This window comes from Lynx rufus, unplaced genomic scaffold, assembly GCF_022079265.1.
Source record: "Lynx rufus isolate CCGP_SWC_20201006 ecotype Redwood Valley unplaced genomic scaffold, mLynRuf1.p SCAF_5, whole genome shotgun sequence".
NCBI classification, from domain to species: domain Eukaryota; kingdom Metazoa; phylum Chordata; class Mammalia; order Carnivora; family Felidae; genus Lynx; species Lynx rufus.
Genome location: NW_025814867.1, coordinates 84,414,572 through 84,484,951, shown reverse-complemented (window position 1 = coordinate 84,484,951; position 70,380 = coordinate 84,414,572). Strand labels below are relative to the sequence as shown.

Sequence of the window (70,380 nt, the reverse complement as noted above, 5' to 3'; positions counted from 1 at the left end):
TTTTCCTGGCAATTCGGTGGAACCCTCAGAGGGTCAGCATAGTTTTCCAAATTTTCCTCGGTCGCTGGATCAAAGGAGTGGGTTTATTTTGACCAGTCCCATCGGCCACCCCCAGACAGCCAGGCTGTCCCCCACAGACGGCTCTACTCTGTTGCAGTCAGGTGGATTTCGGGGACTCTGCGGCTGTCCGTACTTTCCCAGGCCTATCTTTATTGATGGTGATTAAAGGCACACCACCACATGGCAATATGAAAGTACAAAGCAATTCCCAGGGTAAGGTGCGTGGGAAGAAGTGAGATACTGAGCTCCCAAACCATTCTACTGTAATCACGGTCTGCCAAATCGATGTATAGTTAATCAGTAAGATTCAGGCAGGCAGGTTCCACCACCAGGCAGCAGATAGAAAGGGGGAAGAGGCTGGGGGGGGGGGCAGGGGGGTGGAGATCACTGTTCCTCCTGGAAAACTGGGAAAGAAAATGAGAAGGAGGCCACCTGGGCAAGGAGAGTCTGGTGGGCTGTCCCACCCAGGAGGCCACAAACCGTCCCGAGGAGGGACCGCTGCTGACCTCTTCTCCGGCCCTCATGCTCTGTTCACGCCAGCCCCTCGTGGAAGATTCTGGGTGACCCAGAAAGATGGAGTGACTGTGCGCAGACACACTGGGTTACATAAGTATAAATATGGTGCACAAAAACACCAGTCTTTATAGAGCACCCCAACACACCTGTTGTTTTACGATGCTGATGGTATTGATAAAGGGGGCTATAAAGTTGAGGGTGAAATGACCTCTTATATTTAAATAGCAGCTTCCTCTGTGAACTTCAAGTGTTTTACAGCTGAGACTCGACTGCCCTGGTGATAATTTCTGTTAGGAATGTGGAACGCATATCTCTCTATATGTTCAGGGAAAACTATAGCAGTGTTGGTTACGAAGCAAAGGCTCTGGAGCCCGGCTGCCTGGGTTCGTGTTCCAGCTTGTTCGCTTTCTAGCTACGTGCCATAGCTATTCTGTACCTCAATTTACTTACCGGTTAAATGGGGAGATCGCCAGTGCTTATAGGATTGTTGTGAGGACAAGGTATATAACGTGCCTAGAACAGTGCCTGACGTATTACAAATACAGTGTAAGTTTTCAGCTGTTTTGTCACTGCTCTGTACGTGTCTTTGGCATATAAGATAGGTAGCCTCCTTTCTCTGCAAAAATTCACAAGGTGTTAAGATTTCAAAGAAATGGATGGACCACCACTGTCGTAAATGGGTCCATGCGTATTTGACAAAGCCAAAGGCTTCAGCCAGTCTCTTATGAATCACAGGCTGTGGAACCAGGAGAAACCTGAAAAAACTATCTGGCTCCTTCTCCTTTGCCAGGGAAGTGGGTCTCTGTCACCCATGTACTATGGTTATGGCTCTATGGGCTGTAGACTTTTGGGTAGGTCTGCTTTGCATTAGTGAACTGAGCCTCAGGCCCACAGGAGGGAGAGTTCTGGAGGCAGGTAAGGGCATCAGTGTGGGCCTGGCATACAGGATGTGTGGGCTCCCCCCTCTTCCTCGGGCCCAGCTGGCCCCAGCCCCTGCCCTCCAGGCAGGAACGGGAAGGGCTGGAAGGGACACTTCATCCACAGGGGCAGACGTGGGCAGGCCCTCCCCGGATCTGGTCACACTTACATGCGTTACAGTTGGTGGCAAGATGCATGTCTGAGGCCTGCTCCAGTGGGTTCTTGTAGAAGACCTTAGAGTTTATGGTCCCGACTGGGTCACTTTTGAGAGTGAAAGGTCGTGCTGGTAACAGTCATGGCAGGACGCCTGGCATAACCCGGGACTCGTGGCCATCCTAGTTCTGTGGTGACACATGCTCCATTGTTTATCTGTCTCTTCAGCTGTCTTTTTATCAGAGATGCTTCCTAAGAAGAAATTTTATTTAAAAAAAATTTTATTTTATTATGTTTGTTTAGTATGTCTGTTTTTTGTTTTTTTTTTTGAGAGAGAGCACCAGAGGATCAGAAGTGGGCTTTGTGCTGACAGCAGTGAGCCTGATGTCGGACTTGAACTCAGGACCGCGAGATCGTGACCTGAGCCGAAGTCGGACGCTCAACCGACTGAGCCACCCAGAGGCTCCTTTAAAAATTTTTTTTAATTAAGGGGCGCCTGGGTGGCTCAGTCGGTTGAGCATCCGGCTTCGGCTCAGGTCACGATCTTGTGGTTCGTGAGTTCGAGCCCCGTGTCGGGCTCTGTGCTGACAGCTCAGAGCCTGGAGCCTGCTTCAGGTTCTGTGTCCCCCTCTTTCTCCGCCCCACTCCTGCTTGTGCTCTGTCTCTCTCTTTCAAAAATGAATCAACATAAAAAAAATTTTTTTTAATTTTTTAATTAAAAAAAATTTTTTTAAGTTTATTTATTTTGTGAGAGAGAACACGCACGTGAGCAGAGGAGGGACAGAGAGAGAGGAGGGGGAGAGAGAATCCCAAGCACACCCCGCACCACCAGTACGGAGCCAGATGCGGGGCTCGATCCCATGAACTGCAAGATCATGACCCCAGCCAAAATCAAGAGTCAGATGCTCAAATGACTGAGTCACCCAGAAGAAATATTATTTTTAACTCACTAATGTTTTAGCACTTCTATGCCTATGGAAGGTGATGCCTTCGATCTACCAATGAGGCCACTGTTGAACCTAGAGAGCCTTAGTGTATACAGGAGAAGGGAGGGACAGAGGGAAGCCCCACAATGGTTGGATGGTTGCTTAAGGTATGTTTGACAGGACTTGTTTCTTCTCTCATAGAGCAGATGGGCCTGGAGCTTCCCCACCTTCTGGTTTGCACTAGGTTGTGTGCTAATATGGCGATGCGACCAGGGGACTTTGCACCTGCCAAGCATGGCCGAGAACATCCATCTCCCTTGGACATGTGAATGCAAAGAAAGCAAGTGCTGTAATCTGAAATCCAGGCCATTGTTTAATGGCAGAAGGAAGACCCCAAAGGAAGGAGCTTTTTCCCACCCCAAACACTCGCCCCTTTGGTCTTGAATTTGACCGTGTTCTTTTATGGAAAACAACAACAAAACAAAACAAAACACACAAAACTTTTTTTCTGAATAGCTCAAAGTCAAGGTTTGCTGTTTGTTATTTCCTTAAAAAAATTCAAGAAAGAAAAGAAAATTGGGTCCCTAGCCTGAATGTTCTCCTATGTGCCTATTTAATGATTAATAACACCTTGTGGGCTATTGTTTGATGTGGCCTCTGCTGGTTTGAACAGGAGAATACTGATTCACTCTCAAGGCATTTATGAATCACAAGTGTTTACCCTGAGACAATAAATGAAAGGGGGAGATTGAAAAAAAAACACCCAAATATGCTGAGTTCTTTGAGCAAAAACTGGAGGTAATAGTCTTTGATACCCTGTGTGGGGCCCACTGTTTTCTTTCACAGAATAAAGATGGTGTAGAATGACCAAGAGGGCGCTTTTGAGTTTTATACATTTTTTTTTCACTTACTGATAGGGTTGAGGCAACTTTCCCCCTTATTTTCTTCCTTCCTTCCTTCCTTCCTCCCTTCTTTCTGCCCCCAAATCTAGGGTCCAGTGAAAACAGACTGTTAAATTTGCCCCTGATGACCCTTTAAATTTTTTTTAATTTTGAAATGATTTTTTTTTACGTGTTTAGTTATTTATTTTGAGAGAGAGAGAGCTAGAGAGCGAGCCAGGGAGGGGCAGAGAGAGAGGGAGAGAGAGAATCCCAAGCAGGCTCCGCAGCTGTCAGCACAGAGCCCAACGCAGGGCTCGAACTCATGAACCGTGAGATCATGACCTGAGCTGAAACCAAGAGTCGGACCCTTACCCGCTGAGCCACCCAGGCACCCCGAGATAATTTCAGACTTACAGAAGAGTTGCATCAATAGTAGGAAAGCTCTCTTATACCCTTTAACCAGCTTCCCGTCTGTTAACCATCTTCTATCACCATGGAGCGATTATCAAAACTAAGCAGATGATCGTGGTACAACGTTGTAAACTACAGACTTCATCTCAGTATTTTTTCCTGTTAGTTTTTTCTTTTTTTCCCAGGATCCCATCCAGGATTCCACGCGCATTGAATTGTCGGGTGTCCTTATGTTTTCTTCCCTCCGTGACAGTTCTGAAGTCTTTCCTCGTTTTCCTGACGCTGGGATGAGCACCCAGCCCATGGGCTCTGTCTGATGTTATCTCACGATTATGTCAGGGAGCTGTCTTTTGCGGGGAGAAGGTCTCAGAGACGGTGTGCCCTTCCCAGGACAGCGGGGCGGGGGGCTGCATGACGTTGCTCTATTTCCCTGCTGCCGTTGACCATGATTACTAGATTAAGATGGTTTCTGCCAGGATTACCCACTATAACATTACAATTTCCCCCTCTCTATTCTCCACATGTTTTGGGGGTAACACTTCAAGATTCTGCAAATATGCTGTTTCTGCTAATGCTTCTGCCCAGCAGATTTAGAATCTATCAAAGGGTCTTGCCTGTGGCAATTATTGCTGTAGTAATCTAATAGTGATTTGTGATTTCCCTCATTCTTTCTACATTTATTAATTGGAACGCTCTTTAAGGAGGAATTGCATGATGTTATACTGTAATAAAGCAGAAATAAGAAATCCATACTCTTGGGGCACCTGGGTGGCTCAGTCGGTCAAGTGATTTGATTTCAGCTATTGATTTCAGCTCAGGTCATGATCTCATGGTTCAAGCCCCGTGTTGGACTCTGTGCTGACAGCAGGGAGCCTGCTTGGGATTCTCTCTCTCCCTCTCTCTGTGCCCCTCCCCCTGCCCCCTCTCTATCCCTGAAAATAATAAATAATCATTAAAAAAAATCCATACTCTTTTGAAGCCTACGTCTTAGAGAAACAGACAAGCAAAATAAATTGAGTGGGTTAGATAATATATTAATAGGTGACAAATATATTAATAGGTGACAAATCAAGTAGGGGGGGAGGGGAAGTACTGGGAGCAGCAGGTTGAAATTGCACGGTCTTCCTCTAAGGGAAGGCCTTAGAGGGGGGACTTGAAGCAGGGGAGGGAGCCAGCTTGTGACTCTCTGGGGGAAGCTTTCTAAAGAGGAGAAACAGCAAGTGCAAAGGCTCTGGGGCAGGACCACGCCTAGCCAATGTGCTCTGGTTTGCTGGTGCCAAGTGAGCAAAATGCAAAGGGGAGAGAGGGGAGAGGAAGCAGAGATTGGCAGGCCCGATGCTGAGGACTTGAGGCCGTTCCAATGGCCTGGCTGTCGCTCCGAGGGAGACAGGAGCCATTGCGAGGTTTTGAGCAGAGGGGTCACAGAATGTGCTTCGTGACCCCTGAAGGATCACGAAGGATCACTGAAGCCCTTCTGAAGGATCACTTTGGCTGCCCTGTGGTAGGCAAGGGCGGAGGCAAGGGGACCACGGGTAGGAAACTCTGACTTCTATCCAGTAGGCGGCTGCATTTTGGATATAGTTTGAAGGTAGAACTACCACTGCAAAGAAGAGGCTCCCTTGTGGCCAACAGCGTCAGGCGACCTCCAGAACCCCCTGGGGTGGGTATCCTCTCCCCCCCGCCCCCGCCTTCCCCCCCCAATCCCCCGGGCCTTGAAGTGGGGCTTCAGGTACAAGTTTGAGAAGTACGGTCTGGCACCCTGAGTCTAGGCTCTGCGGCCTCTCATAGGAGCCTTCTGTCATCCGGGTCCCCCTTCCGTCTCCCTGCCCCACAGCTCTCTCTGCCCCAGGGCCAGTCCACCACCACCCGCTCACAGTCTCCCGCCTCTCAGCGCCCTCTGCCAGTCAAGATCCTTGCCAATCAATCCTTCCACGGATTCAGCTCTGCCACCCCCCGCCCTGCCCTCTGAACCCCCCCCCCCCGCCCTCTGAACACCCCCCCCCACCTTCGTCCGGGACACTAGCCAGACCTGCTTCCCACGTGCAGCCCCTGGAGACAGACGCCACAAGTGCACCCGGGCCTCGGTGCCCCTTAAACACAAGCACTGGCACCAAGGGCTTCATCAGTCTGTAGCTGGTTTGGGTGGTATATGGTGTACCTTACGAACGAAACTATTCCGTCTCCCATTAATCATGTAAGTACCTGTTGCGTTATACTCCACACATATTCATATTTCTTTTAGTATAAAAATAATGTATGAGGCACCTGGGTGGCTCGGTCGGTTGAGCATCGGACTCGTGATTTTTGGCTCAGGTCATGATCCCAGGGTCCGAGATGAGCACGGAGCCGGCTTGGGACTCTCTCTTTCTCTCCCTCTGCCCCTCCCCTGCTCTCTCTCTCTCTTTCTCTCCTTCTCTCTCTCTCTCAAATAAAAAAAAAAAAAAGTTTCTGCCTCTCCCTCTGCCTAACCCTTCAAGTACAATTGAAATTCCAGGTTTCTTCAGACCGGGCCACTCTGTCCCCAAGGAGGGATGCTGTAAAAAATAGTTTGGCAAGTCAGGTGAGGGGTGCAGGGAGAGGTAGACATCCCTGAGGGTTCATTTGCTGCTAAGGAGTTTCTCTTTATCTATTGATTGACTTAACTTTATTATTTTTTTTTATTTAAAAAAATTTTTTTAATGTTTATTTATTTTTGAGACAGAGAGAGACAGAGCATGAACGGGGGAGGGGCAGAGAGAGAGGGAGACACAGAATCTGAAGCAGACTCCAGGCTCTGAGCCATCAGCCCAGAGCCTGACTCGGGGCTCGAACTTACAGACGGCGAGATCATGACCTGAGCCGAAGTTGGACGCTTAACCGACTGAACCACCCAGGTGCCCGGATTGGCTTAACTTAAAAAAATGCATATGGTGGGGCACCTGGGTGCCTCAGATGGTTAAGCGCCCGACTGTGGCTCAGGTCATGATCTCTCGATTCGTGAGTTCGAGCCCCACGTCAGGCTCTGTGCTGACAGCTCAGAGCCTGGAACCTGCTTTGGATTCTGTGTCTCCCTCTCTCTCTGCCCGTCCCCTACTTGTGCTCTGTCTCTCTCTGTCTCTCAGAAATGAATAAATGTTTTAAAAAATGCATATGGTTAAAAACTTCTAGCAGTACAAAACGGTAGGGCATGAAAAGTAACCCTTCAGTCTGTGACCCCCACACCCCAAGCCCTGTCCCAGGGGCAGTCACTCTCTTTTTTTTTTATGTTTATTTATGTTTGAGAGAGAGAGAGAGAGAGAGAGAGAGAGCACGAGAGGGGAAGGGAAGACACAGAATCCAAAGCAGGCTCCAGGCTCTGAGCTGTCAGCACAGAGCCCGACGCGGGGCTCGAACTCATGAACCATGAGATCATGACCTGAGCTGAAGTCGGACACTTAACTGACTGAGCCACCCCGGTGCCCCCAGGGGCAGCCACTCTTACTCATCCCTTACATACCAATCCGGGCATTGCTAATGAACAGTCCGTGGCTGGTAGCCGAAAGTAATGACCGATGGAAGGTAAACTGAGGCATGGTGAAACCCAGCCCCCAGCAACGCACTTCCCAGGGTTGAAGCAGCTTCTGTGCGGCAGGGTCAGCTAACCTGCCATTTTTCTTCTTGTCTTTGGTTCAGACCCCCCAAAGTGGAGTTTGCAAAGACTCCACACTCAAGTGGCATTGGGGCATTCAGCCCTATCATGTGGGGCTCTGGGTCTGTGCCCTCCCAGGGACATTTGTTGTCACTGGGATTTCCCAGGTTGGCTGTTGTCTCTCCAGAAAAGTCAGCCAGCCCGAGGGGAGGAGCAGGGCCCAAAGCTACATTAGGAAGAAAGGCAGGTGGGAGCGGTGCTTACAGCAACGTGAGTGATGACAGTGAGGTTTCGGGGGGCTTTATCGATCGTCCTCCCTCCTCCTGTGCCTCAGAGGCTCACCTGAGAGGCAGTGTTCTCAGCTACCTTTCCCGTGGGAATTCAGCGCAGCCAACAGAACCCCTGAACTCTGCTGGGCCTCTGCCAGCAACCTTCAAGCCTCCCCCCCCCAGCCCCCCAGCCCCCCCGCCGATTATAGTGACATGATGTCATTTTTATTGAGGCAAGATTAGATTTTTTTTTTCAGTTTTGAAAAGTGTGGTTCACATGATCTCTAGTACTTTTCCTATTGAGTGAAGACCACAGAGCTGCCAATTCCAATTTTCTTCAGCTTTTATCACTAGAAGAAGCTTAACAGAAAAAAGGCAGGGGGAGGAAGGCTGAGTGAACATATTGCCTTTGGCCCGGGCTGTTGGCGTGAGGGTGGTGGGGGACACCCGCATCGCCCACACCCTTTTGTGTAACTGGTGTAACGGGGAGATGTCAGAAGGCTGGCGTTGGACCCGGCTGCTGGGTAACACACAGCATCTACTCGCCTGCAGGGTTTTCATGCCAGAAAAGGGAAGAGAGGGCCACCTCGGATCACTCATGGGAGCCAGGAGGGTGTTAGGATCCTGGTCCTTTGGGCGACTATCGGGTAAAACAGACATTATGAAGAACTTTTTCCTCTTACTTCTAATTTTACCGAGTCCCATCTTGGGAGGCCAGATTTCCCATTCATACATCGGTTCAGCGTGTTGACTGAGCATCTACTATGTGCCTGGCTCTGCCGCAGATATGATGCCGCGAGTAAGGGAAAGTACCTTCACTGCTTTTTGAGGAAAATTGAAGAATGCTGATGGGCATGAATCGTCGTTTTTCGGGTGCCAACTCAGCCTTCAAAATGGGTGGCGTGGTGGAAAATCAATCACGGGAAAACCCGGATCCCATCACATTTTGGGGGCGGAAAATGAGAGAATGAGGTGTGGAAGAGGAAAGGACGTGCAGAGGAAATAATACATGCCTCCCACTTCACGGGAGTCTTAAAGTAGAGGCAACATGTACGTATTACCACCACTGACCGGCCACGTTCAATTCCTACCGGTCTGTTCCTCCCCACAGCCTGTGAAGAAGTAGGGGGTGGGGGCAAAGTTTACCACAGGTCTATACCACACCTGGCCCCTGGCAGGTGCTCATTCAGGGTTTGTTGAGCAAATGTGGAGTAAACCCCCAGTTCCCAGAGGTCAAACAGGTTCAAAAGTAATCAAGAGGTTGGTCGCAAGTCACTTGGTAGGAAGTGGGAGAGTCAAGACTTGGACTTAGCAGTCTTGAGTTCACACATCAAGGTTCGTTAGCACTCAGTTCTAGAGGCACCATCTCTGGAGAGTCAACTACTGTCCTTCCTTTGACCGGCAGGAAGGTGACTCTGGAGGCCACCTCCTTGAGGGTTGTGGTGAGTCTCTGGAGTCACGTGAGTCGATGGAGGCCAAGCTGGCTTCAGACGTGGACGGGACACCTCATGAGGAGAATCTACTTCATGGGAAGGTTCTCCTAGGGTTGTTCTTCAGGTGTGGATTTCTAAGTGGTCCCAAACTGGGTGGGAAATACCCTTGTGGAAGTCTACACAGCTTTCCAATTCCCCGTCTCTGTCAATTATGTGGAACAGAAGAAGCTGAGTTCAGAGCAAACTTGTGAAGAAATTTCTCCCCATTTGTGTCTTGTGAACCTTGACTTTTTTCTCCTCCAAGGAGGGAGAGAAGGACCGTGTTGGGAGTGAGGAAAGTCCCAAGTACTTTGAGCCCCTTCCCCTGCCTCCGGGGGAAGAGAGTCAGAGCACATGCCCAGAAGCTGGCTCTGGTTATGTCCCTGCCAAAAAAATGCAGTGTGGGGACAGGGGGAGGCTGTAGGAAAGGAGGGTCTGTCTGGATGAGAACAGAGATCAGAGCGTGAAAGTTCATCTTGTGGTCTACTCTACGCTAAGAACACGAGACAGTACAGAAAGCTTTGTCCTCAGAGTCGGAGAAGAATCCGGGTTCTAGTCCTGCCTCTTGTAGACTCATGGTGTATGTCCCTCAAGATGGCAGCCATTGCTGCCTCTCGGGCTTCATTTTCCCCATCAGCAGTCTAATGGTTTTCAACCAATGCCTTCGGAGGAGTCTCCTCCCCACGGAGTAAAGAGTCTGAACGTGGGCGGGGGATGCCGAGCTGGAGGGGCTTTGGCAAGCCCTCTGATCCTTCTACCAGAACGACTTGGCTTTCGCTTGTTCATTCGTTTCGCATCCTCACACGATTTTGTTCAAAGAAAGCGTTCCGTCGCTTTTTGTGCTTCAGCTTGGAAACCACCAACTTGGAGGCGTTCGAAAACCCTGTCCAGCACTAGAATCTTATGATTCTTCCCGTATGCCTCCCTAACTTTTGGACTCTGTCTCTTCTACCTTGTAGCACGTTACGTGTCAACTACTTGTATCCTTGTTTCCCTCTTTCCGAAGGCTCCTCGCAAGCCAATTCCACAAATAATTATGAGCGTGTGGGGCCTGTTGCAAAGGTTGCCTGGGACAGGGTACCCGGCCCTCAAACTGCTTACACTGCAGTGGAGTGGGCTGGAGATAGTTGAATAAAATATCACAATACTACACTGTGCCTTACTTCTAATATTCTTTCCCGGGAACGGGGGGCCTTGTCGTATGTCTCTCAACCGTAGCCAGCATGTGTAGGACACTTAGTAGGTGTTTTGTAACTATTTGCTAAAAGGACTGATGGACGAATGGCTCGTCCCCCTCCTCGGGAGGAATCACAGATGTCCCCGCAGTGAGGACCTTCCCAGGACTGACCGGAGCTATGCGGCCGCTGTGAGCTCTGTGTGCTCCTTGGAGGTGCTGGGCTGGTGACAGCTCTCGGGGGTCAGCCCGTGTTATGGGTCACACTGTGTCCCCTTAAAAAAGATGTTGAAGTCCTAACTCCTGCTACTTCAGAATGTGACTTTATTTGGAAATAGGGGTTGTTAGAGGTTTGTGAAGGGTTGTTGCAGGTGTCATTAAGCCAAAAGGAGCTCGTGCTGGATGGGGTGGGGAGGGCCCTTCATCCAGTGTGACTGGTGGCCTTGTAAGAAGAGGAGAAGACACACAGATGTGCAGGGAGAAGACAGCCACGTGACAATGGAGGCAGAGATGGAAATGATGCGCGGAATGCTAAGGAGTGCCAAGCAAGCTCCGGAAGCTGGGAGATGCAAGCCAGGGTTCTCCCCTATAGGTTTCAGAGAGAGCAGGACTCCTCTGGCTACTGGATTTCAGACTTTCCACCTCCAGAGCTGCGAGACAATAAACTTCTCTTGTCTTAAGCGACCAGTTTATGGTCCTTTGTTATGGCAGCCCCAGAAAATGAATAACATCACCCTACTCCCCCCAACATTATGCTTAAAAGGAAAATCTATGGCCTCTTTTTCCTTTGCCCTCTATGAAGTGTTCACGGGAAAATAGGTGTGGCTTGCATTTACTGTTTTGAAGAATTAATTACAGTCTCTTATCAAAATACTTCGTGTATTTAAAGCTCTAAAGGCTTTGCATATTGGGTCATGTGTGTGCGTATACGGGGCTGTCAAATAAACAGATCAAAAAAGCAAATGGCTTCCCTCCAAACAAAGCGAAAAGCTCCACCCCCAGCCCTCATCTTTTCGAAGGCACATTTGCTGAGAACTGGCTGCTTCGGCTCGACGTGAGAACTTGAACACTAGTTTGGTCTGGGGATGAGTTTCACTTTCCTCTCCAGGCAGGGCTGTCTGGATGGGGAGTCACTTGTTCATGCCTCCGCAGAAATGATACCACTTGCCTCTGCATGTTTTCCTTGAATTTTGTTTCGTTGACCATCTTCCTGGGCGCAGGTTGCCAGTTCTGGCTTCTCCTCGGGTGCCTCCTGAGGAGATTCAGGAATCTACAGGACCCCCCCCCCTCACTTTTAACTAGCAGGGCATTGAATGTCAGGACTAAGCAAACAGAGCTGCCCACCTGCGGGGCCAAATGACCTCACAGCCCCAGCGGATCCCCTGGTGTGGGCTGGCATCTGTCAACAACACCCTCATCCCAAGCCCCACCTACATCACACTCTTCTAAGCACCTAACCTGATTATTGTCACTGTGCTCAGGTGAATGTCAGCAGCTTAAGGTTCTGATTAAGCCTAGGGCAGTCTTGCATGGGGGAGGGGGGGTGTCTTTTTTTCAGCCTTAAGAACCGAAGATGTGAATAGAAGGAATGCACAGCGTTTTGTATTTTAATTCAAAATTCACCATTAACCTCCCAACCTGGGTTTCCAGCCCTAGTAGGTGTGGAGAAGCCCGCTCCACCACCTCCCACCCCCCACCCCTTCCCCACATCTGACTTGGCTGGCCTGGGCTTTCCTGCAGGAAAGGGAAGGTTCTGGTGCCACTTTTCCAGCATAGGTACCATAGTAGCAACACTATGGGTATCTTTGCTCCTCGCATCTTTGGTGTGGAAAACAGTTTTTGCTGCGTTTCAGTGGATGACCAGGGGACCTCCCTTAGGTTGTCTCTGTGGAACCACTTTTCAACACTGCCCCTGGCTTCCCAGGCAATGTCTCTGAGAGATGACCCCAAAGAGGAGGAGAACCAGGGATGATCTCCAAGAGGTGGAAGAACTGGGGGAAACTGAAGGGGAGGCAATTATTCTGCGGCGATGTTCCATTCATGAGTTTGTTCACTCATGCATCCACTTATTCATTCATTGATTCGACAGACGAGTGTCAGTTATAGGCCATGCACGGTGTGATGTGTTGGGGAAATAAAGACAGTGTCATGCATAGTTCAGTGATGCCGGTGTGTGACTTGTGCCTGAGGAGATGTCCGTCCAGGGGGCTGAGAAAGTTCTGGAGAAGAAGAGAGATCAGCCAGTGGCCTGCAGAAGGGGGGCTGGACATCAGAATTACCTGGAGGAGTTTGCTAACATGCAGATTCCAGACTCTCGCCCCAGACCTACGGAGCCAGAGTCTCTGCAATGGGTCCCCGGAATCTGCACGTCGATTTTTAGGTACTAAGTTGGAGAATGTCTGCTCTAGGATGTATCAGACTAGTACATCAAACAGGATGGTTCCTGTGAGATCTGGAGCCGGGGTATGTACAAGCCAGTAAGTCTGGCTTTGGGAGAGAAGCCCAGAGCTCCATGTACTTGTAAATTCATTCATAACTGAGACCTAGCGTTGACCAAAGGACAGCCTGTGACGTCTTTTTGCAACATGCAAGGAGAGAGTCTCAGTGTACCATAACCGATTTTGTCTCAAAATGTTTGAACATCTGCCTTTTTTCGATTTCTCTCCCTGTCTTTCCTGAGGACACTGTTTGTATAAGGAGATCGGAAGGCACACGACCATTCCGAGGGGACCGCTGGGGTGAACGGTTTCTGTTGCCTGTTGCTGGGCTGCCTGCTTGAGGAGGACTGACACTCCCTTCTGGGGCTCCTTTTGTGGAGCACCTGTTAGGGCTCTCGCTTAAGTGTCCGGGTAATCTTCAGCCCAGGAGAGAGAGCCCCGCCGGTTCACGAAGGCTCTCCTTAGCTCTCCATAAAAACCAGGGGAAAGGGCAGTGAAGGGGCAGGCTGAACACCACTACACGTAATGTGCCATTTGTCTCAGTGAGTAATCACTGCTGGTGGGGATCTCAGCTGAACGCTGGGTTCCCTGTCCATCCACTTAATTCTTCAACAGAAATCTATGGAGTCCCTTCCATGGCACTGCGTGAGTTGTAGGAGCTTTGGGTGAAAGAGAACAATGCAGCCCCTGGCCTCATGGCATCCCTGATCTGTATGGCAAGAGAACCGAGTCAACGGTGGATTATAGGGGAGTGTGGAGAGAGTTCCCCTGACTGTCCCTGAGAGATGGTGACCTGAGCCAAAGTCGGACGCTCAACCAACTGAGCCACCCAGGCACCCCTACTTTTATTTATTTTGAGAGATAGATAGAGAACAAGCAGGGGAGGGGCAGAAAGTGAGGGAGAGAGAATCCTAAGCAGGCTCTGCACTGTCAGCACAGTGCCAGACATGGGGCTTGAACTCACGAACCGCGCAATCCCGACCTGAGCCAAAATCAAGAGCCAGATGCTTAACTGACTGAGCCACCCAGGCATCCCTTGAGCATATAACTTTTTAAACACTTTTTTTCCTGAAGATAAATTCCCCCAAGTAGACTTGCTAGTTATAGGGAGAAGAGCATTATTAAGACTCTCAATACTTATTGCCAAATTGTTTATCGAAGGGTCATGCCAGTTTTCATTTCCATAGCATGTGGGAATAAATGAGTTTAATTCTAAATTATGTGCTATTTGTCTCTTGCCCAAAACGTGATTGAGAATGAATTCAACCCCATCCTTGTATCTGATAGAGTCAACACAAAGAAATAGGTTTGGATTACGTTAGTTTCATTCCTTCACTTTGAACTCTAAGTCAGACGTGACTTTAGCTTTTCTTATGTGTCATTACAAAACAAAAAAGGTGCTTTTTGCATCACCTGCTAAACCATCATTGAGAACCCCAACCACTAGGCTACTCAAGGTCCCTTGTATCAGGATATATTAACTCTTTTCACTTCAGCCTTGTTTCCATTTTTCTTTTTTTTAATCAAATGATGATACCTTAGCTCTCAAGAGCTCAGAGTTCACATCTGTGCTTGCGGGAAGTAAAGCCCTCCAAAGCCATCTCTTCCCCTCTTTCGGGGAGCTGGAGAGCGGGCTCTGGGACCACTAGCCAAATGCACATCAAGTATCAGCATAACTGATGAGGAGGTAAGCTTTCAAACTGCAGGTTCTCTTTTAACCCCTATATCGGGGAGTGAGGTGGGACCCCCTCCCTCTTCCCTGCACCAGACTTTGGGGCTTGCATATTCTGCCAAGCAGACCCCGAGTCCGCGTAGTTAAGCTGCTATAAGGAAAGATGGCGGGCTTGTCGCTAGAAAGCCGGGAGGGAGAGTGGTATCAACAGGAGAAGGGCGACCGTCCTGCTTGGTGGCAGTGGTGGTGGTGGGCAGTGAGGGGTGAATCCCTGTGCGGGTGGCCAACGACAGAAATCTGGGAGGGGGCAGAGAACAGGAGCCTGTTCTGCTGCTATGAGACCGGGGAGCAAAAGGCAGGGACTGCATCACTGTGCCCCCGATTCTGTGGCTACCTCCTGGTGGTCCTCACCAATCTCATTAGTTACTCTCTTCCCCAGGGGAAGAGAGACGGGAAGGTTCCGCTCCAACCCTCCCTTTGTGTGGGCTGCAGTGTACAAGTCCCTCCTCCATAGAAAGGAGGAGGAGAGAAAACGAGGTTTACCCCTGGGGTGCTTAACTGCAGTAGCCAGCTAACCTCGATGTCTAACATAATTGTCCCTTTCTTCCCCCAGGGATCTTTCTGAATTTTCCCTCCATTTGTTTCTTGAGCTTTGCTATTGTAAGGGTGTTTGTTTTTTAATTGTAAGCAACCTAAATTTCTGTATTATATTACATACAAGTAAATAACCACCAGCTTGGAGTTCTAAGGCTAACGTGTGTAAGAAATCGTGATCAAATCAAGACACTTTGGGGAGCCTGGGTGGCTCAATCGGTTGGGCGTCTGACTTCAGCTCAGGTCATGATCTCACGGTTCGCGGGTTCAAGCCAGCTCAGAGCCTGACGTGTGCTTTGGATTCTGTGTCTCCCTCTCTCTGCTCTCCCCCCACTCATTCTCTCTCCCTCTAAAATAAATAAACATTAAAAAATGTTAAAAAAAAAAAAAGACACTTTGTGGGCAAGGGCTTAAAAGCTAGGGTCAGCCGCAACTCAAGTTATCAAGATTTCTCTACAGGTGGCAGGGCTCGAGTTGGGTTTGGGTGTAAGAGTTGTGAGATCACAGGCAGTGTTGAAGGCACGAATAATCATGACTAGATATGAACAATTGCCATTCCTTTAGCCCTTTACAGTTTGTAAAGTACTTTAACATCCATTATACCCCTTAATCCTCCCACCAAGCCCATGAGTGGATATTATCATCCCCATTTTGCCCATGGGAAACTAGGCTTAGAGAGTTCCAATGGTAGATCTGGGACATACGTGTCTTCTGGCTCTAAGTTTCGTCTTCACCCCACCCTCTGTCCTCCACACTCTGGGCTGCGTGAGGGGACCAATCCAACTAAAAGGGAAGAAGTACTCTAGAGAGCAATGGAAAATTATGGTGTTGAATTAAGGCTGAGCCAGACTGAGGAGGTCCAGTGAAGATTTCATGCAGAGGAAATAGGGAGCCATTGAAGGCTTTTGAGCAGGAGTGTCATACGATACAAGTGGTAGGATCCACCAGTCTATAACTGGTGTGCACAGGGGCTTGGGAGGTAGAAAGGAGGAATATGGGAGTAGAGAGGCTGCGAGGTGGCTTCTGGAAGAAGCCTGGGTCTCCCGATTTATTGTTAGTACCCAGGATGTTGTTGACTTCCTTCTTGGGATTCACCACTGGGCCCTGGAGTTGGAATTAGACACAACGGAACTATTCTGTCCCTTTCATTCACTGTCTTTATTAATGAGCCAGTATCTCTGATGTTTGGCGCATGTGATTTTCGGCATTTCTGTTGTATGTCACCCCAGGGCCCCATCTCTAAGCAAAGCTGTGATTAAAACCATGCGCTAACATGATTTAGAGTTGGAGCAAACATCGACTTGACTTTTATTATAGCTAATGAATGTTTACTGAGAACCAACTATGCTCTGGGTGCTGCGCAAAGTCCCTCTGTTGGGGAGACCCGAGGAAGCGGTGGCAGAGAAGCTTGTTCAGGTGCTCCCTGTCTCAGGTGGGAGAGGAGGCGGGGAGGGAGGGTGTGGGGGAGGGGAAGGGGGGGAGGTTAGACAGGGACACAAAGAACGCCAGAGGGGACTACCAAGGCTGGCTCCTTTTCACACCACGAGGACCAGGATTAGGCATGGATCCACCTACGGCAGTGAATGTCCCACTCTGAGGTTGCCTTTGTCGTCTGATCAAAGGTTGTCTCGGAGCCCCAACAGCCCCAGCCCCAGCGAACTGCTCCTTTCTGCTCTGAGGTGGCCAAGCCCTCTGAAACTGGCTTCTCCAGAATATCGGGTTGGGAGTCTGTCTCCCGCCCCTCCTCCCTCAGATCTGCTCCCCGGGGGGCTGCAGCGGAGAGCCCCACCCTCTAAGGGGAAGTCTGTGCTTCGAGGTGCAACAGGACGCCTGAGTCCAGCGTCACTGTGTGCCCTTGGGCAAGTTTTTTCTTCTCTTTGGTTCCTTCCTCTTTCAGAATTGGAGTGGCTGTAAAGATATGATGGTGATTTACTGCAGAATTGCAATGTACGTGCGTGCGTGCGTGTGACTTGCTGTTTAATAGGGTGCTAAGACAGCAGGGGGGCTGGCCTTTCTGTCCCCCACCCCCACACGTGTGGCTCTCATTACTGTCAGGAGGCCTTAAGTCGGGCCCCATGGAGATGAGAACAGACCCCTTAATTAGGCACCGTTCCCAGAGCGAGAGAGGGACCAGCCTGGGCCTGGCTGCCTGGCGTCGCGGGGAGCCCAGCCTGCAGGGCTGAAGGGGGGTGGGAGGGGGAGGCTGAGGGCCGGGGCATCTGAAGGACTCAGCAGGTTTACACTTCGCTGACCCGATGGATGAATGGGGCCCTGTCCACCCACATGGGGGCCTGGAATCTTCAATTATGGCAATTACATCAACAGGTCGGAAGGGCAGCACTTTCCACTGAAGAGGTTCAGGGCTTAAAAGAAAAATCCTAAAGCCACTGTTTTTTTGTTGTTTCTCTCTCTCTCTCTCTCTCTCTCTCTCTCTCTTTTAAAGGGATTGGGTCGATGGAAGAAGACCCCCATCTGCAGTCTAATTGGGCTGTGGGCAGAAAACAAAGATGTGGCACGTTTTGGGGGTAAGATGTGGCTGGCACGTGTTCACCCGCCTCTGGACTTCTGGCTCTTGTCTCGGTCGACTTTGTGTTATAGTTCCCCGTACACGTGCATCTCCCCTGTCGTCTTCCTGAGGGTGGGACCTGGCACCTTCATCTCTGACGCTTCCCAGCATGCAGCGCAGCGGGCCCCAGTCCAGGCCGCACTGAACTGGCATCCGAGGGTGGGATGAGGACTTGGAGGCGTCATGCAGGCTCTCTGACCCTTGGTTTCCCTCTCTAAAAAATGGGCATGATGCTTTCTATCCTTTCTCCTTCCAAACATTTTAAAGCAGACTGTTCCGGCTACGTACTCAAGCTAACTGGATGGTTTTGTTTTTTTTTTTTTCTCTCAGCCACCCTGTCAGGTAGGCGAGACTCAAGTGAGTCTCCGGCACTAAGGGCATGGCCACGACCTGGGAGCCTGCTAGAAATGCAGAATTTTAGGCTTCACCCCAGCCAGGCTGAATCCAAATCTGCATTTTTTACCAAACTCCCCAGGAAATTCGAGTGCACATTAAAGTTTGAGAAGCTCAGGGGCGCCTGGATGGCTCAGTGGGTTAAATGCCCCACTTCAGCTCAGGTCATGATCTCGTGGTTCATGGGTTCGAACCCCACGTCGGGCTCTGTGCTGACAGCCCAGAGCCTGGAGCCTGCTCCGGAATCTGTGTCTCCCCCTTTCTCTGCCCCTCCCATGCTCATTCTCTGTCTTTCTCTGTGTCTCAAAAATGAGTAAATGTTAAAAAAATAATAATAAAAAAAAAAGTTTGAGAAGCTCAGCTCTAGACCGAACCTTGCATACAATAAGCATTAGTTGAGCGAGTGGACGAGAGTGAACCTTGTGGCCTTGCCCTCATCTACAAAATGGGGATGATGATATTTGTTCTTTCCTATATGACGGGTGCTGGGAGATCACATAAAGAAATACAGTGGACTCTGGAACAACACGGGTTTGAATCCACTTATACGCAGATTTTTTTAAGTAAATATACAGTGTTGCACTGTCAATGTATTTTCTCTTCCTCCTTTCTTAATAACATTTTCTTTCCTTCAGCTTACTTTATTGTAAGAATACAGTATGTAACACATATAACATACAAAATATCGATACATCGACTATGTTGCCCATAAGGCTTCTGGTCAACAGTAGGGTATTAGTAGTTAAGATTTTGGGGAATCAAAAATTATACTCAGATTTTCAACTTTGAGGGGGGGTCAGTGCCCCTAAACCCTGCGTTGTTCAAGGGTCAACTGAAGTTTGTAATTATAAAGGTATTTTATCTGGTCACTCACGGGTCCATTCAGTAAACATTTGCCGAGAAGCTACTATAAGGCGGGTTTGGGGTTTGTACAATATCATTCCTGTTTGAGAACAATTTGAAGTATTCTCAAAGTCTGATTTTTTAAATTTTACTTACTTACTTTGAGAGAGCGCATGGGCACAAGTGGGAGAGGGGCAGAGGGAGAGGGAGAGAGGATCCCAAGCAGGTTCTGTGCTGTCAGCACAGAGCCCAGCGTGGGGCTCAAACTCACAAACCCGTGAGATCGTGACCTGAGCTGAAATCAAGAGTTAGACGCTTCACCGACTGAGCCACCCAGGCACCCCCTACAAGCCTGAATTTTACGAGGAATAACTACAACAAAATGAGACGAGTGCTATCAAATAGCTATGCTCAATACAGGAGAGGGTAAGAGTGGGCAACAGTCTATTATGATTGTTGGGTGGGTTAGGAGAGGCTTCGCAGAGGGGGTAGCATGAAGCTTAGGTAGGCATGAGCCAGGTGAAGGAGGGGAGGGTCCTTCTAGATGGAGGCTTTGAGATATGAAAGTGGGCGGGGGGATTGGGGGTGGCCTTTAGTCTTGAAGTCTAGTGAGAGTGACCAGAGTGAGAGTGTATTTGCAGAGGGTCCCGTGACTTGACTGGTAAGTATGGACGGGGTGGGGATGGGGGGAGTCTTCCTGCCTGTTTGGTTTCTTTGGGGCCCATTGTCTGGTTTATTTTAGGTTCCAGTCCTGTGTTGGGGTTATCAGCCTGAAAGTTATTGTCCGGCCTACACTGTTAACTGCCCAAGACGAAGACATTGTTCTGGGTTTTTTTGTTTTTTTGGTTTTTTTTTGGTCTGTTTATTTGTTTTTCTTTTTATTCCTCACCTGCTCTAAGAGGTGATGGCTTACTGCCAACATCCATGTTCTACTTCTGAAGATTTTAAAATCTTTTTGTTTTGTAAGTTTTATTTATTTCGAGATGGAGAGAGAGACAGAGAGAGATAGAGCGTCCCAAGCAGGCTCTGCACTGTCAGAGCAGAGCCCAATGCGGGGCTCGAACTCACGAACCATGAGATCATGACCTGAGTTGAAGTCGGTCGCTTAACCTACTGAGCCACCCAGGGGCCCCTACATCTTAAGATTTTAACATCACGTGGAGTAGTGGGGGATTAGTTAAGGAACGGAAATAGGCTTCCAGATACATGCCTTTTCTTTTTATGACCCATTTGGGAGGGCAAGCTGGCACCTATGCCGAGAATTGAGATGTCAGCAGTTTAGGAAACGGCCAAAGCCCGCCTGCAGCACCAGTGACACGTATCACCGCCCTGCTCCCCTGCTGCCACCTCACTGCGTCCACAGCAACAGCAGTCATGGGCTCAGGACGACATATGTGGCTCTCAGCCGCCAGCGGATGACAGAGTAGAGATAGCAGAGACTCTGGTACATACGGAAGAGGCGGCTCTCACCCGAAGCAGCCAACGATGCCGCTGGGCTCTGCCTGCTCACGGTGGGTGAGACCAGAAGTGAGTGGGTGACGCCGTATGGATGCGTGCAGAAGTAGGCACAGAGCAGAGCAGGTACAGGGTGTGGACTGAGCTCTCCTGGGTCAGGAGACTCTCAGCTTTGACATGAGGCTTGACTCTCTTTGCTCGTCCGGACTGGCTGTGTGCGTCTGCGTCGCCTGAATGCGACTCCATGATGGAGGGGGACGGACCCCAGCGCTGGGGGCTCTGGGGGCTCCTCAGTATGGCGGGAGAGTGGCTGGATGCTGGGGCTCCTTTTGCTCAGCTCAGAGGTAAAGGCAGGGACACCGTCTTGCTTGTATGGGACAGCGCCCTTGGGTGCTGAGTTAATATATAACCAAGCTTGCAAAAAGGTTTATCTGTTTGTCTCTGGCAAGGACATTTGGGCAAATGGCTTTCTGCCCCACTGCCCTCGGTATTAGTGTTTATTCTCTTTGGGCAAAGGAAAGGGATGATAGAAGTGTCCCATACCACTGGTCCCTTTTAGTTCTCCATTGACACATAGGCGGCCAACTTTGTAAGAGGACAACCCTAGGGGGCTGTTGCTATGGGTGGAGCCTCGCCATAAGCTTGGGAAGCAGCACCATGCGGAGAATTTGCCTGAGATTTGCAACCAGGTAGGACTGGATTCAAATCTGGACTCCTCCACGTAGGAATTGTGATATTCGGGAAAGTAATTTACCGCTTCCCGCCTCAGTTTCCCCATCAGTACCACAGGAGTGACCTGCCCTTCTTGCTGGACTGGGGGGAGGGGGAGCAAAGGACACAGTGCAGAGACAGCTGCTGTGCTTGCCGGTTTGCTCGCCACTGGGTGTGACCCAGGCCCCACTGGTCTAGAGATGGAGACTCGGAGGGCTTTCGGTTCACGAAAGCCATTTCAGTGTCAGCCGGGGCAAGCAAAGGAACCCAGCGTCAGCCCTGCAGCAGCCAGAAAAGGAAACTGCAGCCAGGAGCGCCCCACCCTGCAGGGCCCCTGTGGCCACCACACCTGCCCTCAGACCCACACAGACACCACAGAAGAGGGAGCCCCGCCGCCCTCAAGTTTCCTGGACTCATTCTCGACACCCACTCTCACTCCGCCTGACCTGGCACTTGCTCTCCCAGCTCCGGTTGCCCTGCCTTTCTGGGTTTGACCCCTGCCAGTTCCCTGCTCTCGTCTTGAACCCACTCAAAAGTAACTCCGATCAAACACCCATGGCACGACTTTTACGGCCCCTGGTGTACCCGCTGCCCCTGTCAGTGGGGCCGGCAGCTGGGTGCCGCTGAAGAAGCCTCCTCCCTCTTCTGGGTGCTGTGTTGGCTTCCGGGGTGGCATTTCCTCCTTCCCTCTCTATTTCTTTTATTTTTTGTTTTGTTATAGCTGGGGAGGAGCAGTCTTTGAGGAGTTTTTGAGTGAACACGCCATATGCCTGTTTCATCACGAGTGCAAATCAGCAGGAGGAAAAAGGATGTCCTTAAAGTGACGTGAAGCCATCAAAGGAGCTCTCAGGCCCCCCTTCAGAAGGCAGAGGGGAAAAAAATAAAAACACCTGAGCAAGTTCCTGACATCAACATCTGAATCTTCCTCCTCTGAATGCTGTAGAGATGAAACGTTTCTCTCTCTGCTCTGAGCCTCAGTTTCTTTTTTTGTAAAATGAGGACGATAACGATTCCAGCGTAGGCAACTTCATCGGGTTGCTATCTGGACCACAGCTGGTACTGGATGTGAAAGTACTTGGTAGGCGATGCAGCCCCATGCACCTGACAGGGGCAGCCCACATCAGGTCTCAGCCGCATTCTGGGTTGAGGTCTGTGTAGCCTCAACTAGGTCATTCCTGGCTGTGCGAAGCAGCCCCCTGCAACGGCCCCTGAGTTTCCAGGACTGGAAAACAGATGAATTCCACGTGATCCCTTTCCTCAGGCTTTTCTCCAGATGGGGTGTGCCTTGCGGGTGGTGAGGAAGCTTGAGGAATGCTCAAGGGTCCCTTTACGGGAAGTCTCCAGATGCGATCTCCTGTGGCAAACACCTGACCTGAGGACCCCAACTCCCATCATCGCCCTGTTGGAGGAGGCAGACTGTGGGAGGTCATGTGGTGCTGCATACGTGACATTGCCTCCCCACGCAGGCAGGAAAAAGAAAGTCCTAAAGGGCACATAGTTATTATTCTGATTTCATAGACGAAGAAACCGAGGATAAGAAGGGTTAAGCTCCTCCTTCACATTTGCACGGCTAGTAAGAGGGAGATGTGGCATTTGAACTTGGGGCAGCCTGACTGCAAAGCCTTGACTGGTTCCTTTATATCACCACATGTGATACAATGGTTGTCACGTGTGTAATAATGCTTGTCTCACAAGATGGAAAACTGCAGAGGGTCCGTGAAAGAAGGATGGATAATGTGCCGTGCAGTTTTAGAGGAGGGAGGGATCACTTCTGGTCAGAGAAATCCAGGAAACCTTCATTGAGGAGGTGGCTTTTGCCTCCAGGTCTTGAAGAATAGGCCAGATTTAGACATTCAGAGATGTCTATTCTTCCCGTCAGTTGTCCCTTCTGTGGGCTGTGTGGCTGGCTTCCCACATCTGGTGAATCTTCGCAAAATCCATTTAGTCCCCAGCCTCATCCTCGTTCTCACTGTCCCCGCACAAGAGAAGTCCCGGAATACTGGGAACGGGAGAGGAAGTCACTCCGAACTGGGTTCGACTAAAGAACCTTCCTGGAACAGGCCCTGGGGAGAGGTCTGATGCGGTGGGTCAATTAAGAACCGGATTTTATTGCAGATTTATTGCAGCCTTCCTTCCTTCCTTCCTCCCTCCCTCGTGTCCTGAGTGCCTGCTCTCTGCCTAGGGCAGTGCTGAGTGCTGGGGACGGGGAGGTGGGGGCCCACTCTGACACAGTTTTTGGCCCCCGGGGAGTCTCAGTGTTTAATGATGGGAGGGATAAGGTTGCAGGGCCCCAGGGTCCCAGTGTTTGCCTAGAAATTCAAGAAGCCCCCAGGGTGGGGCAGGGTGACCCCGTTGAGGGGTGTGGGTAACTAGAGTAAAAGAAAATAAGCTGGCCATACAGAGCAGGGGAGGGGGCGGGGGGGGGGGGCGGGAAGAGGGTGTTTGGGGGAGGGGCGGACGCGGAGGGGAGAAGCTTGCAGGGCAGCCAGAGGGGGAGGCCCGGGCCTGCTGCTGAGAGGGCTGAATGAGTCAGGAGCCGGGCAGCTGGCTCACCCAGAGGCCGCCCCACCGCACCTGGCCTTGCCCACAGCTGTGCTCCAGCGAGCGGCCCACGCCAGCAGCCAGCTTTCATCAGGGCAGCCAGAGCAGAACTTGGCTGCTTCACTGATTTTCTTCTGCCTCTCGCCGCCCACTCGGGCAGAGCTTGTAGAACGCGGCCTGTATCAGAGACGATTGGGTAAACCAAGGATGAGAGATGCTGCACGACGTCCTTGCACCCGCTTCCTTCCCAGATGCAGGGGCCGCCAGCACAGGGCCTGAAGTTTCTCCGCCGACGACGTGTGCCCTTCAGCCGGCTCCGGGTCCTGCCCAGCCACACCATCGGGGTGGGGGGGGGGGGGACCTCGGCCCTGGAAGGATCTGAGGGTAGCTAGGCCAGCGGTTGCTAAACTGACAGATGGTTACCTGGGAAGCTTTGAAAAGTACACGGTGCCAGGCTCTGAGCCCAGACGTATGACTCAGTAGTCAGGGTCTCGTCCCTGTCCGGTTGTTGATTCTGCAGGTCCCACGCTCGGAGGGGTGGTCCCCTGGGGCCGGTGAGGCCCAGGCAGCACTTTCCTTCCTTGCGCTTGGCAACCAGCCTTTTCTTGTGAATTTATCGTTCTCATTAAGGGAATGGCTCTCAAAACCCGCTGAGAGGACCAACGCTATTGTGCTCCTGAATGCCGGGCTGACCGGCCAGGAGAGGGTTTCTGGGCTGGCTCTGTTCCATTTCATCGTGGAGAAGGAGGCTTTCCCCCGGGGGTGGGCGAGCGTTGTCTGTTGCCTTGAGATGCTTCCCCTCAGCTGTGGGGAGAGCTGGTCAGCCAGAAATGTCCTCCCCAGGGCTCAGGCCTACCCGGCCGAGAAGAGGGTCTGTGGACAGACGCTGCTGCCCGCCTCCCCTCGCGTGCCCCCATCCCAACCTCCAGCGCTGGCTAAAGAGCAGGCTGTCTTCTGGAGGAATTGAGACGTTGGGCATCTCTCTGGGAAGTCATTTTAAATCTCATTTCTAAGTCCCAAGAGGTGCTCAGCAAATGGATAGTAATGATTTTCATTCCATGGGCCCGAGATTTGCTCGTGCAGGCTTTCACGGGTTCGTTCCCTGTGACGCCCTGGGAGGAGAGGGGACAGGGGACCATCTTCCCATGCTGAGCTCAGAAAAGGAGTGGGCTCCCGAAGTGTTTGGTCCTAAAGGACCAAAAGTGTGCGTTAGGTACCGTCACGTTGTTGAGAAAGAAAGAGAGGGAGAGAAGGAGGGCCAGAGGGGGAGAGAGAGAGATGGAAAGAGAGAGGGAGAGAAGAAACAACTGATAAAGCAAATGGGGTAAAATGTTAATAGTGAATCACCTGGCTAAAAACATACAGGTGGTTTTGAATATTTTGACAATATTTTGAAGTTTTAAATTTATTTTCAAATAAAAACATCTTTGAAAAGGGGATGTGGTTTATTCAAAGACATAGCAAGTTGATAGTGGGGCCCCTATCCACGTAAGGCTCACCTGTGACATCACCTCTGGATTTATTTATTTTTTAGACTCGACTTAAGTGCCAGTTCTCGAGTGAGCTTTCCCTGCCCTCCCAGACTAGACCGTGAACCCCGATTTCATGTACTTACCACAAGAGTTACGAGTGAATTATTTTCAATTTGATGCCTGTTTCTGCTGCTGGACGGTAAGCTCCTTGAGGACAGGACCTTATCTGCCTCGTCCCTGCCAGATCCCAAGGCTCTAGCACAGAGACTGGGATATAGCAGATGCCCAGCTAGTATTTGTTAAAAGGCCGAATGAGTGCGTGAGTGAGTGTCGGAGCGCGGCCCCGGATGTGCACAGGTGGACACACACACAGGTGTGACCACGCTCAGGCTCTGCTCTCTTGTTCCATTGCTCTGTGTCATATGCCAGGATTTACAGGGCAGCTGGCAGGGTGGCATCATGCCTCTGGAAATGACATCTGGGAATGAATGACATCCTTTGGGAAGACAGGATGACGCTCCTTCCCAGCCAGTGCCTCCCTCCCCTCCCCACCTCAAGCCCAGAGGCTCTTCCGGGGGGGAGAAATGATGCTCTGGTAGCAGGTGGTGGAGGGATCCCAGAGACAGCAGGCTCCGAGAGGGGGGCAGGGATGCAGAGGGGAAACCGCTGCCTTTCCGGAAACAAAAGAGCCCTTTAAAGTCACTTGATATCATGTCTTCCTGCCCTGGGCCTCTGCCAAGCCTCCCTCTTCCTATTGTGGAGCAGCAGGGACAGCAGAGACCTGTATTTGCTCCCCTGCTGGTGCACTGCCCTGGGGACTGGGAGCAAGCGTCGTGCTGGCAGGCCTCCTGTGCCCACAGTGTGCTCACTAACTGAAGAGTTCTGAGTTTAGGTTTTGATGGGTCACGCATCCACATATTTCAAAATCCAAAAGTGTGGGCACACGGGCGGCGAACGTCCCCCTTGTGCCCCGTCCTCCATCCATCCAGTTTTCCTTTGGGAAGGTTTTGGTTCTTAGGAATCCTTCTAGAGATAGTTGATGCACATACAAGGAGATATGCAGGTGCCCTGCAGGGGCAGAATTCCACATGCACTGTTTCTATCTTGCTCTTTGCACTTAATGATGTGCATTTTACTTTCTCGGTTATGTCGTGTTCCGCGGGGTCAGTGTCCTGGGGACCCTGTGCCCCAGACTTCCCCTGTCATGCCGTGTGCATGAATCGCACACTTTTCTTCCTGGATTGTACTGAGTATTGAGGACTGATGGAAAGTTCCAGGTGAGAGGAACCTTACTCCTGTGCTGCTTGCTCAGGCTAGTAACCACTGGCCACAGGTGGCTCTTGGGCATTTGAAACATGGCTAGCCAGACTGGGATGTACTGTAACTGTCAAATCCTCAGTGAATTTTGAAGATTTAATTTTTTTAAAGTGTCAAATATCTTATCAGTAAATACATGTCTATATTTATCACAAGTTTAAAATATGATTTTTAAAAATTATCTTGGTTAGGTGCTTTTTTTTTTTTTAACAATGTGGCTACTAGCGTATGTAAAATTACATAGATGGCTCACATTTATAGGTGGCCAGAATGTTTCTAAGGGGCTATGCTTCCTTGGAGACTTGGAGCCCCGGGAGGGGTCTGGGGGTGGGAAGGAGCTAAATAGATCAGAAGGGGAGGGAGCTAAGGAGTGGAAGCAGATGGCTGGCAGCAGGGTGTTGAAAGCTCCCCGGGGAAGGGGTCAGGAGGACTGGGTTCTCGCCTGCCTCGGTGTGACTTTCTGGGGAGCCCCAGAACCAGCCTCCTCCCTTCTCAGTCTCCATTTCCTTCTGTGCGCAAGATGGTGGGCAGGATTTGAGAATGTTGCCTCTCTTCTCTATCCCTGAGCTAAAACAGCACCCAGCGCAGGGCAGATGCTTGCTGAGTGAATGAATGAATGAATGAATGAATGAACGAGAATAGGAAGTGGAATGAAAAATAGGAGTTTCCCTTTCCAGGTTAAGTGTTAGCCTCATCAAAGAATCAGGACCTGGAGGCCCCCTAGAGATCGAAGGGTGCCTGGGACTATGAATCCAAGACTCAGAATTGCAGGAGTGACCTTGCCCCAAGTCTCCCTGGGGTGTCGGTGGCAGACCCAGTACCACAACCAAAGCCCCGTCCAGAACAAAAAGGCTGTTACAAATTAGTAGCACTCTTGGGAATGTCTGCTGCGAATGCAGCTGGGCCGCGGCACCCCTCCTTCTCCCCTTCTAGCCATTTTCAGGGTGTGGGGCGACATGTCCTACTGCTATCAGGGGTCAGCGAGGGGGTTTTCATAGATTATATTGAAAGAATTACAATGGTGAGGGAAAGGAGCCGAGTTCCCACAGAGTGTCCGGTCACTCCTGTGGGGGGCTCTGGGAGCCGGGCCCGGCTGCCTCTTTCTCTCTGGGAAGCAGCACACACAGTTTTTAATAATTAAGTAACTTTAATTGTCCTGGGAAAGCCGAGCTCGCCTTGGGGCACGCTGCACAAACTCATAATTAATGTTACCAAGAGAGATTAGGAAAGGAGAACTGAGAAATGATTCACTTTTTAAAAAGCGCCTCACTGTTAAGCCTTATTATCCTAAGTTTAGAACCTCATTTATCTGCTTTGAGGGGGGGGAAAAGAAAGAGACCCAAGACCCAGAAACTAATGCATGTGAAATTAAAACTCCATGTCTTTGTAATCTCATTTAAAATCATCAGATGGGAAAATGTTGCCATTTATTGATCCCACTCTGGTGACCGAGGGAAGATTTAAGACAGAGGAACATAATTAATAAATAATAATTGCATTAACAAAAACTCAAGCTTTTTCCTGTTATCCTGTTATCATCGCATTGTAGCTTTTTTTTTTTTTTTTGCAACAGCGTTTTCTCTCTGGCTGTCTACGAAAGACATCCCAAAGAATGCGTGATTACGTCGAGTCATATGCAAGGATTCTGGTGGGGTGTCTGGCCTATCAGTGTTTGGTGCGTATTTGATGAATTAATGAATGAGCGAGCACATTCATGCAAGATGGGAGGACTCTAGAAAGCTCCTTTCTCGCACAGACATGCCCAGGTGGTAGGAGCGGTGAGCCCGGCCCGTGCCTGGGGAAGGAGTCTGCGGTGGTGACGAAGGAGGGGGAAATACAGTAGGTGGGGGCGGGCGGGCGAAGCCGTGAAAATTAGGAGTGGGTGTAAGCACCAGGGCGCAGCATGCAGCCAGCCACAGAAATCGGGCCTCTGCTGGCCCCTGTGCATAATTAGTAGCCAGAAATAGCACCTGATCGGTGGCCCGGAACGAGCAAGTGTGTTTCCGTGCAGGTCCTCATGTCTCCACAGCACTGCCCTGCTTTCTTCTTCCTTTCAGACAACAACTATTTGCATCCCAAGTGATGGGTGTCCCACTCTTTCCAAGCACCATTCTCCACAGGGATAGATGGAAACAGCTGGAACGGAGGGGGGAGACTTTGGCTGTAAACCTAGACAGAGGTTCTCTTCTTCTCTCTGAGCCTCAGTTTCCCCATCCACAAGACGGGAACCATGTTTGGGCTTCCCCGAGGCTCGACCGATGGTGTGGACGGCAGCTCCTTGGCAGGTGGGAAGAGGACACCAGAGGTGCCTGGAGCCCCTTTTCCAGGTAGCTGTGGGGGAGGTTTTGTGATGCGTGCTTCTTTCCTTCTGGCTTCTCCACAGCCTTGGTCCTAACCCAGGGGTTCGCTTCTCACCGTGTGCCCACCAGATCCGGCTCCGACAGCCCCTCTTCCCTCATCCTGGAGTGGGGGGAGCTGGAGGGGGATTTGCTTCCTGTGGCCACATGCGAGGGCACTTTTCCTGAGAGCTTTGCTGTCCCTGAAATGTCACTCAATCCCGGGGGAGGCTGGTGGGTAAATAATGAGGAGGTCGCTGATTCAGCTCAAGATGTGTGACTCCTCTCAAGTTCTCTACGTGTGAGCAGACCACTTACAAAGAATGAAATCTTTTAAGATGTGAAGGAATGAAGCCATTCTCTTCCTGGGGCTGTCCCTTTGTGACCTCAGGCAAATTGTGTCTGTGGCCTTTGTTGCCTGAGGGGAGAGGGTAGAAGACGCCCCAAGGAGACTCCTTTAGAGCTTTTCCTGAGCACGTAGAAACTGAGGCACTGGGCACTGAGGTGCTGAAAGTGCCTGAGGCTGGGGAAAGCATTCAGACCTGCAGGTGGAGAGGAGGGGTACAGGGGGACAGGGCTCGCCATAGTCCCCCAGCCCGTTCTATACATTACACATTGCCAAGTTCTTTCCCATCCACGATCGCGTTTGATCGGCACGAAAATTCCAGGAAGGAGACATTACCATTCCCATTTTGCAGATGAGGAAACTGAGGTTTCTGAGATTTTAGGTGACCAACGACTCGAACCCGGGTTCTCAGACTCCCACCACTCTGCCCAATGAGAGGCTGCCCATCATAATCTTGATACTTTCTTCTGGCTCTTAAGTACTGTGATATGTTCCTTGTCTCGTCCAACATGTGACGCCATATATCTAATTACTACCTTGGGGTTCAGACAACATTTTGTTTCATTCACTCATTTTTCTGGTCATCAGTCCATTGTCTTTTCAGCTTACATGCTTATATGTTCCGAGACTAGTACCCACTGTAGCTAGTCAGGATTGCTGACTCTGAGCCTCGGGCGAGGTACGTGTTTTAGATTTCAGTTTGATCACACAGGCCAATAGTAGATAATCTGAGTTGTAAGAAAGAAGAGTAAAAAGTCAGCCCATCCCCTCTTGTTCTCTATACTCTGCCCCTGAGGGCTTCTCCCAGACACAACCACTGCTGTTAGTTTTCCATGCATCCTTGAGGTGGTTTATGCAAAGGCAAGAGCACACACAGGTATGTGTGTGTGTGTGTATGTGTGTGTGCTTCCCTTCTTCCAAAATGGCAGCATACTATAGGTACTAGGTCGTACTCTCTTGCTTATAAAACTCTATCAGGGAGATCGATCCATACCAGAACATAGAGAGTCATGCCAATCTTTCTACATGGCTGATTCACATTTCATTTTACTTAACCTACATCTCATTAAAAAAAAAATTAATGTTTATTTTTGAGAGAGAGAGAGAGAGAGCACGAGCAGAGGAGGGGCAGAGAGAGACAGAGACAGAATCCGAAGCAGGCTCCAGGCTCTGAGCTGTCAGCACAGAGCCCAACGCAGGGCTCGAACCCACAAGCCATGAGATCATGACCTGAGCCAACGTCGGAAGCTCAACTGACTGAGCCACCCAGGCACCCCCATTTCATTTTTTAAAGCTACTTGCCTACTGATGGACACTGGGTTGTTTTTGTTATTTTGTTATTTTGCCATTCACATCGCCCCTTACCATCCAAGCCTTAATATTACGATTGCCTAGGAGTAGTCTGGTGCGGTGGAAATTGCTGGGGCCACAGGACTGAGATATGAGAGTTCTATCCCATCTATATTACATTTGCTATTTGACTTGCAGCCAGTGCCTGCCTCCTTGGGCCTCAGTTTCACCATCTGTCAAGGGGGACACTGGGCCGATCTGGTGTCCTTCCAACCTGTCTCTGAACCCTTGAGTCTCCCCACACCCCAGAAGCAGCAGAGCTCCCCATCGAGGGTCAGCCAAGGCTGCGGCTGTGGGTGGGCTCCTCGGGGCTTGGTAACCTGTGAACCTCTCCCTTGCTGCGCTGATCTCAGTAATGCAATATCGAACCCAGTCAGGCAAGTTTGGCCTTGCTCTCCCCTGGATCCAGTGTGATTCAAGGCCCGTAGCGTGGCTTCCTTCCTCAATTAATGACTTGAGCGTTATGAATGACTAATCAATTCAGCACTGAGAAGAACTGGGTGGCTGAGTAGGGGCTGGGGTGGCAGCGAGATGGATGGGCTGGGTGTGGAGGGGGCTTTAGCCTCTCTGCCCTCTGCTCGAATGCCTTTGGGTCTCCATGCTTTCTTTTAAGGGGGGGCCGAAGAGGGTCAGATGTCCTACCCAGATGCCAGGCTCCAGTGTCTCCTAGAGTACGTGTCCCTGGGTTGTTGTCCCTGTAAGCAAACTTCTCCAACCTCCTCTTCCGTCCTGCAGCGGGAAAGCCAAATGCTCATGGAGAAATCCCAGAGTGGAATCTGAGGCAGGATGGCTGGATACATCATTTGGTATGATATACTGTGTACCTAGGAAAAAGTTTTGAAATTAATCTATTCCTGGGAGAAGGCATGACGTGGTGGTGGGGAGTGTTCTTTTTGCTACGCATCCCAGACGGACGGCCTCCTGGCTTCTCACCCTACTTATCTTAGGCAGCTTGCTGCAGATTCTAGGATTTCTGGGGACTGGAGGGAATACTTCTCCTCTAAAGCAAGGCGTCTGGCTTCACACCCACGCTACCTCACTCCACCCCCTTTCTTTCTTCACTGACCCCTTGCAGGCTGGAGCGCCCAGCCCTCTGTTTTCTAGTGGTGGTTAGGCAACCACCCTTTGTGGTGGCCCCCGAGGGCACGCCTGGACCATTACTGCCCAGCCTATGTCCCCAAGGGGCCTCACGCCCTGGCCTCACCTGGCCCTGTCCCCCAAATCTTGACCAGAGCTCCTCCACTCTGGACATTGTGTCCTGGCATGGGTCCCCCTCCTCTCCTCCTCCACCAGGTTGAGCACTCCCTCGGAGCTCCCCGACTCCTTGGAGAAGGGGGGGGTCCTTTCCTGCTGGTCTCTCTTCTTGGGCTTCATTTAGAAACTGCTCTCCTGACTGGCACACGAGATGTGCCACCTCAGCCTGTGCCATTTGGAACTCAGGCCACAGGAAATCTCTGAGCATCCTGTGTGTGTGTTGGGCCACCTGTCTCTAGCAACATGTGCTGGGCCCTGTCTCTGGGGTTTGTATTGGGACACTTGCCCTGGCCCTTCCACAGGCAATCAACTCATTGGGATGGGGGGGGGGTTCTCTAAAGTTTCCTTTCTTCCCAACATATTTCCTTTCCAGGGCTTCATGAGCCCATGTGCCCTCTTGAGGTTGAAAGGCATCAACATTTAACCAGTGCTGTGCCCAATGCAGACGTTCCGTTGTTGAATGAATGGATGGGTGGGTGGTTCTTATCTTGGGCAATGTCACGTTCCCTTCACCTCCAAAACCTTAAAGTTGCCTTTTGCTACATTACCTGGACCAGCCAGCTGCACAGTCCTCCATCACTTTCTTGGGCACAACTCTGCCTTCCTCGGGGCAATGGCAGCCAAGTTCATCACATCAGAAATTCACTGGCTTCCCGACCTGATTGAGTGCAGTTGGATTTTGTGCAAATCATCTTCAGCTAAAATCTTTAATGATTTAGGATGAGTCGCCCTACTTGGCCTTTTTCTAGGAATCCCACCCACAAATTTGCTTTAAGATGAGAACCTCCCCAAGAGGGAGGTGCATACCCCAAAAAGTGCTCTCTGCGCCCCCCCCCTTCTGCTCAGTGGCTCTGGACTCTGGGCCTTGGGTTTCTGCCTTTCCCCCATAGTATTGGTGCCCTGGGCCTATGGGTGCACAGGCCCTGCTCCTTGGTGAAGAGGTGCTGCTTGGGGATGAAATACACACCAACATGTGTATTTCCTGAGACTAGAGAGGAAAGCTAATGCATTGCCTACTTTAAGATTAACAAGCTATTTGACTAAAGAGATTTTTTTTTCCTTTCTGTTCTCCACTTCATCCCCTTTCTTTCGGGTGCTTTTCACACCAAGTCACTGAAATCACAGGGTATGGGAGGTATTTTTCTCTTTAGAAATCCTTTTTCAGGCAACTATGTCAAGAATGTTTTCATACTTTGGGTCGGATGGGGAGGGAGGAAAAAAAAAAAGGCTTAATCCCCCCAGATGGGTATTTCTCTGAAAACAGACATGCAAATGTTGGGCTTGTCAAACCCTAAAATGTTTTCTTTATTCTTGAGAATTATGGCAGACTGCCTGCTGAGCCTGGGAGATCTGACAACTGAAGGAGGGAGCAAGCAGAGTGTGGGAAAGGGCAGGCAGCGGAGGCAGAGGCACGCGCCAGATCAGCCAAAGACAAGGGACAACCGTTCTATGCCCTGTGCTGCAGACTATCCCTTCTGGCCCCCTCACGTTCTGTTGGGGGGAAGCTTACCTTTCAGGAACTGGGGGTGAGGATACAGAGCGAAGCTAGATGCAGGCTCAGGAACATCCTTGCCTTTGCTCTGCCCGTGGGAGGCTAGCCTGCGTGCTCCCTCCAGGAGCGGAAGCTCGTGCCTGACAACCCGAGTGTAACATAGAGACATAGAAATCGGTCATGCGTGCAGTCGTCACCTGAGGCTTCTGCTGAGACCTGGGGGATGGGAGAGGGGGCAGACTGAGCAAATGCTTCCTCTGGGCTACTAAATAATTGCAAAGCCCTTCATTGAGACTTTGCCACCCCTAGGTGATGAGTTCACAGCTCTGTGGGAGAGAGAGACAAGAAAACATGCATGTTAGCACAAGGCAGCCTGGGCCGAATGCATGAAGAGAGGTGCAAACATTCCCCACCCCACCCCACCCCCCAAATATGGTTCAACCATTTACAGCAGGTGAGAAAATGGCTTTAAGATATTTTATTGCATCCGGAGCTCTAGAGAACGATTCTAAGTCTTTTCTTCAGTTTCTCCTTCTCCTGGCCTTTTGCCTAATGAAATTATGGAAACAGGGCAGGGGTAACCCACTCTGCATGGATGGGGGTGCTTGGATTGGGTACAAGTCTCACCAAGGCCGCAGGAAGAACCATGGAGTGGCCTGCTATCTACCTCTCTGGGTTGTTTTGAGAATCAAATGAGGGAATGGTTATGCTTATATTTTGTATGTTATAAATCAGTAAATAACTAAAGAGTAGAGTTACTTCTTTGAGAATTACTGCCTTGAAAGCCCTAATGATGCCTTCAATTTACCGAGCAACTACTATGTTCCAGGCATCGTCTAGGGTGTAACGTAAGCTTGATGGGGGTCAGGACTTGGTCTTGTCCCTGGTATAGCCCTAGGGCCTAGAGAGAGCTGGTCTGAAGAATAGTAATTCTTCAACAGCTATTTTGTAGAGATTGGAAAAGTGATCTCCAATCCTGACAGTCCCCTGGGACTTTGGCCCTGCTCTGGGATCTGGAAGCTTGGAAAGGTTGAGTCCTTTCCTTGGAAAGGTTGAGCAGTTGGGATCAGAGTTGAGTCCATCTGTCTGTGAAGTTTAGGCCCTTTCTATGATGTCTGGATCACCTTGGGGCCTCTGGGTCATCTGTCTCCTGACTTTGTTGGGTTTAGTTGTCGTTGGCAAAGTAGGCGGCTGTGCCGGCAAAATGTGGGGGTCACAGGGGCATCCTCGGGGACAGGCAGGTTCTTCCTTTCTGGTTCTGTGGACCAGACAGATTAACCAGTTAATTGTGGACCACCCCAATTAACTGCAGAAGTGCCCTGGACACTTCTTTTCAGGAACAGATGAAATAGTATCTGGGGTAGGTGGGAAAATGGTCCCTCAAAGGCATTCACCACCTCATCTCTGGAATCTGTGGATATGCCATGTTACATGTGAAGGGGAATTAAGGTTGCAGGTGGAATTAAGGTTGCTCATCAACTGACCTTGAGATGGGGAAATTGTCTTGGCTTATCCAAGGGGCCCCCAGTGTAATCACAGGGATCCTTTTTTTTTTTAATGTTTATTTATTTTTGAGACACAGAGAGATAGAGGATGAATGGGAGAGGGTCAGAGAGAGAGGGAGACACAGAATCCGAAGCAGGCTCCAGGCTCTGAGCTGTCAGCACAGAGCTGACGCAGGGCTCGAACCCACAGACCGTGAGCTCATGACCTGAGCTGAAGTTGGACGCCCAACCGACTGAGCCACCCAGGCGCCCCATAGGGATCCTTTCAATGGGGAAGAGGGAGGCAAGGGAGACTGTGTCGGAGTGATATGATGTGATGTGATGTGAGGAAAACTTGCTTGGCCACTGCTGGCTTTGAGGATGGAGGAAGGGACCACAGACCAAGACCAAGGGACCAACAGACCCCACCCTACCCCACAGATGGTCTCCTAGAGCTTCCAGAAAGGACACAACCTCGTCAAAACCCTGATTTTCACCCAGTGAGACCCATGTCAGACTTCTGAGCGTCAGTGCCATCAGAGAATTGGAAACTAATACAGCATCTTAGCCAGGAGCAGGCCTCAGGAGGGTTTAGCCTGTGCCTTGGACTCAGGGACAGACATGGTGGAGGCAGACGTAACTCTCCCAGGCTTTCCGGAAACCCCCTCTTGCTCCGGCTCTAGTGCAGCCCGCAGGTGCCAGAGGCTTTGAGCACTGTCGTGGAGATGCTCTGACTGCACTTCCCTCTGGGCCGCCTCACGAACCTCTCACTCCCTGTCCCGGGACTGTCTGCTCTGTAGCATTGACATTTACCAGTGTATCCTGGAACCGCACGGGACTGCCCGTGACCGCGGGGGCACAGTAACGTAGTGATAAGTGCTTTTCCCTTTCAGTGCTTGGGTGGGCAGTTCTCAGATGCTTTCCACAAGGCTTTTCAGGAGTTCCCCAGGAAGGGTGCCAGGTGGAAGCCGCCTCAGGAATGCATCCTTGTATGTCTCCCTTCTTCCTTGTTTCCCTCTCAACTGGATCTCACTCCTGCCCCCTGGGATCATCGCCAGAATGAATACCTGGACGGGAACTTTTGTTTCCAGCCCTGCCTTTGGAGGAAACTGCTGAGACCATATGCTGAACAGAACAGCTGTTCATGTAGTATTTGCTCAGAAGTATGTCCCCCACCCAGCCTCACAGAGCCGCGAGGGGCTCGCGAGGGCCAGAGTAGCGGGTGGTAGGGCACCCTGGGACATGCCGAGAGCAGCACAGCTGTAGACGAGCCTGCCTGGGGTCTTGGCTGAGGATACTTCCTGGTCCAGTTAGAGACGGATGAAATCTGCAGGGGTCGTTTCCAGGCTCTTGGGGATACCACAAGCCCTGCTGGTGTGGTCACCCGAGTCCCCTAACTCTCGTGGGCTTCCCTTAGAACGTGCCCACGGTTGCTGTCATTCCGGGCGGATGTGCTTCTGATGAACTTACTGACACCCTTAGCAAGCAGGCTACAAAATGGGGGATTTGTGGGCGGCTGGGAAGCTGGGAGCCTCCCAGCCTCACGGCTGGGCAGCTGTTCCCAGGGCTGGCTGAGCATGTCTCTGCAGTGGGCTCCTTCCCTACCCCCACCGGAGGCTGCCTCTGTCATGCTGATAGGCCAAGCTGCCTCTTGGATCTGCGGCTTTCCTACCAACCATGCCCAGAACAGATGGAAACGGATCTCTTGGGCATCTCCAGCTGATGCGGATTTCACAGCAGGAGGAAGAGAGTGGGGGCAGCAGACAACCCAGCCCCTTCCCACGGCCACTTGGGAGGCCACACTGGTTGTTCAGCTGTCCACCCTCTCTCGTTGCGAAAGAGGTGGGGCTTGGGGTGGGGATCCATTTCAGCGGTAGTGAGCCTAGCAGCTAGAAATTCCAAATACCCCAGTTCCTTACGGTTTTTAGCCAGAGCTCCAAGGGGACCCCTTACCTTGCCAGAGCAGAGTTTCGGGCCTCCCTGCATAGCACTGCTGCACAAAGGGCTAGACTAGTCTCTAGGGTCCCCCCCTCCCACCCCCTGCCTTGTAGCCTCTGTTCTATGCTCCCATCCCAGTCTCCTGCACAAGCACATCCATTATATCCCTCTACACCTGGCCCGGATACCACTTTCTCCAGGAAGCTGCCCCCTTCTGCTCCCCTCCCCCATTTTGGCAGTAATGTATCCCTCCTGCCTTGGTGGGGCCCAAAGTCTCCATCAGTGTGGCTCAGATGAAACCAGTCGCTTTATGCCTGGGGTCATAATTACTCCTGTGCTTGGTCATGTCTCATTGGCAGGGTCCTTTCTAGAGCAGGGAATCTTCTTTCTTGGCTTCATAGTTCCCATGGGAGGGGCCTGGTAATGTTTCTTTTGGTCTGGTTGGTTTTGTTTTTATTTTTAATGAGTGCCTATGAAAAAACTGATGCCAAAAGCTGCTTTCCCCCCAAACCCCGTCTCAGCCCCCCCTTGGGCTGCGATAAAAAAAATGCCATTGACCGGGTGGCTTAAACCATAAACATCTATTTCTCACAGTCTTCAGGGCTGGGAAGACCAAGATCAAGGTGCCAGCAAATCCAGATCGCTGTCCGCCGGGAACCCTCCTCTTGATTTGAAGGCTGTGTCCTCACATGGCAGAGAGAGATGTCCTCCTTATAAGGGTACGAATCCTATCATGGGGGCTCTACCCTCATGACCTCATTTAAACCTACTTAACCTCTCAAAGGCCCCACCTTCGAGTACCATCACACTGGGGATTAGAGTTTCGACGTATGATTTATGCGGGGACACAAACATTCAGTCCACAGCCCATCCTGTAATCGTGACAACCTCTGTAACAAATATTGAGAATTCTGTTCAAAACAACTCTCTTCTGAGTGCCAGCCGTGTTACAGGCCTGGGGAGCTGGAGAGAGGTATTCAGTGGTGGCCGAGACCCTGTCCCTGCCTTCCGGGAACTGCCGGACTGATGGACTTGCTGCTGCCCCCAGACGACCTGTGTCTTGTCATCATCGCCAGGATGGCTGGGGGCTGCGGGAAGGGGGCAGAGGCATCCGGGGGCAGGCGTGCCACCGCCTGCGGGCTCAGGGCAGCTCCGTCCCCGTCACCAACTCTGGCCCGCCCGCCTCGGCTTAGAAGATACAGTCCCATGTGGACACCAAGTGAGAGCTGAGAAGCCTCTTCCTCCTGTTGGTTGGTTTGTTTATTGTCTTATTCAGGCCTTTCGAGGCTTTACAAGTCCCCAAGAACTTGAAGTTTTGTCATGTTTTCAGATGATGCATGTGAGTGTAGAGTTGTGCTGTCCAAATGTCCAAATGGTAACTGCCAGACACATACGCATTTACATTTGTTTCAGTTAATTAAATGCAGTGCAATTTATTTTCACTATTTAAATTTTTTTCATGTGTGTTTATTTTTGAGAGAGAAAGAGACAGAGCGTGAGCAGGGGAGGGGCAGAGAGAGAGGGAGACACAGAATCCGAAGTGGGCTGTAGGCTTTCAGCTGTCAGCACAGAACCTGACGCGGGGCTCGAGCCCACGGACCGTGAGATCATGATCTCACCCGAAGTCGGACGCTTAACCCACTGAGCCACCCAGGCGCCCCAGAGGCAATACAATTTTAATTTCAGTTTTTCAGTCACATCATCCGCATTTCACGTGGGTGCTAACCTCGTGTGGCGAGCTGCTACCACATTGGGCAGCGCAGAATAGAACGGTCCCATCAGCCCCGAATGTTCTGTTGGATAGCTTTGGTACAGAAAGTTGCTTTGTTGCCATTTGTTCTTAGCGTTTTATTTTTTAAAGAGTTAGCTACGTCTGGTCTTCTTAAATGACCCCCCCTCTTTGGTGTCTCCTCACATAATTTTTTGAGGACTCGAGCTGTTAGTGTTGACGGTAATACCCTGCAGGCCCAGCCCCACCTTCACTGTTACGTGTTTCATCAGCTTGGCCTTTCTGTGCCCCGCTCTCCCTGGGCTGGTGATATTGTCCATCTTGCCTCTCAAACCTCTGTCAGAACAAATGCAAAGGGCTTTAGGCTGGCCAGAAGAAAACGTAGCCGAGATCCCATGTTGCAAAAGTGATAATGATCTTTTGGTACCTGGGGAGAGGCTGCCCTTGCTTGGGACAGATCACACTTGACCCGGTGCCCTCCCCTCAGGTGGGGTTGCGAAGGCAACCAGTTGTCTGGGGGCCTGATTTTCTCCATTTCAGCCAGAACGCTTTAAAACACAGCACCTCGGGGCGCCTGGGTGGCGCAGTCGGTTAAGCGTCCGACTTCAGCCAGGTCACGATCTCGCAGTCCGTGAGTTCGAGCCCCGCATCGGGCTCTGGGCTGATGGCTCAGAGCCTGGAGCCTGTTTCCGATTCTGTGTCCCCCTCTCTCTCTGCCCCTCCCCCGTTCATGCTCTGTCTCTCTCTGTCCCAAAAATAAATAAACATTGAAAAAAAAATTAAAAAAAATAAATAAATAAAACACAGCACCTACCTGATGAGTTGGAGAGATCGTCTAGACAAGCTTCATCTGAGTTATATCGTAACATATTATTACCATAGTACATTGTATTGTACTTTTCTTCCGGGTAAATGTAATTCCTTTTACATTTACTACTACGTGCATACTTTTGCTATTCCAGGAAGAAAAGGGGACATCTTTGGTGGGGCAGCCAATACAACTTCCACGGTATTTTTCGGCCGGCTGGGAGCCCATGCTTGTGTAATGCTGTCAGGACAGCATGCAGAGAATGTCACTCACTGCAGGACCCCACTGACACCAGGGCAGTCACGATATAGCCAAACCCCATGCCAAGGGATACCAAAGACGAAAGCCTCCGTGGGCCACATCATTCGCCTGCAACATCCCTCAAAGTGTAGTGGCTTGTATACCTGGTCACTGTTAGTAGTGGGCATAGAGAGATGACAGACACAGATTCTTGTCCTCTGGCCATAAAACCAGCTGCCTAGAATTTGGTGAAGTGACCAGTTTTGCTGAAATAAAAACCTCAGTTTTACGCGGAAGTGATTCACTTCTCTGCATCCAACATCAACACGCTTCCTGCTACCCCTGTCTTTGAATCCAGATGTTGGCTTAATACATCCACAGAGCACCTCCCACATGCTGGGCACCGGGCTCGGTGCTGAGAGGGATCCAGAGATAATCTGTGAGGGCCGAGGGCCCGGGAGCTCACGGTCCACGATGGAGATGCCACCCGTGTCCAATGACTGAGCAGACCGTCACCAGCCCTCTCGGTGGGGCCCCCCAGACCAGAGCTACTGGGAAAGAGCACAGACGTGCCGAAGAACCATCAGACTCAGAGCTGGCAAAGTGTCTTTAGAGCTTTGCTCTCCAGTGGGTTGGGCCAACCTTCTCGAGGGGTCCTTGCCGCAAGACTCCCTAAGGTTCTGAGTGGCCTCGGTAGCTGGTGTTTGACAGGCATATGGGGAGAGGCCCATGCCTGCTCTCCCAGAATTCTGTGTTCCTCTGTATCCTTGGCAGGGTCAGAAGACAGAAACCATTTCTCACAGTCTCGGCAAATGTCAGCCCCGGAAAAGGCCCCGAAGAGGGTTTAATCCAGTCTCCCTCATTTGTGGCAACTGAGGCCCAAAGAAGGAAAGCAGGGATGCAGCCTATCTTGGAGAACTAAGGGTTTACATTATTGCTTTTAAGGTATCCGAAGAAGAACGCAGAGCCGGACGAGGGCCCTGCCGCCTGCGGCACACTCACAGAGATACTCTGTCAAGGGAAGGAAGGGAAAAAACAACAGCGAACAAGCCATCTATTCTTGTCTGCGCCATTTTCCCATGTCAGGAGCAGACTGTGCTGAAAAATTTAGGTTTTCTGCTTTCATGCTTCCTTTCACTGCACTCTGGACAAAATGCCTTTCTTTCCCCTCTTTTCTTTGGCGGGATCCTGACCAAGGCTGTAGAAAAAGAATCTTTTTAAGAACATATATATCTATCTATCGATATACATTCAGCCCCTGACAGTGACACGGAACTGTAGTGCCTCTTAATTACCCAGGAAGTGACAAGGTCAAGAGGTGTCTGAAAGCCGCCTTGTGCTTCTGGGCATTGGTTTCTCACCATTGTCGCCGCTTCACAAGCTGGAGTGGGGGCCATGGCGCCTGGTTTTTGTCCACTGTTTGGAGTTCTTCCTTTCTTCCTTCCTCACTTTTTTTTTTTTTTTAATTTGAAAAGAAACTTCTGGCATTTGGGGTATTGATTGAAAATTCGTAAAGGCAGGACGCGTTTCGGGTTGGCTGACCAGTGATAATTGCTGCTTGCGCGCTTGGGGAGGGGGTCAGCTTCCCGCAGCAACACCCTCTCCTGATGCCCCCATTCTCTGGCTCCTCTCCCACTTTCTTCCTATTATCTCTGGGCTTTCCGGGAGAAAATGACAATTAAAGAGAAATGTTCATGCCCACGTGTAGTCACTGGCTATATTTATGAGGCACAGAGCAGTTTGTGCCCTTTGCGCTTCGTGCAGAGTTTTGAGGCAGATAGTAGTGTGTTTTAAAGGAGGGTTGCTGAGGCTTTGAGTCACGGTCACCAAGAAATCATATCATAAATACCAAAGTAGAACCGTTGGTGTTTCTGAAAACTTTGGATCAAAGTTTTAGAAATTCCTGGAAAGGGTTGTCAGCTTCTATTTGGGGATTAGACAAGCCAGAGCCTTCTCTAGATAACTCAGAAAAATGAGTGGTGCACAGAGGCTTACCTGAATACTTTGTTCTTCAGTAAAACCTATGGAAAGGGATTATATTCCCAGAGCAGAGAAATGGTCACTTACTGGACTGATAACAGAGGAGGTCTTCAAAATGCTGCCATGCCCTAATGGATGTGAGACTTTTGACTAAGAAAAGTCAGAGCCTACAGCATGCAGGTCTCCAAACCTTCATTTTCCTTGTCATTGGAGCAACCTGCGCAAACATAAATCTGGAATCCTCCGCAGCTCTTAGGAAGCAGTCAGGGGCATAACATTTTTCTTTTCATCGTACAAATGGAACCTTGGAAAGCTAAGGCCCCAAATCCAATGGTGTTAAACACAGAAAGAGTCCATAGTGAGAAATCTTACAACTCTTTAGAGAAGTCTTGGATTTTCTTTCCAAATCTTCATGCTTTTTATCAAGGTTTGAAACATACCTAGAACAGATAAGCCAGCCCACTGGCTTTAGCTTGTAAGGTATAAAGAATGGAGTGAGAGGCTGGGAGTCAAGGCAGAGTTTTGGTCTTACTTTACATCTGATCTTGTGCAAGCCATGTTCCCTTGAGGAAACCTTGGTTTCCTCATCTGAAAAATGAGCAGTTGCACTGGTTGCCGTGGGGCCCAAAGATTCAGCTGCAGCCCAAAAAGCAGGAACAAGGCATGTATTGACAGCCACTTTAGAATGCCAGTAAAAACTCGTCAGGCTTCAGGTTAGGGACACATTAAAATATATCTGGGCCTTGTCATCTGCAAATATTGACTGCATAAGACTTGGGGTTCAGTCTGAATTGAATATTCCCAATGTGTTTTCCTGAGATCAGAACTAGATTGTGGGTAGCTAGACAAGACACAGAAGCTGTTGAATGACCACTGAATCAGAAAATATACTAATGCGATGCAGACGTCCAGATACGACCATGTCCCAAAGCTCTGGGAAATGCTGCCGGCCTGCTGTTTGTCTCTCCACTCAAAAATTCATACATATTCCATGCATCCATGCATTCATATATCCATCTACCCACCAACTCACCCGTCTGCCCGTCTGTCCATCTCACTCATCCACATGCTACATGGGACACAGGGACGAGTGTTATTAACAAGGAGATTTGGAAACGCGTTGTGGGGCTCGGATGGAGGGAGACATCCCTTCGAGCAGAGGACATCAGTGAAGGCTTCACGGAGAGCTGACATTTGAGCTGAGTTTGGAAGGATGGGCAAAGTGTGAAGAAAGATGTGTGAGCAAAGGCATGGAGATAGGAAAGTATGGTACTTGTCTTGGGGCACAATGACTAGGCCAGAAGGAAAGTCAAATGAGCAAGAAGATTGAAGAAACATTAACTCTGGGCATCAAGGCAATTAAAGAGGACTTTGGAATGAGCCCGTTTTACAGTGGAGAGAGCGGGACAGAAGGAAGTTAAGGAAGGTGGGAGGGGTGGGGAGATACTAGGCACTGACCAGCGAGTTTTGTTATGGGAAAGGGTGTGTGAATAAAATATAGAAAGGCAAAAGGAAACCATGTGTATTGTGTGAAGTTTTACAAGTGCCTCACATTCATTTTCTAAGAGTTCTACAAGGAACTCTTTATAAAACTTTGAAAAGTCAAGGAGACTTTACGCTCATAAGAGACTCATTAAGGAGTGGGAGGTAGGAGGGTGTGAAAGGAATTTCACTGTTTTTGTGTGAGACAAGAGCCTTTCCACCTTCCTGCACCTGGCCCTCTTATGCTATTTTTCTGAAACTGCAGACATGGAAGGTCGAGTGGGTGGAGTCCACTGCTGTGCCCTGAGCCAGAAGGTTCTGCAGCCCAGAAGCACCGTGTGCACGGAGGGCTGGAAGAGGAGCAGAGACCTGGGCTGGACTCCCGCCTCTGCTTCTCATTAGGTGCATGACTCGGGAGAGTTGCACAATCTCTTTAAAACAGTATCATTAAAATGTTTGTAGTTAAGGATTAATTACAGTGAAATACGAAAAAAGAAAGAAACCCCAAACTTTAAGTCCCCAAACGTGCTGGCTCTTTCACAAAGTATCTCATTTTATCGCTGCTGTACCCACTGGGGTAGGCGTTAACTCCCCTATCTTTCAAATAAGAAAACGGAGACCAGAGAGTTTGAGTAATGTTCCCATGATCACACAGCAAGTTAAGCAGTGGCAGAGCCGTGTTCCAAACTCAACACACAAATTACTTAGCCATTTCTGTGCTTCCGTTATTGTAGAACTCTTGGACACAGGGATTCCTGACAGCCCTGGGCTATTAAATAATTAGCATATATCTCTATAACCGAGTTTGAGTAGAAGAGGGATGGAAGTTTCTGGAAAGGAGCTAGGGAAGGTCAGAGGAAAATAAAGAGGAGGTTTTTTGTTTTTGTTTTTTTAATAAAAGACAATTGGGAAGCAAAATAACATTCAAGTTCCTTAAATGGAGTCTTCAAAAATGTGGGAGGGAGCACTGGGGCAGAGGAAAGATGATGGGGCCAGGCCGAGGGGATGACAAGGCCAGCCAACCTCAGTGCCCTGTGGCTGCCCAGTACATAGTCTGCCCTGTGGCCAGGGGACCTAGTGACCAAAGTGGGAGGCAAAGCAAATAATGCTTTGTTGGTTTTGCTAAAAGAAAATAGGAGAAATACAGTTTCCTCCCTGACGCCCATGTGCTGAGCCAGCTGCCTCAGACCCCCCTTGCTGGACTGTGGTCCTCTGCTCCTAAGATACCTTGAGCGTTCAAGTGAAGAAACCCAGACTTTTTAGCTGTAGTGCCTTTTTCTCTTCGTATAATCTACAAATAGTGACATGCTCAGATCTCAAGTGTTCTGTTTTGACCAATGCACATCAAGGCCCAGAACTTTTCTGTCCCCACTGAAAGTTGGCTGGGGGTCCTTTCCAGTTAATCCCTGCCTCCTCCAGCAACAGTGGTCTGATTTCTATGGGCATTGTTCGGTTTTGACTATTCTGGAATTTCACATAAATGCAATCATACAGAATGTTCTTCTCATGTTTGTCTTCTTTCACACAGCATTGTATTTTCGAGATTCATCCATACGGTCGCATGTCTCAGAAGATCATTCATTTTTATCCATCAGCAGTATTCCATTATACGAAGGTAGTGTAGCTTATCTATCTGTTCTCTTGTGACGAACATCTGGGTCGTTTCCAATTTTGGCCTACAATGAAAAAAGCTGGGGCGCCTGGGTGACTCAGTCAGTTGGGCGTCCTGACTTCGGCTCAGGTCACGATCTCACGGTTTGTGGCTTGGAGCCCCGCATCAGGCTCTGTGCTGACAGCTCGGAGCCTGGAGCCTACTTCCAATTCTGTGTCTCCCTCCCTCTCTCTCTCTCTGCCCCTCCCCTGCTCACGCTCTGTCTCTCCCGAAATAAACATTAATGAAAAAAGCTGTTGCAACCATTCATGTATGAGACTTTTTGAAGACTTGTGTTTTCATTTCTCTTAGGTGAATCCTGGTGAGCAGAGCCACTAGGTCCCAGGAAGGATGGGCTGGTGTGTTGCAGTGGACTGGGACCCACTAGCAAGGGCTCATTTCTTCCCAACGTTGCTTCAAGTTGTATCATATTGACAACCTACAATCGGTCCCGGAGGCAGTATTCATAGCAGCGAGATCGGCAAATGCCATAAATCGGGCTTGTTTTTCTTCTGGGGAGCCAGTCGTTAAACATTTACCAGTTTACCACTGGGTAGATGTATGTTTAACTTTTTAAGAAAACCAGCAGTTTTTTCAAAGTGGCTGTACCAGTTAGTATTTCTGCCAGTGATGTATGAGGGTTCCAATTAATTGTTCCACATCCTCTCCGAGATCTGATGGTGTCAGGTTTTACATTAAGCCCTTCTGGTAGGTGTGTGGTGAGACCTCATTGTAGTTTTTGTGTTTTGGCTTTTCTTTTAGGTTTTTCTTTATTTATGTTGAGACAGGCAAAGAGAGAATGAGCAGGGGAGAGGCAAAGAGAGAAGAGGACAGAGGATTTGAAGGGGGCTCTGTGCTGACAGCAGAGAGCTGAATGTGGGGCTCGAACGCATGAACCATGAGATTACGACCTGAGCTGAAGTTGGGCCTTTAACCGACTGAGCCACCCAGGGGCACCCCCTTCATTGTAGTTTTAATTTGCATTTTCCAGGTGACTGATGATGTTGAGGGCTTTCACATGTGTTTATTGTGGTCATTTGTGGGTCTTCCGTAACGTGTCTGTGTAGCCTTTGGTCATTTAAAAAAAGTTGTATTGTTTGTCTTTTTATTATTGAGTGGCAGGAGTTCCTTATATATTCTGCATTTTAAGCCCTCTGTCAGATTTATGTTTGGAGAATATTTTCTCCTCGTCTGTGGTTTGCCTGTTTATTTTCTTCAGGGTATAATTTTTTATGAGCAGACACTTAAAACTTTGATATTATACAGTTTATCAATGTTTTTTTTATGGCTCATATTTTCTGTGACCTCTCTGAGCTTTCCTGTCGTGTTTCCTCTGCCTGGAGTGGCCTTCCCTGTTGCCTCTGTCTGGAGAACCATTCATTCTTCATCCAACATAAAGGTCACCTCTTTAGGGAGCCTTTTCTAGACTTCCACTAGCATCATTCTCGACACTGTACTTAGTTCATATGTCTCTGATCGTGCTATGATGTAACTGTCTCTTTATGGGTCTTTCCAACCTAACCTGATCGAGAGGCTTCAGTGGGGACCGTGGGTCGTCTGGATTGTGTTCTCGTTTGTACCTTCTCTTTCTCCTCTTCTGCTCCTCGACCCCTCTCTCATTTTCCTCAGCACCCTCCTGGGGATCTGGCCCATAGTAGGCTCCCAGTGAATGCTAATTGATTGAGTGAATTAACCTGAAAGAACTCAGGACCTTGTGAATCTTCATGGTTGACCTCTTTGTCCTTTGGTTACCTTGTAATGGTCAAGAATATACTGGGGGTAGTTTATTTCACAGAACAAAAGTGAGTTTGAAAAATTCTACCAGGTTCTATCAAAGTTAGAGCCACTGAGAATCCTCTATAAGGATTCACGAGGATCAAGTGTGATTCTGCTGGGAAAAGGTTAAGGTTGGGCAGCTCTGTGTTCTCGTGTGTGTGTGTGTGTGTGTGTGTGTGTGTAGGTGGGGGAGCAGGTGTGTGCATGGACTCTAATCTGAACTGCATCTAATCTCTGAGGCACAGTTAACAAAGCACTGGGCTGGTGGTTGGACAAACCTGGGATCAAGCACATTTATAGCTACGTGACCATAGGCAAGTGACTTCAGCTCTTTAACTCCCTATTTCTTCAGGTATAAACCAGGGGGCAATAACCAGCCCTCCCACAGGGTTGCTGTTGGAATGAAAGGAAACGTACCTAAGGCAGCTCTGGAAATAGTGAAGTTCCCAGAACAGTTCCTGTCCCCTAGGGTTTGGGCAGCTTCTGTGGAGAATGCTTGGTGGCTTCCTTGCTCTGTGGGTTTCTGGGTGCGTGAAAGCTCCCTGTGATCTCCGGCTTCAGCACTGTATCTGACTTAAGCAGCGAGACACAGTTCTGGAGCTGATAGAATTGGAGGGGCTGTGGGGGTCCACACAGAAGCCCAAGGGAAGCAGAATACAGGCGTGCCCACCATCCCACAGAAACCAAGGTCCACCCCAGGTTCTGAGGACCCGTTTTTGAGGCACTTTTTACTTGTCTTTATTTGCATCTCTGCCAGGGTCACCAGAGTGGGCTGATCAAGGCTTCCTTAGCCCATCAGTAAATAGGGGATTGTGGGACGGGGTTCTTCTGGGCAGAGACTGGCAGCCCCCACCTTACAGACTCAGGGGTGCAGGACCGACTGGAGGGAGAGGGCCCCCCACCCCCACATGCCTCTGGCAGTCCCCCTCCGCATCTAGAGGCAAGAGCAGCGCTGCCCTCAGCGAGCTCCTCCTCCCCAGTCCCATTTTCCCCCGTGCTGAACCCGGGGTGCCCATCACCCCCTCCCCTTTTCCTCTCGGTCTTCTGGAGCCTGGACGAGAGAGTGGGGGTCAGCCCGTGTGCGTGCCCGGAGATGCCCCCTTAGCGTTCCTTCCTTGCGTCGCTGTTCCGCGGGCCTTGAGCGCCAGGGCCAACCACGCCGGCTTGCACGGCGTCCACGCCGGGTGCCCGGACGCCCGCCGCCCCGGGGAAGGAGCCGCGGCGGGTGGGAGTCGGAACCTGCGGGCGGCGGCTCGTCGCTGCCTTGACTCGCGGCCAGGCCTGGCGCGGCGGCGGCTGTGGAATGCGCGAGCGCCATGTGTCACCGCCCCGGACTGTGGGAAAACGCTGCTCCGCTCACCTCCCAGCAGCTGCCCCGCGCCCGCCCGGGCCGAGCGGGGAAACAGGAGCCGCCCGCCGCCCAGGCCCCGCCGGCGTTTCCCAGCCGCCCGCCCCTGGGCCCCGGGAGCGCCCCGGGAGGGCCTTCCCACCCCCCGCTCCCGGAGTGGTGAACGCTCCAGTCTCTTTCGGCCCCACCAGGCTAGCCTTGTAGCTAGCCAGCAGACTTCTAGATGCAGACCTCACTCCCAGGAGGGTCTGGGGAGCAGGCGGGGCGGCTGTGGCTTGAGGGGCAGGGGGGAGGCCCTCCCCGCTGCGGGTGTCTGACAGCGGTCGCACCTTTCTGGTCCCCGACCAGGCGCCCCAGGGGTGGGGTCCGGTGGTCTGCGAGCTGTGAGCGGGAGGCCCCCACTGTGCCTACCTTCCCCAAACCAGAAACAGCTTCCTCCTGGGCCAGGCAGGTGATCTGCACCACCTTGCACAGCATGCCTTCACTTTCTGATGATCCACAGCTCCAGCCCAGCGCCTGGTTTAAGCAGGAGTCAGGTGCGGCCCAGAAATCCCCCGGACGGAGGCCTTCTAAGTCCAGCCTCGCTGGGGGACCTTTCCAAGGTCACCCTGCTGGGTAGCTCCGGAGTGACTTCTGACATATATTTATTTTTGAGAGACAAAGAGAGACAGAGCACGAGCAGGGGAGGGGCAGAGAGGGAGAGAGACAGAATCCAAAGCAGGCTCCAGGCTCTGAGCTGTCAGCACAGAGCCAGAAGTGGGGCCTGAACCCACCAACTGTGAGATCATGACCTGAGCCAAGTCAGACGCTCAACCGACTGAGCCACTCAGGCGCCCTACCCCTCCCCGCCCCAAGTGACTTCTAAAACCCAAGTCTATTGCCCCTTCTGCCCCCCAACCCCCCCTCCTGCCCCCCAGGCATCATGCCCTTTCTCATTAGCCTGTTGCCCCTAATTGAGTTCCCTGCCCTAACTAGAGAAGTTGGGAGGGAGGCACATGGGGAGGGTGGTAAACCTCCAGCAGCTTTGCCTCAACTCAGCCTCCTGCTGCCAGAGGTCCTACAGCTGTTACCTTGGCCCATATTCCCTGGGGTGCCCTGTGACCCTGGTTAGTGAGACCTTCATGCATCTCAGCACTGGACGGGCATCTTTCCATGTCTGCAACTCCCTTTCACTTGTCCTTCAACGTCTTGTCCTGTGGTTAGGGTGCAACCCCTCTCCCCTGCCCTGGAACTTCTGAAACACTTGATTTCTGTTCCTTCTAAGGTATTCATAGCATGTACAGCTCATGATCTACATGTCTTCTGCGGTCTACAATTTCTTTTCTTTTCTTTTCTTTTCTTTTCTTTTCTTTTCTTTTCTTTTCTTTTTTTAAGCAGGCTCCATGCCCAACATGGGGCTTGAACTCATGACCCTGAGATCAAGAGTCATATGCTTTACCAACTGAGCCAGCCAGGCACTACCCCCCCTCCTTTTTTTTAGTTTCTTTAAAAAAAAAATTTTTTTTTAACGTTTATTACTTGAGACAGAGAGACAGAGAGAGACAAAGAGCAAGCAGGGGAGGGGCAGAGAGAGAGGGAGACACAGAATTGGAAGCAGGCTCCAGGCTCTGAGCTGCCAGCACAGAGCCTGACGCAGGGCTCGAACCCACAGACTACCAGATCATGACCTGAGCTGAAGTTGGTTGCTTAACCGACTGAGCCATCCAGGTGCCCCCTTTTTTTCAATTTCTTAAGGATAGAGACTACGGGGGTTCTGCTTATGGTATCTGTTCTTTGTTGGCTGAATAAACTAGCAAATGAATGCTTTTCAAGTGCAGTCTATCACGGGCTCATAATCTCATTGACCAGGTGTGTGACCTTGGGCAAGTTATTTACCCCTCCTTTTTTTCCTTATCCTCTTTAAAGCTCAATTTTCTCCCCCATAGAATGGATGTAAGTTCAACTGGTAGTGGGTCTGAAGTGACTTGTGTAGTGTGAGTGGTTGGCACACAGCAGGTGCTTTATATTTTTGGAATATACACACATATATATATAAGATATATAAATTATATACATACAAATAGAAAATATTTAGTGCATGGATACTTTTCAGTCTGCATGTAAAAATATGCACATAAATGACAAATATTTTCAGTGACTGCTCAATATGATACATCTGTCTCTTCATTAGCTAGCCTGGTGCTTGGAGAAAATTCCTTGTCGTATTAGCGTGAATCATCTTTTGCATGCTTGCCCCTTCCAGTGCCCTACCATGGGCCATGGGGACAAAGCCAAACGTGGACACAGAGAAGTCAATGTCTGGGTGAGGTGACTGCCACGCAGGCATCCCACAGCTGCACCTAAAAGACTTCTGTCCCCACGGGACCACTGCTCCTTCCCCATCGGTGCATGACTTTTTACCAGCTAGGCACGTCTTGAGCATCTCCTGTGTGCCATGCTTTTTGTAGGGCCTTTGGATGGTACAGACCTTCATGTTCCTCCCTGCAAAGAGCTTTTTTCCTCATTGGAGGAGCAAAGTGGGCACACATAGGGGAAATTACTGAGTCAGCAAGATAGAGTGTTGCTAATTTAGTGCTATCATGTGAGGGGCAGGTGACAAGTGATAAAGGCTCTGAGGAAAGAGAGGGCAGTGATGGTGGGTATTATTAGTCAGCTGCGGCTGCCATAACAAAATACCATAGATGGGTGGCTTAAAGGACAGACACTGATTTTCTCACAGTTCTTTCTGGACGCTGGGAAGTCCAAGATCAAGGTCATTGTTCATTTGTCTCTTGGTGAGAGCCCTCTTCCTGGCTTACAGCCAGCTACCTTCTCCCTGTGTCCTCATATGGCCCTGGCGGGGGAGAGAGCGAAAGAGAGGGAGAGAGAGACAGCTCTCAAGTGTCTTTTCTTATAAGGACGCTAATGCTATCGGATTAGAGCCCTACCCTTACAACCTCATTTAACCTTAACTACTTCCTGAAAAGGCCTATCTCCAAGCACAGTTCACATTAAGGGTGTTCGGATGTCAGCATAGGAGGTTTTTTTTTTGGGGGGGGGAGACAATTCAATCTATAGCATTGGGGTAAGGGTGACTCAGTCTAGAAAGAGACCTCTTTAGGGGCGCCTGGGTGGCTCAGTTGGTTGAGAGACCGATTTTGGCTCAGGTCGTGATCTCATGGTTTGTGAGTTCGAGCCCCGCGTTGGGCTCTGTGCTGACAGCTCAGAGCCTGGAGCCTGGTTCTGATTCTGTGTCTCCCTCTCTCTCTGCCCCTCCCTCACTCATGCTCTGTCTCTCTCTGTCTCAGAAATAAATAAACATTAAAAAAAAATTTAGAAAGAGACCTCTTTGGATAGGTGGACAGAAGGCATGCCTGGTGAAAGGAAGAGCCCGGGCACAGGTGCAGAGGCAGCGGGGATTGAGCAGTGAGGAGCCTAATGTGGCTTGGGTGGGAAGAAAGTTTGAGAAGCTTGGGGTATGGCCGGATTATGGAGGGTTTTGAAGGCTGAGTTTGTGCTTGGTGTGCCTGGAAATAGGAGCTGAAGAAGGTGTGGGAACGGAGGAGTAAACACTTTAAAAGCTTCTCGTGGGCATGAGATACAGGAAACCTCATCCTAGTTTTCACTAGGGCACTGAGGGCACAGAGGCTGAGAAAGGCCACGTGACCAGACTAAGGTCAACAGCAGGTCAGTGCTCAGATACGGTTGGCTGGCTCCAGGGGACACTTTCCATTGTCTATCTTGGCACTGGAGCACCAGGTAGGGAGAAGGGCCCCGGGGGGGGTCCACATGCTGGGTGGCGACTGGTGACCAGAGGGAGAGAGCAGAGGTGGAGGCGGCTGGAGCCTGCAGCAGTGAGGTCGATTCCGCCCAGCTGGCAGGGGCAGGTGCAGCCTCCACGAACCCCTCTCAGCAGTGAAGAGTGGAGTCGAACCCATCTTGAGGAGTGAGGCAGGTCTGGAATGATGGGCGGCAAGAAACAAGGGCGTTTCTATGTGTTGGGATATTTCGGTTGCTGTCATCATAGTGGTTTGGGATGGCACCCTGCACCGTGCATTTCAGGGAATGCTTTAAATACTAGCACACACTTGGGGCGCCTGGGTGGCTCAGTCGGTGGAGCGTCCAACTTCGGCTCAGGTCATGATCTCAGAGTCGGTGGGTTCGAGCCCCGTGTTGGGCTCTGTGCTGACAGCTCAGAGGCCGGAGCCTGTTTCAGAGTCTGTGTCTCCCTCTCTCTCTCTGCCCCTCCCCCTCTCATGCTCTGTCTCTTGAAAATAAATAAATGTTAAAAAAAAGTTTTTTTTAAGTACTAGCACACTAAATCAGACCAACGTACCAACACATGACTGTACAGATAGAAACACCTGGAAGATACTGCGTGTGCATGAGCAAGGTTTTTCTGATATGTCAAAATCCACGGCTCTGACTTCTAGGGAGATTAGCCATGTTCTAGATGAAGCAACTGAGGCTCAGAAAGAATAAAAGCAGCCTAAAGCCACACAGATAGTAAGTGGCAGAGCTGGTTGACCCCAAATCCCTCTGGCTCCATTATCAGTCCTCTCTCCACCCCCATGACGCCAACACTGGGTCTGTTTGACGCTCGGATTATCAGGTATCCACGTGGTAACTATATTTTCCAAACCCCAAACAAGGACACATGGTCTGACAAGTGTGAAGGCGCTCACGGGGACAAGAGACTAGAATGTTTTAAATTAAGACCATCCCAGCAAATCCAGGACATCTGGTCATCATAGATATCTTGGGGCTGCCCACACCCTTGGCACGGGGCTGGCTTCTGCCATTTAATACCCTTTCCTATCCTGAACGCCCGAGATCTATTTTTTCGGCTGGAGCATATGCCACAGACAAGTGAGAGATACTTAAAAAGATCAAACAGCTGGAGAGAGATCGCAAGGGACATTCTTTTTAGGGCTGGCTAAAAGGGGAGAGAGCAGGAGAGGGCAGGGCAGTGGCAGAGGGTCAGGGGACTAACTCCTAGGAGGCGTGAGGCGCTGGGAGCTGAGGGCAGATTAACCCTGGAGGATTTTCACCGCTGTCAGGAATGCTGCCCCACCTCCCCCTCTCCCAGCTCTTTCCTCATTTCTTCCCCTTGCTCTGCTTGAACTTTGGCCGCTCCCTTCCTGCCTCCCACTCACATCTGCAGCTATGCCTGCGGCACGTAAGGGAGAGGGCGGATGGCTTCTGTGCAGTGGAGACCATGTCCTAGGTACTGATACGCTTGTAGAGTCCGCTTCTGTGCAACCGGCCCAACAGTGGCGGGTTATTGTAGAGTTTCTACCCTTCTGTGTGAGGTTGTGTGTGAGGCTGTTCTGTGAAGAATGGGGACACATGTGTTTTGTATTCAGGGGGAGCTGGGGTCAATGTCATGTTGATATTGTTAGGATAAAATGCCAGTCTTTGGGGCATTCATCTGGGGAGGCTAACAGCAGTGATTTGAGGTTTGTGTGTGTAAGGTTGTGTGTTTGTCTTATTTAAGAAATGAAACGTGAGGTGGCAGGTGGTGTGTGTGTGTGTGTGTGTGTGTGTAGAGAGAGAGAGAGAGAGGGAGAGAGAGATTAGGCATTTGCTAGAAAACACATGTATGGTCATACAATGGTCATAGAGTATTAGGGACGGGCCTCAGTGAATTTATAGCCCCTCCTGGTCACTTTATAGATGGCGATTCTAGAGTCTAGACAGAAAAAGTTACTTTTTTTTTTTTAATTTTTTTTTTCAAAGTTTATTTCTGGGACAGAGAGAGACAGAGCATGAACGGGGGAGGGGCAGAGAGAGAGGGAGACACAGAATCGGAAACAGGCTCCAGGCTCTGAGCCATCAGCCCAGAGCCCGATGCGGGGCTCGAACTCACGGACCGCAAGACCGTGACCTGGCTGAAGTCGGACGCTTAACCGACTGCGCCACCCAGGCACCCCAAGAAAAAGTTACTTTTCCAGGGTCAATAGCTCGTCAGTGTTTGTACTGGGCATGGTCTCCAGGTCTTCTAGTCCAAGTTTAAGTCTTCCCCTTCCCCTCTCAGACCACGTTCTGCCCCTGTCTTACACAAGCCCTAAGGTAGGATTGAGGACGGGGAGGGATGAAGGGGAGAGGAGATGTGATCTCTAGTGTCAGGGTGTCACAGACTAATTGGGAAGGTCATGGCCCAACTAGAGAACAGCTCCCAACTGTACTGGCTGGGATGTCTGATTCAGGGATACAGCCCAGGGGCCTGGAGAACTGAGTTACAGATGTCGCCATTGGGGCTGGGGTGGTTGGGGAAGAAAAGGGAATGGCTGTAGGAGCCACACGGATAGCTGGCATGATGTAGCATTGCTTTCGGTGACACTTTTTGCTCCAACTCTTGTCTGGAGGTGGTTAGTTGAATTCAATTGTACCAGCCCTTTGATTTCCCTGAAAAGCCTATTAAATTTCAAGCTGATGGCTCCTAAGACTTCTCTGTAGAGAGTTAAATGTCTGTGACAGAGACAGAGGAGCTACTGGTTAATATCTACTTCTAAGTCAGCCCAATATGGTGAAGGAAAGCCATTAACTAAATGGTTGGCAAAGCTAATTTGTCATTCCAGTGTTTTAAGGTCTTGTGCTTTTAAAATATTCTTTCAGGGGGGTTCCTGGGTGGCTCAGTCGGTTGAGTGTCTGACTTTGGCTCAGGTCATGATCTCACGTTTGTGGGCTCGAGCCCCAGGTCAAGCTCTGTGCTGACAGCTCAGAGCCTGGAGCCTACTTCGGATTCTGTGTCCCCCTCTCTCTATGCCCCTCTTCCATTCATGCTCTGTCTCTCTCTCTCCCTCTTTCTATCAAAATAAATACACTTAAAAAAATTAAAATATTCTTTCAGGGGCACATGGGTGGCTCAGTCGCTTAAACGTCCGACTCTTGATTTCAGCTCAGGTCATGATCTCACAGTTTGTGGGCTCGAGCCCTGCATCAGACTATGCACTGACAGTGTGGAGCCTGCTTGGGATTCTTTCCCTCCCTTTCTCTGCCCCTCACCCGCTTGTGCTTGCTCTCTCTCTCTCTCTCTCTCTCTCAAAAAGTAAACAAACTTCAACAACAACAGCAACATGATTCTTCCAAAGCATTTCAAAGGTACCTCTGTCTAGTTTCTCTTGGGGAGCACAAATTAGCAAGCAATACTTACCTGCCCACAGTAAGCTATCACTGAAGTTATTCATCTAGTTTTCCTTTTTATCTGGAAAACTGGTTGAGAGCCTCTGGAGGGCGGGGACCCTGACTCATTCATCTCTGCACCTCCATGGTGGCTCCCGTATGCTCCTTCCTGCCCAGTATTGGCTCTGAGGGAACTTGTGTTGGACTGAACTGATGATCAAAGCTGGTGGCATGTTCGAAGTTACTGCCCGAAGCCTTGAGTTGTGAACAGCTGGATCTATCAGCTGTGAACCCATGGTCATACTAACACCTCACACGAATTTCCACTGTAAGCAATGTCACCTGATGGCGAGTGTCTTGAGGAAGGGAATGGAGTCTTACTTATCTTGGGATCTTTATACCTAGCCCAGTGCCTGGTACAAAGTAAGAGCTCAACAAATGTTTATTGGATTAGATAGAAATGAAACACATTTTCTTTATGAGACTCCTTCTGTCCCCAAACTCAGGCTACATATTACAAGTAAAAGAGATTGAAAAAGCATTTCCTCATTTGGAAGGGGGAACTGTTAGCTTCTTTTTCAAGGTCAGCAATTCTGATCTGATCCCTATAGTCCACACAAGAAGTGACAACCTCTCTGATACTTCAAAGTCTCTTTCTCTTACCTAGAGTGAAATTTTTTTTTTTAATTTTGATTTTTTAAAGTACAGACACATCTTTCATCCGTGCAGGACAATGTATCTGGGTTGACAAGATGTGTTCTCAGTTTCCTCATTTAGGTAAGCTTTAATCAGTTCGTTCCTGCCTTGTTCCAGTCCTGAAATAATTTTTTTCTGACCCAGAGTTTATGAAAGAAATTCACATGAGAGAACAACTCTGTCTCTTTCTGGGATTTTCATCTTTAGATCGTTAGTATAAGCACCCCACCACCACCCCATTCTTTGGATGATAACTTTATTTAAGAACATGATCTTGGGCTGCCCAATCATTCATGTGACTACTAACTGATCCAGATGAACTTTACTGGAATGTAAATACTGTAGCTGGAAGGCAAGATCAAAACCATTCCCTGTACAGAAATGTTAATCTTTCTATTGCCAAGGGGAAACACAGCAGTTTAACATGTAAGGCGATTTCACGCATTTTTACATTAAGTAGAATCTTGTGTCCATTTTGTATGGTTGACTTTGTTTACAAGTAATAGGTAAAGGTCAAAGGTCCGCAGAATTGCCTGATGTTCCTGTTTGAATGTCAGGCCTACCATAGATGTTTGGAGAAATCACTGTTCTGACCACCATATCAGCTAATATTATGTCACCAGAGATTGAATGAAAGAACTACATTTCCAGTCGTGTGTGTGTGTGTGTGTGTGTGTGTGTGTGTGATGTGGTGTGGTGGTGGACTGGCGGGTCTCATAGGTTCATGCAAAATAGCAAGAGAGAAGGTTAAGCTTAACGAACACGCTGTAACAGATCATTTTTAATGAAACAACCTCCCTAGATTTCCTCTGTATATTACGAAGTCAGAAAGAGTGAATCTTTTTTGACTTACAAGAATGTTTATACTTTCCCCGGTACTAATGTCTTTGGGTCACATTTAGATGGAACACTTGGGGAAGCTGGCCTCTCTGCAATCGATGCCAAATCGAGAGACTAATAGTACATAAAATAGCCTAGGGCCTTTCGGGATTCAGACGGCTCCAGGCTGTCCCCTAATCCAGACTTCCCTCCTTCAGATCAGATTTACCTAGAACCTTCTGGTTATTATAACACCCTTCTATCTCTACCTGCAAAGAAAAAAAAAAAAACATAAAAAAAAATTCAAGTTACAGCAAGTTCATTTATAAAGGCACAATGGAGATGGATGAAATTGAAGTACTTCATTAGGTTCGATCAATAGTCAATCCTGGCTACACGTTCACCTGGGGAACCTCAGAAAACCACTGAAGCTGGGGCCACTGTTCAGACCAATTAAATCAGAATCCCTGCGGGTGTGGCCTGAGCATCTGTATTGTTAAAGCCTCCTCCAGAAGATTCTAATGTGCAGCCAGTGCTGAGAACCCCAGAGTTACGGAATTGAAACCAGGGAATTAGGAAAGTAGTGATTAATATCATGCCAAGCCCAATAACAAGCTGAAGAGTCTGAGCTTTAAGTTTAGATTTTTTAAATGTTTATTTATTTTTGAAAGAGAGAGAGAGAGAGAGAGAGAGAGAGAGAGAGAGAGAAAGTGGGGGGGAGGGGCAGAGAGAGAGAGAGGGAGACCCAGAATCCAAAACAGGCTCCAGGCTCCGCTGACCTGTCAGCACAGAGCCCAACTCGGGACTCGAACCCATGAACCTCGAGATCATGACCTGAGCTGAAGTCGGACGTGTAATAGATGGAGCCACCCAGGCGCCCCTGGAGCTTTTAATTTAGGACAAATCTCCGATGTCAGAGCTAGCTGGGACTGTAGGGATAACGTCTCATGTTAGAGAGGGTGACTGAGGCTCAGGGGCTTATTTAAGGTTGGATGGCAAGATAAAAACCGGTTCTAGCAATCAGGGCTTTTCCCTGAGTGCCTCTCCCCCTAAAAGTTATATTGAAAATGAAGAGAAGAGATCAATGCCTCTGTATGTGCCTAACCATCCATTTACTTAGAACGATTTAAACATGAAGTGGTTTTCAGTGGTGGAAACCGCACAGCTTTGCAGCTCTCAGACCTGAGCGTCAGGCATCTAAAGGTTTCATCACTTATTTGCTGTTGCGTGTTCCCCCCTGAGCCTGTCTTCTCTGTAAAATAGAAGTTAAGACTAACTACTTCCCAACATTATCCCAAGACCGATGATGAGTCGGGCATGTGCTTTGTGCCATAGTATGTGCTCAATTAAATGGTAATTACAATTGTTAGCTGCGTTAAAAAAAAACACCTTGGTTCTTTGCATGAAATATCGTAATCTTGCAAAGGCTGGCTTTGGTTTCCAACTATTGAAAACATAGATCCCAACTGAAGCCTTCTTATGAAGGAATGAATGGATATCCAATCTGTGTTTTCTTGTTTACGACGGAAAATATGCAACCCAAGGGAAACACAGGTGGTTAAACGGTTCGGTGCCTCTATTTTTATCATAGGCAGTGGGCTCTAAGCATTCACATGCAAATATTTTAAGTAATACTAACTTCAGGAAGACTAACTTTTCAAGGTTATGAGGCTTCGGGTTTCCTAGGGCAAATTTAGGCGCTTCTCTTTCAGCTATTTATTGAAAAATAGCTTCAGATCCAATAAAGACGGAATTCCAAAACCATTGGGGTGGGGATTGGGAGGAAGCTCACAATTAGCGTTGAAAAGAAGCATTTCTTTTCACCTAGGGTCTTTTTGTTTCTCATTGCATCCCTCTTGTGTTGCAAAACTTAAATATCTTCCTTGGGAGAGGGAAGCCAGCTCCTCGGTTGCTTGCTTGGGAAATGGAGATGGGGGACAGAGACTGGGCAGGTCCCTGGAGAAGGTGGCGCCCCCGCCCCGCGCGTCCCCCAGCCCTGCCCCCACCCCGCCAGGGCGGGCGTGTGCGGACGTGTCTCGGGCGTGACCTCGGAGCAGCTGCGCCACCGCTCAGCCCCGCGGCGGGAGAAACCCGAGCTCCCAACAAAACAGTTCCATCTTTGGCAAGCCCTCTGGTATTTAAGGCGCTGCCGGTGGGGAAAGATGCCGCGTGCCTGAGACGCTCTGGGAACTCACGAGCTTTGCTGCCCTGGTTTTACGTTTCTGAAGCGTCTGAACATCTGCAAGGGAACCTCCCGTGGGTGGCGGGGGGCCGGGGGCCGGGGGGCGGGGCGAAAACAGAGAAGGCATCTTGGGAAGACTCGAGGGAGCCTGCTTCATCGTCAGCGTTGGGGGAGGGGGGAGAGGGGCGGGGGGCGGCGCCTGGAGGTTTCTTTGGCTCTTTCTTTTCTTTTTCCCTTTTCTGCAGGTATCTGTGGGGTCCCCAAGGACGAGATCTCCCTCCCCCAAAGCTGAGACAAGTTTTCCTAATGCTGAACTGCCTCCACCTGCATCAGGTCCCGGGGTGCAAAGCTCGAGTTGCCAGAAAAATGATGGATTCTCTTCCGGGAAGAAGTTTGAGGCCACATAATAGTAACTAACGTTGTTTGCTTACTCTGTGCTAAGCATTTTAATGCAGCGATTCATTTATTCCTCACAACAACCCTATGAATCTTGTGAAATAGGAATTCTTAACCATCCCTGCTTTATAACAGACCGCAGAAGGTGCGCAGAGAGGTTCAGCAACTTGCTCAGGGTCACCCAGCTGGTAAATGGTAGGGCCGGAGTTTAAATAATTGCCCCAGGGCCTGTGCTAGTAACAACCACTGTTCCCACCAGTTGAGAGATGCTGCTTCTAGAATGTCAACGAGGTGGAGCTCTGGAAAGTGTGGAAGTCAGGGCAAGTCAGGACCTTCCTAAATGTTCTGATTTGGTCAGAAAGAGCTGGGGACAAACGGGCTGGTGTATCCAGCCTCACTAGGAACCGTGTATGTGCTGGCTGTTTTGGACATGTGGCGGGTGGTTAACTCTGTCCTGTCACTCTCAGGGAGGGCTCCCTGGCAGTTGGGCTTACCAGAAAGGGATAGTGGCAGGAGGTGGGGATCGTAGTTGGTCTGCTACCGAGTGTGAGTCTGAAAGGAGAAGACAGAGGTTTGAGAGGACATGCCAGGGCCTCGCCTGAGAGTCAGGGAGTGGGGTCAGTCCCACCTTCACTGCCCCAGGAAGTATGCCAGGCACTTGCAGGCCTCCTGCTCTGAAGTCTGGAAGGCCAGTTCATTGATAGCAAGGTTGGCCAGACTGTCAAAGAGTGAGAAGCTGTGCCCCATCCGGGACATCCCTCTCCTGGTACGGAGGCATGGGGAGTGGAATGAGCCATTAGAAGTTGCTCCTGGGGAGAGGGCAATGAAAACGCCAAGGTTCTTGGACAATTTGGGGACTCGTTTCTCTGGGGGTGTGGAAAAGAGCTAAATGCACCACCTCCCCTGTGCACATTCTTTGCCAGGTTCACTTTGCACTGATTTAAATGTCTCTCTAGGCTAACCCTTGCTTGCGGGTTCCACTACCTTTGTGCAGACAGCCCCTACGGTGCCACTTTATGCCCAGCACATTTGCCTTCAGTCAGGCAGGAAGTGCCTTTTCCCCATGACCCCTACCCCTGGAACCTATCGATACAACAAGGGGCCTGACACTGGGCAACTTACAGGAGGTGCCTCCCCACCCACCATCAAAGGACCTTGATAAGGGCACAGAGCAGTCCTGGGGCTATACCTGGGTCCCCTGGACTGTATCTGGGCCTTCCCAGGCCAACCCACAGAGTACAGTACTCCTTCAGACAGACAAGCCAGCGTGGTGGGACATGCATCGCTTTTGTGTGTTCCTTTGTGGCTCCGCCGCTGACTTGCTGTGTGACCTTGGTCAAGTCACTTAACTTTCCTGTGCTTTCGTCTTGTCATCAGCAAAATGGTGATATGCTAATAACCACTTCAGAAGGTTGTTATAAGAATTAAAGTGAGTTCATGCATGCGAAATGTCTGGCACATGGTTAAGTGCTTAATAAATATGGGCTTCTGCTTTGACTGCAACTCTGATTCTCATGCAGCTCTAGGCAGCTTGCTTGACCTCTCTGGATCTCATTGTCCTCATGTGTAAGACTGGTATAATACTATCTGTTTTATTGGATTGTTGTGAGAATTAAACAGTGTTAATTACTATTGTAAAGTTTGCAGTAGATGACTATTCTTTATGTGCTGCTTTAGCCTAGTTTATCGGCCAGGGGATGGCTTGATTTTCAACTATGAAGAAGTTTCTCATAAGAGCTTCAAACTAGTGACCATAGCCGGCGAGGGTGCTTGGACACTTTGCTTAACCTCAGCCACGTCCCTTTTCCCAGCTGTAAAATAGTATGATAATAACCACCCCCTAGGAATCTCAAGGATATTACAAGGGGAAAATACACAATAATATACAAAGCACTTTGAGCTCCTCTGAAGAGAGACGCACATAAATGGAAGGTGGTGTTCTAAGGTGGAGTAATCACGGGTTTCTCTCCCCTCTTTTTATTTAATTAGGAGAAAACTAGTCATTAAGAAGCCTGGTCTTGTTAAAACTGTGGCCTGGGAAATTGTTCTCTTGGCACCTCATCAGGACTTGTGACATGGCAAGTTTCTGCAAAATGTGGGCAGCAGGGGACCTTCCCGCAGGCTCAGTGACAGGTCTGCAGATTGTGAGGAATTTGCTGTCTGAGGGCCATGGCCTGAGGTGGCTGACGCAGAGCCGGCTTCCCGGTCTCCTGCTCCCCCAGGTCAGCAAGCAGACTGCCCAGCTCAGTCGCGTTACACCCCAGGGTGGCGGAGGGCGGGGGGGTGGGGGTGGGGGCTGAAGCCACCTTATCTGCACGTTTCAGCTTGCCACAGACCGGGATCCAAGGTCTTCCACCATGGGTCCTCTTGGCTCCACTGGGGTGACCTCAGGGCTCTTGAAAGCACCTTCTGTTTGACCTTTTCTCTCTAACTCGGTACACGGATGAAGAAATCTGCCTACTCTCCTTCAAATGGGTCATAGGAGAGTAGGCGCTTGGGTCCTACATTTGCCCTGCACTGTGCCTCTCTTCCTGAAGCAGCCCCCCCACTTCCGCCCCTTGCTGGAAAGACTCCCTCCTCTCTGCAAGTCCCAAGCCACCCTTTCTCTTGGATTCTCCTGAAAGGCCGCCTCTGCCGGCAAGCCTTCCACAGTCTGTCCAGTCACTGTTGCCCTCTTCCCCTTCTAGACTCTATTCGGTGTGGTGTGGCTTTTGTGTTCGTCCCTGACTCTGGTAGAAGGAAGGGGAGGAAAGTGAGCTGGCGACGATAAGGACGCCCAGCCAGATGTCACAGCCAGATTTACTAGCACAATGACTTGTGCTGTTTTCCTCTGGCAGCATTGACAAAGACAGCAGGAGGTTTTCTGGAAAACCCTGAGATGGGCAGTTCTTTTAAAAATTATGCATTATTTTAAACATGCAGAAAAGATAACGGGCACTCACGTATCCACCCCTCAGATTGCCAGATGTTAATGTGTCACCGCATTTGCCTTAAACATGTTCTTACACATGCTTTAAAAGAAGTGAAACTTTTAGAGATAGCCAAGGCCCTCCTTCTCCACTGGGTCGCCATTTTCCCTCCCTCCTTGGGGTCGCCACTGCCCTTCATCATTTCATAAGAGGCCCTTCACCTGCCTCTGCCGATGGATTTAGATGACCAGTAAACTGCTGAATTGTAGTATGTAAAACGTGAACTCCTATCTGCACGCCTTCCTTGCACACACTACCGATACCCAGGAAATCCTCTTGACCCAGCCTTCCCCCAGTCTCCACTGCCACCATGGGTCCAAGCCATCGTTATCTCGCACCTGGACCATTTGTTCCCTACGACAGCCCTAGACATTTTAGAGTCTTAGTGGGATCATGTTACCCCTTTGCTCAAATCCCACTAATGGCTCCTGATGTAACTCAGAGTAAAAGTCGAAGTCCTTGTGGCCCACAAGGCCCCCATGTGATATCTGCCCCCACTCCCCCGCCTCTCTGACCTCACCTCCACTGCGCCTGCTTCCCTCTCCCTCTCTCTGGTCCAGCCATGCTGTATGGCTCACTTTTCCTCAGATGCACCAACCTGGCCTTGCCCTGCATTCTCTCTGGCCACTACGCTCTTTTTCCAGATACCCACCTGGTGGAACCTCTCAGGTTCTTCAGTTCTTTGCTAACATTTCACTTCCTAAAGGAGGACAACCTGAAACACCCTAGTTAAAAATGCAACCAACGGGGCGCCTGGGGGGCTCAGTCGGTTAAATGTCTGACTCTTGATTTCGGCTCAGGTCGTGACCTCACGGTTTGTGAGTTTCAGCCCCAGGTCGGGCTCTGTGCCCAAGGAGACTGCTTGGGATTCTCTCTCTCCCTCTCTCTCTGCCCCTCCCACACATGCTTTCTCTTGCTTTCAAAATAAATAAATAAATAAATAAACATTTTAAGAAAATCATAAACATAATAAAAATGCAACCTCTTCCCTGCCGATACTTCTCTTACCCTGTTGGAATTTCTCTTTGTCCGTAGCACTCACTTGCTGGCAAATTGTATACTTAGTTATTACATTTATTATGTATTCCCTATCTTTTCCTGCTAGAATGTAAGCTCCATGAGAGTAGAATTTTTGTCTATTTTTGCTCACTGATGTTTCCTTAGTCCCTGCAACAGTACCCAGCACGTAGGTGCCCCATATTTGGTGGATGATTGAATGAATGAATGAATGAATATAAACTGTCTTCCTGGAGAGGGGTCAGAACTTTCATCAGATTTTCAAAAATGCCTGTGACACACAAAAAAGGATAGGAACCACTGACATAGTAAATCATCAACAAGTTTACTGGAAATTTTTGCTTGCCAGGTAGACTGCCTAATGAAGCAGAAGGTCATGAGAAAGTCATTCTCCTTCTCTGACTTGCGTCTCCCTGGAGAACTACTGCCGGTAGCTACTGGGACCTCCTTCCCTAGGACTGGCACTGAGTGTCCCTGGATCCAGCCCCGAATGAGGTAGGGAGCCAGGGATGCCTTGATGGAGAGTGTGGGCAAGGGCTTTGGCAGTGGGCAGGTTCCAGAGAAGCTGTAGCTTTCTTTACTCCTTCTGTGTCTGGGGGCAGAGGCTGGTTGTGGCCAAATCGTCCTGAGCTTCCTTGGGTGAGCTAGGCAAGATGCCCAGACCAACAGGAGTTCTTCCTGCCTTGTAGGCTCAAGTCTAGGCAAGGAGCAAGCTCAGGAAATCACGTAAGAGCCCCAACACGGGGAGACCAGACGTCTGCCTTTGATGCAGAGAGAGATAATAGGTGAGTGGGGGGAACCTGGAAAGCAAAAAGATACCAAAGGCCATCTGGAGGTGATAGTGGGAGTGAATTGGAGGTGAGTCAGCCAGCTCTCAGGGGAGTTAAAAGACAAGTGGGTAATTGTGGGTGCAGCCGGCGGGTCACACAGAGAAAATGAGGAACAAGTGGTTAATTGGGCCCACAAGCCCAGGATCCCGCCTGTAATTAGCAAATTGCAGGGCTTTGATATTTGCTTTGGTAACAACCTATGTAGTAAATTGCAGGGAGGAAAACTGCACCCCCAACCTGGGAGGTGACCCTGTGTCTGTATTCCCCAAACCATTGTCTCACAAACACTCGTAGGCAGTACACCCATGAGTGCAATCCCAGCATCGGGGTGAGGGGGCCTTGCACCTTTCTGAAGGCTGACAGGAGCCTGTGACGCTTTCTGTGTTCCCCTTTACTCCTAGTTTAAGTTTTGGCCAACTCAGAGGTGAAGTTGAGGCCTCATTCCCTGGTATGGGCTCCCGCCATTCACACACTGTTTCCAACGTTCTCTTGAGCCACACAGCCCCTACTGTAGAGTTCCTTTAGCCAGAGATATGACCTAGGAGTGGCTATGGGGAATTCCAATGTGAGTGTCATAGGATTCTCTGGGGAGAGACAAGAGAGCCCTGTTGCAGTGTTGTTGAAATCTGTCCATGAGGATGGCCTGTGCTGGTCCCTGATCAGAGATTGGCCGTCACAGATTTCATATCTGTGTTTATCTTTGCAAGCTTCTGAGACGTTGTAACCAGAGTGAAGACCAGAAGTATAGGAAAATTGCTTTGGGATTGTCATGGTAAAACCTTAGGAATTGCCACAGATGCAGAGAGACCGGTGAACACATGCATGGAAAGAGTACTATGCAAAAGTGTCAGGAGACCTGGGTTTGAGTTTGGATTCTCTACTCACTCTTTGTTGGGTCTTATCTAGTCACTTAAATACTTATACATCATCTTTGTCAGTTACTGGTCTGTTTTTATTGACTTATTTTTTCTCTTGGTTATGGGTGAACATTTTCTTGCTTCTTTATATGTCTAATAATTTTTTATTATGTGGTAGACATTGTGTAGCTATGTTGTTAAGCATTTGGACTTTGCTATCTTCTTTTAAAGGTGTCGGACTTTGTTTTGGCAGGCAGTTAATTTATTCAGGAAATAGTTTGATCCCTTTGAGCCCTGTCTTTAAGCTTTGTTATGGAGGGTCCAGAGTAACCGTCACTCCAAGAATAGGTCAGCCACTTTACTCAGGTGTAACTCCTCTAGGCTCTCCATTGAATGCCCCAGGTGTTGCCACAGACTCTCCACTTTGGTCGGTACACAACCATTTCCACACCTTGAGAGAGCTTTGGGTTGTTCAGCTTACCACCATTTTCTGGTCATTTCTTTTGCCTGGTCTTCTTGAATTTCACTTTATACACCCATGACCTAATATGCAGCAGACTCAAGAGGATATCTCTGCAGATTTATGATGTTCTTTTCTGTGTATCTCTTCTCCTTTCTGGAATTGATATCCTCGACTCCTAGCCACCTCAGTCTTCTCCAGTCTCTGGACTCTGTCTCCCCTGCTTAGCAAGGCTGCTAGACTACGCTTGTGATTTCCAGATGGAAATTGCCTCCCAGCATAAATCCAGAGTTACTTTAAGGCTCAGCTCATTGATCTTTTCTTTTGAGAATTACAGTTTTACACTGCTTATTTTCCAGTGTCTTAAAGTGGTTGTAATTCTATCAAGACTAGAAGTTGAAGTCTTCTCAAGTTAATAAAACTGCAGTTTCCCCGAAGTGTAGAAAAAGAACATGCTGATATTTGCTTTGAAAGTTAGTTATGATAATTAAAATATGTAAGAGATTGGAAAGCATATATAATAATGCATAAAATAAGCAATGAAGCATAAAATAAGAACACTTAACCAATACTAGTTTCACCTTCTTTTTTCTTTGACATCAATAGTATAAATGGATTTAGCATTTTCATGAAATTGTAGAATTCTAGAGCTGCAAGGGATTTGCTGCAGAGAAGATGAGTTGGTCCAAATGCCCCATTTTACAGATGAACAGATAGCGGTTTAGTGAGGAGAAGTGATTTTCCCAAGACCTTATGACCCATTAGTAGAAGAAAGACTGGAACTCAGGTGTCCTAGGTTCTAGTCCATGGGGCATCCATTCATTCAGATCATTTATTGAATATTTACTAAGTTCAGAGCACTGAACTAACTGCTTTATTGCCTCTATATAATGTCCTGGTTTGCAGAAATGTTTAAAAATTGATTTGGGACCTTTATAGTAGATTCAGTAAATCAGCGTATGATTGTGGGCTTCTCAAGAGTGGATGGATCTGGATGGCGTTAACTGGAGCAGCCTCCATTGTCTAATGCAAAATGCTTTGGACATTCTAAATGCTTCCAGCATGTAGCTCCCTTGAGATATTCCGTTGTAGTGCTTCAGACATATGAACATGTTAGGTAATTACTGTAGCTTTATGGCTCCATCAACCATGGTTATAGGGCAACTAAGGATTTGCTCTTCATTCAGCCATTCTAGAGACTCAATGCAGAAATGGATGAGAAAACTTTACAGAAAGTGATCAGGATGTTGCCAGATGTGAAAAAACAGCACCATATATGGTGTCAGGAGGCCTGCATCCTAGACCTAGACTTGTTACTTCTCTTTTCTGGGCCCCGATTTTCCTATCTATAAGTGAAGTGCAATAAACTGGGTGGTCTACAATGTGCATTCTAGCTTGGAGAGTCTTTATATCTGGAGCTCTATGCCGTGCTGTCCCTAGTCATACACATGATGTGGCTTAGGGGTAGTGGTGGGCAGGAGCTGAAGGCATTCTAAACCAAAGGGGGAATGAGAATCGAGGTGATGAAATAGGGGTATGGCTAAAATGGAATTTGTGATCTGGTCCACAGCTGGGATGTAGAGAGGAATTTGAGGACCCATGAGCAAGCGCCCTGGGACCCCTGTTTGAGAAACTCTGCATTAAAAGTTGAAAAGTGTCACTTGGTTTGTCCATCCAACGTCAGAGATTGCCAACACAAGTGCAAATAATGCAGAGATTAACAAAGAGAGGTAGGATTGATCAGAAGGTGGATATTCTCGCTGCCTTTCCTTAAGATCACCTCTTGGGGCCCCTGGGTGGCTCAGTCGGTTGAGCGTCCAACTTAGGCTCAGGTCATGATCTCACAGTTCGTGAGTTCGAGCCCCGCGTCGGGCTCTGTGCTGACAGCTCAGGGCCTGGAGCCTGTTCAGATTCTGTGTCTCCCTCTCTCTCTGCCCCATCCCCATTCATGCTCTCTCTCTGTCTTAAAAATAAATAAAACATTAAAAAAAATTAAATAAAAAAGATCACCTCTGACACAAAAATAGAAAATTTCAAAATATTACATAGAACTCCTCTCTTCTCCGAGAGGAGAAGAGTTTTGTAGCCTCTGGTTTGCAAACCAGTGGTGAAAGGGCAGAGTGGTAGGTAATATAGGACATGCTGATTAGGAGGAGATTCTAGCCACTTTGAATACCTGGCTTCAGGATTGGAAATTATTCTGTAAGTTGTGAGAGTGATTGAAACTTCACGGGCAAAAGACTTATCTGTTCAGCTCTGTGTTTCAGCTCTCTCTGGTTATGGCATGGAGGAGGGACTGGAGGGCGTTGAGATGGGACTGGCCAGGACACTGGCACAATAGCCCAGGTGACAAAGGATGAAGGACAAAACAAGGAAGACCCTGACACAGGGCGAGTGATGGAAGGACTCTGAGAATGAAGAATAGTTGGGACCTGTCTGCTGACGGACCGGAGGTAAGGGAGGAACCTGCATTGCTTCTGTGTGTTCATGCCACATAAGGGAGAGCATGGGGATTGCAGAGCCCCCCCTGCACCCCCAAGCCTGAGCAGTGGTTCAAAGTCGTCAAATCTCAGTGTTCGTGAAACTCATTCGGAATTTCTTCTATGGCAATAGAAGGATGAGTGCACCTGTTCCCAGGAGCTTTTGTAGGGACTGGTGGATTGGTATATATGAAAGCACCTAGGATGTGTTAGCACGGGGTTTCCAGGTAATGTTAATTTCATCCATCCAGCTATTTATTCAAATCCATGCAAATTTGGAAGGAAATAATTAGTCCCTTCAGGACCGTGTCAAACATTTCAAATTCATTTCGGGTGAAGAGATGACGGCTGAGGTGTCTCTGTGGGGTCAGCCCACTCCTGGTCACTGGGCTGGGCCACAGTTCAAGGCCCGAAACTTGTTTCTGGCAGCATCAGGTCCCTTTCTTTCCCTTCCTTTCATTACCACCCTCCCTCCCCCCACCCCAGGCAGTCTACTTCTAGGTCTCTAATGTAGAAAATGACAGAAAGAAAGTCAAAAAGAAAGAAAGGCAGGAAGACAGGCAGGAAGGAAGGAAAGGAGGAAGCAAAGAAAGGAAGAAGGAAAACGAGCATTAAATTGATGAGTTTATTTTCTGTTGGCGTCTTCTGAGGACACACCCCTGCCAGGCATGGATCCACAGATGTGTAAGAGATCGTGCCAATTCTCTTCTCCAGGACTGGACAGGAGCACCGGGATCGAAGCCCACAGGGTGGCCTTGCCTGGGGGGAGGCATCTGGCCCTGCTGACGGGGCCCCATGGAGCCTCACCTCAGCTACAGATCCTTCGTGTGTGAGCAACACCAGGCCCTCTTCCTTGGTCTCCTGCTTGATTTGCACCTCGCTCAAATCAGCCAAATCCTCTCCACTGGCCTGTCTTTTTCTCAGCTCCAGAGGACCAGTGTCCTGGAGCAGGTGAGACCCCTCACTCAGCTCTTTAGTCATGACTGCAGCGCCAGGGGCAGAGCTGTTTGCTGGCTGGGTAAAGCCAGAAGGAGGGAGCACTGTCAGGAGAGCAGGGATTTTGGCAGGAGCACGATGAGGAGAGTAGGGAGCACCATCAGGAGAGCTGAGATTTCAGCCATGCCAGTTCTCCCCTTTCCCAGTCTCCTCTCTGTCTGTGACCCAGGTCACATATCCTCTGGCAAAGTGACTGCAGCTACACTCTCGGAGTCAGAGAAAGCCTGCAGGCTCTGACTTCCTTTCTTTGCTTCCAACCCAAACTGGACGTTGCACTTTTACACATCGACCGTTGAGCGGGCTGGGTCTAAGTCCTTTCCCCTCAATCTGCTGTGGCTGCTTTGACAAGGAGGATGGCAGAAGTGACCCCTAGATTCCCAAACTGGGTCATAAAAAAGCCATGTAGCTTCCGCCGTATGCGCTGGAGACTTCGTTCTCTGATCCACAGTCCCCGCTGAGCCCAGCCTTCTGACCCACCCACGAGCCTGCCATGCGAGTCAACCTAACTCACACCCTTTAGAGCAGCCCGCCTGCCGGCTGAATGCCTCCGCGTAGCTGCGGCTGGTGCCATGTGGAGCAGAGCGGCTTGGCCAAGCCCCGCCTGAATTCCCGACCCATAAAAATCATGACTCATGAGATCTCATGAAATGGTAGTTTTAATCTACTGAATTTTAGAATGGTTTGATATACAGCAATAGACAACCAGAATCCTGGACGTCGATGGCAGAAACCTTGCTGATGGCTGTTGACAAATTTAGGCCGATTTCATGTGATTTACCTCATCCGTCTGCTCCTGACCATGAGAATTCCCTTTTGCTTAAAACGTGGATCGAGTTACCTCTTCGCGGAGCCAAAACCTCACCTGGGTTCGTGGATGGCTCCGAGGCACAGCAGAACTTGCAAGCTTCCGGGGTCTGGTTTGGTTGTCAGTAAGCGCCCACATCCAGCCACACACCCCCGCTTATGCCAACAAATGGCTGCATATGCTCCCTTCATCCTAATAATGTGCAAAACTTGTCACAAATTGCAAGTGTGGCTGCAAAAGCCATTTTTTTGTGGATCCGCATAAGCGATGTGGAGACAACATTCGACTAGCATCTCTACATTCAGAAAGGGTATCTTCCTATTTGTTGGTCTGCACCTACCTTCACGTGTGGAGTATGGGATTTTCACACGGCTGGTCACTGTCATTTCTGTCCTTAGTTCACAAGGAGAGCCGGAAGAGGGACATTTTAAAATGAATAGGAAGCTGGTGAGAACTGAGGGGGACCAAATCATCGGCCCATTTGTCAGCCTTGATTTGGAGAAAATTCCCCGTTTCCTGAGTGGGGTGAGTGTAGGGGTAGGGGTGTGCCATGTCCCCGTGATCAAGTGGCGTGCTTGTGTTGTTCTTCTCCCAGGATCCGGACGGGACTGGCGTGAACTTGCAGTCAGAAGTGTGTGGGCTCAGGCCTGGGATATATCATACGCTCGCTTGCTATGTGACCTTAGATGAGTTATTTAATCTCTTTGTGTCTTAGTTTTCGCATTAGTCAAAAGGATACAGTTTTAGGGGCGCCTGGGTGGGGGTGGCTCATTGGGTTAAGCATCTGACTCTTCATTTCAGCTCAGGTCATGATCTCACGGTTGTGGGATCCATGGAGCCCTGTGCTGGCTCTGTGCTGAGCGTGAAGCCTGCTTCAGACTCACTCTTTCTCTCCCTCCCCCCACCGCCCGCCCCTCCTTTGCCAGCACACTCTCTCTCTCTCTTAAAAAAAAAAAAAAAATTAAAAAGGATACAATTTTAACCAATTTCACAGGAAATAAGAGGCTCTTAGTTTGGGTTTTGCCAGAAGCAGACCCTGGGACAACAAACGGCCTATTGGGGAGGAGGAGGGAGCATAGGTGGAGGTATGGACAGGGCCACAGAGGAAGGAAGGCAACCAGTAAAGCGCCTGTCATTCAGCCAGCTATCACTGTGGGCACCTGCAG

General features: G+C 49.7%; 1 protein-coding gene across 10 annotated transcripts; it reads left to right on the top strand.

The window, feature by feature from the left end:
• The first annotated feature begins 20,124 nt into the window (after nucleotides 1–20,124).
• Nucleotides 20,125–60,416, top strand: LOC124526756 (uncharacterized). Of its 10 annotated transcripts, XM_047099893.1 has the most exons (8): nucleotides 20,125–20,474; nucleotides 25,135–25,271; nucleotides 27,963–28,064; nucleotides 28,146–28,228; nucleotides 28,447–28,716; nucleotides 37,184–37,308; nucleotides 44,357–44,443; nucleotides 44,792–45,012. In XM_047099893.1, the coding sequence occupies exons 2-8, from the start codon at nucleotides 25,206–25,208 to the stop codon at nucleotides 44,803–44,805; spliced, it is 747 nt and encodes a 248-aa protein (XP_046955849.1). In that variant the 5' UTR covers nucleotides 20,125–20,474; nucleotides 25,135–25,205; the 3' UTR covers nucleotides 44,806–45,012. The 10 variants fall into 10 exon arrangements, 1 of the variants encoding a protein (XP_046955849.1); XR_006965729.1 differs by lacking the exons at nucleotides 44,357–44,443; nucleotides 44,792–45,012 and adding an exon at nucleotides 39,281–42,862 and having other exon boundaries at nucleotides 28,589–28,716; XR_006965735.1 differs by lacking the exons at nucleotides 28,146–28,228; nucleotides 44,357–44,443; nucleotides 44,792–45,012 and adding an exon at nucleotides 58,650–60,416.
• Nucleotides 60,417–70,380: the final 9,964 nt, after the last annotated feature.

What these genes read in the sequence shown, in the direction of transcription:
- LOC124526756 (XM_047099893.1), top strand. Translation starts at nt 25,206, where the DNA reads ATGTACTTACCACAAGAGTTACGAGTGAATTATTTTCAATTTGATGCC. An exon ending in CCTGTTTCTGCTGCTGGACG is followed by an intron (nt 25,272 to 27,962) that starts GTAAGCTCCTTG and finishes TTTTTGCAACAG; the next exon opens with CGTTTTCTCTCTGGCTGTCT. An exon ending in ACGAAGGAGGGGGAAATACA is followed by an intron (nt 28,229 to 28,446) that starts GTAGGTGGGGGC and finishes TCTTCCTTTCAG; the next exon opens with ACAACAACTATTTGCATCCC.